Source organism: Bradysia coprophila, unplaced genomic scaffold, assembly GCF_014529535.1.
Source record: "Bradysia coprophila strain Holo2 unplaced genomic scaffold, BU_Bcop_v1 contig_232, whole genome shotgun sequence".
NCBI classification, from domain to species: domain Eukaryota; kingdom Metazoa; phylum Arthropoda; class Insecta; order Diptera; family Sciaridae; genus Bradysia; species Bradysia coprophila.
In genome coordinates, this window is record NW_023503493.1 from 18,325,277 (window position 1) to 18,397,365 (window position 72,089).

The 72,089-nt window shown below is 33.7% G+C and overlaps 1 long non-coding RNA gene across 1 annotated transcript; it reads left to right on the forward strand.

The window, feature by feature from the left end:
* The first annotated feature begins 35,588 nt into the window (after positions 1-35,588).
* LOC119077165 lies at positions 35,589-46,662 on the forward strand. Its single transcript, XR_005087757.1, has 3 exons — positions 35,589-35,601; positions 44,865-44,879; positions 46,364-46,662. It is a non-coding gene; the product is annotated as an uncharacterized LOC119077165 (long non-coding RNA).
* Positions 46,663-72,089: the final 25,427 nt, after the last annotated feature.

Genomic DNA, 72,089 nt, shown 5'->3' on the forward strand with positions numbered 1-72,089 from the left:
GAATGCACTTCATGCACTATCCATTTAAACATGCGTTTATTAGTTGACGCTCAACTATGTACCATAGTCGGAATAAAACAGATGAAAGGGTTAATGAACAGCAAATAAACTAATTACTATTCATCATAGAACTTATAATTTAAATTGCATTTTGCATTTATAATGCCAGTTGATTATTCTTTTAGTATTTTCTTTGAAAATGGTATATTCCCTAAGGACCGCTTGCTGCTGCTACTACCACTGCCAGTAGTAATATAAGAAATCACGAACAACAGTCGATCCGGAAAATTATCTTGAAAAAAATATTCATTTGTTTCTCGTCTTAAATTTTTTAAATGGAAGAAGTATTATACTAATGCGGTGCTGTGAAATTAACAAAGAAATTTTATGTTCTATCAAATCATAAACCACAATTAAAATTATGTAAAATTATTAAAATTATTTGTTTCTCTAACATTCGCTTCGTGTTTGAGAGAGAAAAACCTCAAAAAACAGCAACGACGCGACGTATCCATAAATTATCGCAGTCGATTAATTAATTTTATTTATGTACGCTTCGTATTTATTTACAAAACAGAGAAACCGGAAACAATTCATTTCGTTCGTTTTGATTTATGTCCCACCTTAACTTTTGAGGGATTAAATTAATGAAACTTGCCCAGTCCAACTTTAAAGTACAAAGAATGGTTTTGATGTGGTTGGTGACCTATGCAGTCAAGTAGAAAAGTTTTCGTGTTTCAGAGATTTATCCCAGTGGTACATACATTCAATTTGCGGAACGCTTTCATTCTGTCACTTATTCAACTCACAACAATTTAACATAAAGAAATCCGAAAATTTCAGAAACACACATGTTATAACATGGTCGGAGAGTAATTAATTGAAAAATGAAATTATACGCTGCAATGGATAATAAACATTGTGAAGTATGAGTTGTTAAGAGTTTTCATTATGGAATGAAAAGCACTCCAATGTCATGTGTGAATTTAAGATATGAATGGCAATGAAAGCAATTTTGCTGAGATTGTGTTTTTGCTTTTGCTGGATACATAAAAAAAAGAAAGGAAGAGAGCAATGGCAATGAATTGTAAATTAATTTTGGTTTTACAATTGATCAAAGTATCGTCAAGTGTTTGATACAAAATCTGTTACTTCATAAATTTTAACATATTTTTACTATACACATCATACGACGACATTGTATGGAAGTTATTGCTAGTTTCTATCAGTGCTAGATAAGATATGATTTGAGCCTTCTGCGAGATTATTCATCCTTTCCAATTCATAAAAAATGTCAGAAAATCGCAAAGGTTAATCCAATACTGCAATCTGCAATCAAGAATTTATTCGTTCAATGAGAAGCATTTTCTAAGGTTCAATTACTCTGTAATGAACTTAACTCAAGATAAGTCTTTACTTTTCGGGGTTTTTGTTTGTTCCGCATACATTAACGTCTATCTTTACATTTCTTTCATTATACACTTACGAATGAGTGCAATGACTCTCTTTACGTTTCCCCTGTAGACAGTATAGAAAACGATGTGGAACGAATGATAGTTATTTGTGCAATCGAGGTCGTGTGTCAAAATACACATCGTGAGCCTAATAAAGTGTTTTGCATCTAGTTGCGTACAAAGTTCTGTACCACATACACATCTAAAGTCTGCAAATTTTCCATATTATGATGCTGACTGGCATAAAAGTACAGAATAATAAGCACGTTACACCTTGTTTTGACTTAAGTTTTTATTCGTCGTTCTATTAAAAAAATGTCTATTTCCTATGCAACCGAGTTAATAATTTGAAGCGATAAAATAACCACCAAAGATTATTTCCACATAATTAGGAAATAGTTATTGAGTCATACGAGCTCGTACTACAGTTGTAAGTATTTGAGATAAAAAAGAATCGCTGATAATTTCAGTCGTATAGTAAACTAAAGACGTAGCTTTGTTTTTCCTTGTTTGTTGTCACATGTAAATGTGGTTTATTTTTGTTCAAAAATAACATTAACTTGGTTGTGCTGATAAGACATCAAATCATGAAGGTCGTCCAAAAAAACATTCGATTTTTCGAATTACGACTCAGAGTTTATTGCATCATCTATTATCATGGCGAATCATTTGTGGTGGGTTTGTTTATGTTTATTTTGTTGTTATTGCAGTGGTATTCATAACAAATACTAGCCAACCTTAAGATTTCGAACGGATTTTGTCTGCAACAATAAGATAAACAAAACCAACAAAACCATGTAATGGAATGCAAAATGCAACCAATTTTCCAAGAATCCGTAATTGTTTAGTTCGTAAATGGAGTTTAGAAAACCACTTCATTCTCAACTAATATTTTTGTTGTCTGATCCAAACTGAACGGTTCGGACAATAATTCTCTTTAAATGCAAACTTCATCAATCATTAAAATTGTATTAAATCGGCAATCATTCATTCTTTTGTAAAATCGCTTTTAATGTACCAAAACCAAAGCCAATTCTAATTTTTTCCACGTTTTCTACCACAAAATACATGGAACACTAAAAACCAATATCATGTTTTTCATTCTTTATAGAGCTTTCACATCCGTTGCACCACATATAACGTCCAACTCTCACTATTATGCACATTAAAAATACATTTTTCCTGTGTTGAGAAGAAATGCCAACAAAAAAACGGACTGGCGGAGAAAAATGTATATGTAACAAAAACTGCAGTCGCTCGACTATACAAATCAGCAAAATAATATGAAATTGTGATGCAATTTATGTGCTTTTTAATTTGGCGCTTAAAGCGAATACAAAAGCGTTTCATAAAAAGAGTACATCGACCTGACGATCCATTAATCATTTTATTGCAAGTAACGAACAAAAATCCACCTTCATATTGTAGGTTATTTGTTGTATGGGAATGGGTATTTTTCCGGTGATTATGTGGAAAATGCTTATTCCTTAAATTGCATAAATATTACATTCATTCCCATTTGATCGACATTCGAGAAAAATATCTTCTTTATTGACGATTACGATCACTTTATATATTTATTTTAAGATTTGCTTCGCTTGGGAATCCATTGAACAATTTCGAGAAATGTTATGGTTAAATTTTAGCAGATTTCCTGCTGAAATGATATGAATTTGACTATATAATGTGATACAGTGGCAGATAGTTCTTATCGAAATCTGAAATAAAAAAAAATCGCAAAGGAAAACAATCTCAATCATAAATATTCATAACAGTAAAATGAGTACAACTACCACAATCAAATTTATTGTCTTTAGTCGTTTTTATGATTTTTGTTTATCTTTTTCTTAAAGCAATCCGAAAAATAAAAATTTCACGATAAAAGGGTGCTGCTTCTTCGGAAGCGCTTTTATAGCAGATATTTCATACAATATACTAATACACAACGAGCATATAAGTGAAACTTAATATTATCATTTTGCTGCTCCTCCGGAAAATATTATGCAATTGACAAACATCCTTTTTTAATAAAAAAGCATCTACTTCTTACATCGACCATATAAACTGAAAATTGAAATGAACATAACGTATTTTAACAATAAAACGAACTATATATGGGATGGGAATATTGTTCAGAAGATGGATAAATGTTCTTGGGAAACATATATTTGATGGATATATGGTATGGATGTGATATGTTTTGGCTATAAAATTATGAACAATAACATTTATTTATTAGCGATATGGAAAAGCGCATTTTAATAGTCGCCTATGTGTAGCGGAAAAGCCACTTTTTTTTATCATTTTTAACAGTCGTACATAAAATACGGAACGTTGCAAAGCATTAAATTTGACGAAAAATATAATCCAAAGTGCGTGTGCAGATAATATAATTGTTTATGGCCATCTTAAAAATAATATTTTTTGTTGGCATTAGCTGCCGTTTTCCCTATTTTCTTTTTAACTTGACTTACATCGAACAAATGAAATTGTCGCATTAAATGCAAAAAAAGTTTACATTAAAATTGGTTTCACATTCATAAGATCGACAATAAGATTGTTAAAAAGTATGAAATGAAATTTGAAAATCAATTAAAAAGGTGGACAAAGCTCCGGTTGTCACATTAACATGAATCAATTTTCAATTTTCAATTTTTTTTTTCGTCATTCGAAAGAGCTTACTAACCGCGTCTAGAATCAGTCTTAACTGGCTGGGTCGGTCACTTTGTCAGGGATATATTACTCTTCGAAAATGGTGAAATTTTGACTTTCAACAGTTATTGCTCCGAAAGCAAATGACCGAAAGCAATATTTTTTACACAGTATATCTTAGAATTGTTCCCTCTACCGATCCCCATTAAAATTTGTGATCAGGCTGTGTCTGACTGCTCGTGGTAGCGCATCCACTGGTTCTCAGAAACGGCTCAGGGGTTCGGGCAAATTTTTTCCTGTGTGATGTTCTTGTCCATCACTCATTATAAATATGAAAAAAGATTATTGGTGGTCGGCGGTCCCTATTCAATCTCGTTTCAAACCAACCGTGGCGTACTTATTTTTTGGATCCTGAAATTTTATGTGTATCTTTTGGATCTTTTTTAAGTACGGTAGTGTATAACGCCGTTCTTAAAAAACATTTTGGTATAATACACCACCTGTACCACTTCGGTACAAATAGCATTCTATGTTACACAGTTACAAACTCCTGTATTCGAGATTATGATCTTCGTCGGACAGTTCCTAATTTTCCATCAGCAGACTGCGAATCATTACAATGTTCATTACGTAGTTACAACTGCAGGTGCAACACATTTAATTAAAAATAATAAAAATAATAATTGTGATTGCTCCGATTGCATGCAGTCGAATTACCGAATTATTTCGCTATCTACAACTCCGAAATAATTGGATTTGATTGTATCAATTATAATTCAATAGGGGAATTCCTTTCATTTCATTTATACTGAGTATATCGCGTATATTCTGAGTATATCTAGTATAACAAGTGTATCTTCGTGTATTCCGTTTATCGAGTATAAGTCGCATGTGTTTGACAACTGCCACATGTAAAAAAATGAAATTTTTTACGCGATGGATTTCGATCAAACAACATGCCAGTGTGTAACTCAGGAGTCTGGCAAGGTAATTAGTTTTTCATTAGGACCAATATCGGCTGAGCGATAAGACTTTGGAAAATGTTTGTTTTTATATGTGATTGGCACATGATTTCAGAGTATTATCGCTCAGCGAAATTAGTCCGATTGAAAAACTAATTACCTTGCCAGACTCCTGAGATCACAAGCTACACACTGACATTTTGTTTGATCGAAATTCATCGCGTAAAAAATTTCATTTTTCTACATGGGCAGTGGTCAAACACATGTGACTTATACTCAATATATACGTAATATACGAAGATATACTCGTTATACTGGATATACCCAGAATATATGCGATATACTCAGTATAAATAAAATGAAAGGAATTCCCCTAATACTATAAAGAACAAGGTTAACAGAATCGTGCATATATTTTCGATGAGAATATTCAAATACCAAGCGTACTATTTATCTACCCCTAAAAATGACAGATCGGAAAAGAAAATTATTGGATCTTTTCACGCAACACATTTGTTTCTAGTAAAAAATATTAATCTGACAATCAAATTCTATTAGTATTGTCCGATAAAATAGTGCTGTCCATATAAACGATATAAACGATTTTTGTTTATTTTATTGTAGGGATCGAAATATGTTGAATTTCCCACGTTAAAGTGATCTAAATATTTGTTCTGTGGCTCTATTATTTTAATTGTTCAACCATTTGTCGTCTATTCATAAACTATTATTCGATACACTTTCGAACTGCGACTTTGGTTGGTTTTTATATTATTCATTTCATTTTTTTTATTTGACTAATAAATTAAGATGTGATTTCTCAGACTCCACACTTTTCGAAGAATTATCCATGCATATCAAATGCCTTAAATATTAATATTCGTTACAGTCTCAGAACAATATGCCCGATTAATAGATTTAAAGTACAAAAAAAGACAGAATATGGCAGAAGACTATTAACGATGACTTATGAAGCGATGATTTATGATGTGGGATATATCTTTTAGTTTGCTGTTTTTAAAACACGAGAAAAAAAATCAATTTCCTAATTAGATGTAATATGAGTTAGAGAACATATAACTGGGATTGATATGATAAATGATTTAAAGTACTTACAGTAATTTAAACATAAAAAAGGGGTTTGTGATTTAGAGATAAAATAAATGTCTGGATGCACTCGGTGAGGAGGTGTCGAAGCGACTTGAATGTTAGTCAATAGTAATTTGTGTTACATATAGTCAATGTAATTAAAATTGAATATTCTAAAAGCAAAATTGGTCATCTGTAGTATAACTGATCATAAGACCTTTCGCAGACTAATAACTAAGGCGACTATAAGTAACGATATCTAATAAATACCCTATTTTAGAGCACAACGTTTTCCTCAATACCGTAAACATATAACACTTGCTAGAGTTCATCGTTTTTTTCCTCAACCGCTATCAATAACAGAGAGTTGAATACATGACAACGATAGCTCAACCAACATCATACTTTCTCACCATAAATCGTTTTACAAGCTAGAATGTCATTGGCCGACACAGTTTTGTTACAGAGTAATATTTGTCAATAAATTCAGAGGAATGTATAGAAATGGTATGTGACCTCAAAAGGATGGAAAAACCTCGGGAAAAACGAATATTTAAATTTGTCTGTTCCCTTTACCAACCACAATTCGTTTGTTATAAAAACATTGTTTCTACTACGACATGATACAATTACCAAAAATATTCTAAAAAAATGCGAGGAATGTGGTCAGTGGAATGAAATTCCGTCATCTATTTATTCTTGAGGTATGGGTATTCTGGTATTCCCTTATAACTCACTATAATTGTTTAACACTGAGTAGATATAATGGAATTCTTAGAATTCTTTATCTATGTTTGTAAGTTTCTTGTTTCCAGGTTACTGGAATTTTTGTCCCTGATAAAAACGCCAACCATATGAACATGGTTATTTTCTTTGGATTTTCCTTACCACTATTTGTCTTGTTGAATCAATAAAGCATAAAAATTTAATACTCTGCTGAGCCGTTAGTACTTTTATCGACGATTACAGGGTCTAATAAATTTTACTGGTAATTGAATTGTCAAAAATGTTATAATTTATTATATTTTGTGGTGATGGAGGTAAACAGAAAATATTTATCAAAAATGTATTTTCCACAGTACAAAAACACACGAATGAACATGAATTTTGATATGTAACTGCAGGCATTCATTTCCATATTTACAATAACAATATATACAATCTAACTAACAACACATTCTGTATGTGTACCTCTTTACCATTTTAGTTTGCCTATGGTGTTAGCCGGAGTATATATTTAATCCGTATAACATTGTAATGTCAATCAATAACATTTTGATGAATGTTTGTTGGTTATTTACACTGTTTATGATCGTATTTAGTTGACAGACTTCAACAACATACATTACAATCATTTTGGGACCATTTATCCGTGAACATATGCAATGTATCCACTCTACAGCCAAATTAAATATATGTGAGATTTGGATGGGTGTGCACATGATTTATGAATCTGTAACAAAGGAGTTTTTGTTTTTCAATCTCTGAAAAACTTTGCATTTCCAACTAATACTAATATATTAGCCCACTTGAACTTGCTTCTTGGCTGACTTACACGATGTTTATCGAAAATTAATCAACAAAACATACTCATCGTGGTCTTCAATATACTCAACTTATTTTTTCTATTCCTTATATTTAAACAGAAATAGCTACTTGTTGATAACGCGAATAAACACTATTTTCACACCAGACTGTATGGCAACTACCGCACAAAAGTTAAGTCTCGAAACATTTAACAGTATTTTTGGTAGATTAAATTTGATCTCGTGTATTCGATTCGTCTCTATTATTATATGGTTTTTTTATATTAAATTCTCGTTTAAAGAAAAATCAAACTTAAACTTCATGTGGCAAATTCTTTTGGATATTGACAATATAATAAGTTGTGGTGTTTTTTTTGAGACTTTTGGAAGTTCCTGTTCTAGTGGCCTCGATACTCAATACTTTGCTCTGTTCTACCCAATGTTTTTTTAAGAATTTAATTGTACCTGTTTATTACACGTTAACCTGCGAATGACACTCTTGAGTATTGGTTGTGAGCGTATTGCGTAGAAAACATGTGTTTACCGAGTATTTAAACCTGCGTTATGGTGATCATGAATTGTGTATAAACAATAAAAATAAATAAGAACAAGAAATCACCTGGGAGGTCATCGAACTGCTAAATACGTAAAAAAATAAAAATACAGCCTTGGTAGTGGCATTAACCTGTCACAGACGGCAAGCATAGTAACAGTTTTACTATCTGATCTATTATACTTCCTTTGATCGAAAATTTTCATAGATTGATTTCAGAAATCTTTTACTTCATTTGTTTTGAACATGCTTTTTGCTATATAAGACCTCTTTAGTCAGAACTTGTCGTTTATTAGTACTGTCGTTGTCGATAACAGATGACAGCCGTCTGAACCAGTTTAAACGATTACACTGGACAAATTCATGTAATTTGGCATTGGTGATGTAGTAAAGGCGATTTTGAGAGTATTTCCGATGTCCTACAGCTTTCTTATCTTCGAAAATGTTTTCGGGGATCCTCGATTCATAAACACAATTTTTTGGTCTTATTTTTCTAGCTTCTGTATTTCTTATATAACTAGCCGTTCCCCACATCACAACACCACGGAATTTCGCATTCAATAGCTGCAACCCCCAGTCATAAACAATATGATTTTCACTTCTTCTATTTTTAGTTTGATTCAACCTCTTATCCACGCGTAATAAGCAAAATGCATTAGATTTACACAGATTAAAAACTTACCTCATAGGTCTTGTATGGTGATGGCTTTGGGTATTTATGCGTTTTCAATGCAATGGACAAAAGACGTTTGTATTTAATAAACTAACCGTCCCTTAAGCCTACTTATTAGAGGAAAGACAGTTGCAATTTGCATAAAAAATCCTTGAAAAATTCGAAGAAAAGAACGTTGCTAATATCAACTGAAATTTCCAGGAAATTTCAATGCGGATAATATTATTTCTTATGAATTGCAATTGCAATTTGCAAGTACTATTATATCCGCACTTTATTGTACAATGTAGCTCTGGATTTTATATTTATGTCAAGTGGTTCCATAAGTTTTGTCTTTGATGGGTCAGTGACCTAAATGCAACATAGTGTGAGTCACCCGTCGACATAATGTACCGTACCTGATGCGCCATTTATATATATTATATAGAGTGAAATGTTATATTAGATTGTTTCGAAGCGGTTGTGTAATTCAAAGAAATTAAACCACCAAGACCACTTACAAAGTTATGAACCTATCTAAGGGTTTGTGCAATTGTGTTTTGAATGTATAATACTTAACGCATATTCAAATGATTCCACGGTTCAATGATCCATTACAGCACCATACCGCAGGTAATACACAAATATATAGTAAAGCATGATGTGAAGTATAATTTATATGTAGCAAGATGCGTTTATGATGATTTATAAGTATATAACATTAAGTATACAATCATGTAATGAATGCACATTCTAAATTGTGTCTTTAAGAATTTTAGTTAAAATTTGATGTCCCACTAAATTTGTATAATAAGATATCCTTTAGTGTATAGAAACATGATTTCATAACAATTTCCTTCGTATTAATTTATGGTGTTTAATGGTTGAGATAATAATACAAGATAATAATCATCGTTTAACCTTAACAATCAAGGTAAAGGTGTTGGTATATGAAACAAAATTCATCTATTTTATGCATGCACTTATCTAATCTGCTTCAAGCAAGGTTTGCGAGCATAATTTGTGATGTGTATGCAACGATTTTTCTTCGATTTCCTGTGCAAAAGTCGTGCTTCATACTTCGCCATAGTCGCAAAGCATTTTAATTTTCGATTTTATGGATGTGACTCATTTGATGACCACAATTTCGCTGGATAAACACTTGATAACTAAATGTTGGCATAATATATGTTCGTAGAATAGGTCATGTGCGGGATATTATAAGGGACAACTGATGAAAAGTAGGACAAGGTTTTCGTGAGGATGAGGACATACGATCCCAAAGCATTGTTCATGCTACACAATCGACTATTTGGAGTATCATATCAGTTTCAAAAATCAGCGAGCAGTTTACGGCAACACAACCCAAATGTAAATCCAAAACAAATTGAAATTTTCTTTCTTCTTTTTGATATGACGGTGACACTAACTTACATTAAGCCATTAATTCTATAGTGTGACATGGACCGCGAATTTTATACTAAAGTATAAGAAGCACGTTATATTCAGCCATGTATATTAAAACCATGTTCACATGATTATTTGACTCCTTTTTTCTAGTGAGCTGTCGGGCAACATTAAATTAAAGAAATTTTTCCCATACCATGGATCCTTGCTCCATTACAACCTGACCATCTGGTTTCAGTTTTACTTTTATTATGTTTATGTTTTTCTGTTTGCATTTCATTTTTTCGTTGTACAATTTCATGCTGCACTGCTGTTTTATGTGCACCGTGAGTTGAGAAAATATATCGCTTCGAAACAAGTCATAGTTTTATTTATTTACGAACAAGAAGTAGTATAGATCTACAGACGTAATTTACACAAGAAAACCGATCTGCAATTTCATCATTGAAAAGTTTAATTCAAATTGTAGGAAGGTTAAATCAATTACTATAATATTGTGGATTGGCTTGTGCTACCTGACTTTATATGATTTGGTTTCATGAATTTATTTGTGAGTTAAATAGATTTTGCTCTGTAATATTCATTCTATAACACACCAGCCAGCGTTGCATAGCAAATTTCGTTATTAACTTCTAAGATTAGAAAACCAATTTTAAACGTAGTCTTAACGTACGATTAGATTACCGCCATATTTTTACATTTTATTTTAAAATGTACAAAACACCGCATGGCGCACGTGATATTTGTCGATGAATTGAAATATAAATAATATAAACTGCATACCCACATACATTCAATGTATTATACATTGCGATTATTTTCCGTTCTTTCCTTATTTTTAAAAATATTTTTTAAACTACGAAATACTGAGCCACCTTTCGTACTTTAAAGGAAAAGGAAAATTGAAAAGTGAGTACACGCAGCGAACGTTGAAAAGCGACGTATTTTCTGTTTTGATGTTTAATCGTTTTTTGTGAATTTTGCATGTGTTTCGAGAAAAGAAATAATTTTTTATGTGCGAAATGAAACAATATTGTACGCGGTATATGTATGTATATACATACATCTGTCGCTTACTAGTACTCATGGTTATAAAAGGTTATTACCCTTCTAACCGTAGTATAACCGAAAAGAACACGTCCACCTCTTGAAAAGCCATAGTCAGTATTTACATAGTAGCAAGCAACATGCCGAACGGATAATATTTTTGTTATGTTCCAGTGTAGGTGTCGAAATAAGTTGCAACTTTTTTTAAATTTTTATAAATGATCGTATACTGCATAACATTGGCCATGATTTCGTCAAATTAAATCAGTTTGATTTAATTAAATGGTAGATACACTCAGTTCATTTACATGTCTTGAAGTGACTAGATCCAACGACTCGCTCAACAAAATTAAATTGATCCATGAAACAAATTAAAACTAGCATTAGCGTTTATGTATAATTCTCGATTATATCCTAATTTTTGTTCTTCAACGTATTTATTTAATTCAAATAAATCGTAGAAGTAATAGTATATTACTTCCGAGGTTCCAAGTTGTGTATTTGATAAGTGGGGTGTATTCCCCACTTGTCAAATATCAACTTGGAACCTCGTGAGTACAATGCTTTACGTGATTAGGCAATGTAAATGAAAATGAAACACGCCGTAACACGTAAACTTATATATAACTAACATAACCAGTAAATACTCTTGACATTTGCCTCAGCATTATTTTGATGACGATGTATAGCTAAAAATTACATAGCCGAAGGCCTATTTATATACGCGTTGCAGCGATAAAAACTATAAACAAACCATGAGGCGTCTCTCACTTCTTAAACTTCTTCATATTTTGTCTTTCTTTCGTGAAACATATATATACATATTTAAGATATATACATACTCGAAGCGTGTGTTAGATGAGTAAAAACTTATCAACTTTTTATATACAAAACACCAATTTTCCCCTTAACTTATCGTTTGTTTTATATACCAACAGAAAACTCTGATCCCCATATTCGCTTGGTCTTCTCTCTCCCCGATATATCCACTAACACACTCATTCGCGAACTGTACGAAATATACGCTCAAACACAGTCGTATTTTACAGAACGATTTACCTAACAAAATGCAACAATATTATTAGGTTGTATACAGTTCCTTATATATACAGTTTTGTTACTCGGTGGATAAGGTTGTTGTTTGTCAGTCGGTTACGAACAGCGAAGCGAGTGAAACGATTTCTTTAGACTTGTTCCGATAAATATTCGAGTATATTTTCATCTATATATAGAGAGCGACTGTAATATTACGCCGTGATAAGCGCTTCACTTGTTGATTGTACGATACAAGTGATTTAATTTTGATATAATTACAGTTGATTTGTTTCTTTATATAGTTAAAACACTTCAAGCAATCTTAGACACAAAGTTAATAAAATAGATTCGATTAACATTCGTTGATTGATATTTTTCCATTTGAAAAATTTGATAATTGTGCGAATTTAACAAATGGCTAACAGACAACAAAAACAATAAAAGCCAAGAAAATTGTACAAAAAGTAAACTTTTAAGAGACAAATAAATTGAAAATTGAAGACTATAAAAATAAATTGAGTGAAGCACAAAAAAAAAAACAATTAAAATTGTGCAAACACAGTGAAGACCAACTACTGCATCTCTTTAAATATATTCTAAACCGACGTACAAACCAGAGTTTCCTTTTTAAAACATCATTACAATGGCTGTGCCCTTCTATTTGCCCGATGAGGAACCCAAAAATGGTTTATCATCTCAACCCGAAAGTACTACCAAATCAACACCAACTCCGCTACAGAGTCTGACCCATGAACACTTGGTGCTAGTTTTGTACGAAACATTGTCGATGTATTCTGGCAGTTTACTATTGCGTAAGTAAAAAACTTTTCTATTTTCTTACAAAAATTAAAAAAAAAATCGTTGTGGCACTCTTGTTGTTGAATTTTAACGCACCAATGTCGATCTAGTGATATCTCAATCAGTTTAGATCGTAGTGAAACTATGAATTAGTGTGAAACACCAGTGAGGTTTCTCTTCAAAGTAAGTCGACAGGTAGACATATACAATACACGCGGTATAGTTTTAAAACCGTGGGTTGTCTACCTTTATTCGCTGTCAACGATCACATTGACACTTGATTAACCATGAACTTAAAGGTTAATAATTCACCCGACTAAATTCCAAAATATAGGAACCATATTGAACTACACACATCACTTAGTGTTGAAAATGTTCAATGTACCTAATTAAAGTAGAAAATTCACAGAAGTTCCTAACGTTATTCCAAAATCTTATCCTTCTTCTTTTTATATTATTTTTTCAGGCAACATCATAAGTCATGGAAACCGGCAAAGATGCCGATGTCATAGAAGTTGTATTCAACGATAAAAATGGGGTTCCCGTGAATGGTCTACTGTTTGAATCCATTTGTTTGAGATACAACGACAGAAATTGGAATATCTCAACGAAATCAATAATTTTCCGACAATCTCGAAAAAGATTGGCGATGCCGTAATTGGACGGAAACAAAAGGGGCTCGTGCAGCCGTTTGGGGGCTGTTCATACAGGACATTTAAAGGCTTTGTTGCTGCTGAACGCAGGCGTTTTAAATGTAAAAATGACAAATTGTGTAAATATTATATCAAAAATCTGGTGAGCGATCGCTGATTGTTCCAATTGTCCGGTAATATATTATATTATATGGCTTCTTGAAATTGTTACGCCCGACCATCGATATAATATACTGTACATAATGAGACACGAAGAACGAATTGTTGCTTTGACATTACTTATCTACCCTATATTATATCGATGCGCCCGACATAACTCAGTCTTTGATTGATGGTTCATAAAATATTTCTATAAAATAAAATCGTTATTAAGACAACCAGATCTCGAGTGTTTTAATTGAGTTTATTGCCGTATGGGTAGCTGTAATCTCACGATCTGGATGATGACAGAAAACATCAAATAGAAATGCGTGAGACCAGACCACATATGTATGTACCTTGTTAGCTGGTATATGATGTAAATTTCCTTCATTATTTGCGTAAGTATTTAAAATTGAAATGAGATTTGTAGGCATTACTGTAAGAAGAAGAGCAATCCTAAATATTAAGTTTTCGAGAACGTATGGTCAAATATCTGATTATCGTTGTAAAATATTAGGATTGACATGATAGGCGTTCAGGAGTATCTATGCCCAAAAACACTCAAAGAGTAAAAGTGACGAAAGTCCTTGGGCATATTTCCAAAACAACTGATATCGCTGTAGGTGACGCATTCTGCGCTTGTACGCAAAAATTGTCAAAATTTTCCAAATTTTTCAAAATTTTTAAAATTTTCAAAGTTTTCAATTTTTTTTTTCAAAATTTTTTAAATTTTTTACATTTTAAAATTTGTGACGCAAAATTCTTTTGGTAAAATTTTGAAAAATTTGAAAAATAAAAAAAAAATTGAAATTTTGAAATTTTTTTAGAATTTTTGAAAATTTAGAAAAATTTTCTAAATTTAAAAAAATTAAAAATTTTTTTACAAAATTTGAAAAATTTGAAAATTTAAAATTTTTGAATATTTTGAAAACCTTTAAAAAAAATTGAAAACGAGCTCTCCAAACACCGCGCTACACACTCAAGAAGTGCATTTCATGCCACATAATGATCCATTTATAATTTTACACGCGTGACGTGATGCGTACACTATTAAGCACACATCATTTCCCAACCTTTTCATACGATTGCAAACAAAAAAGTCACTCCTCCTGAAGATTTTAATTAGAAACTGCCTCTGGAGGAATGTATGAATATTTCACAACGATTCATTGATCATCATTAGAAATATGAAAAAAAAAATCTGTCGACACACATCAGCAAAGTAACATAAAAAAACTGAATAAATGCATGGGGGATATCTAGTAACGGTTTAACGCATCATACGAATGCAATCCGAACGTAGAGATTATGTCCCATTTACCCACTGACATATTACACGAGATGATGTGAAGCTTTTTAGAGATGAGATTCTTTTCATATTATTCATGCTATGCACTTACCATCATCGTCGTATAGTAAACCATTGAATAATGCGTTTGGGGTTGAAGACAAAAAGGGTTGACGCATTGTTTGTAATTAAAAGAATGAATGCGTGCGGATAATCCATTCGTATGTGGTGCACAATCAAACTAGATGTACAGAGCACAAAAGAAAGTTCGTTGACCTATCTTGAGAGATTTGCACACGGAAAATCCCAATATGCGTATGAGATCTATAAGTGGACTTAGCACCCCCATTTTTTGGCATATAGCTGTGTAATGCATATTGCGAAGACTGTAGTTAAAATAGCTGTGTAACTTATATTATAGCTGTGAGATGCGTTTCAAATCTATCTCGAGAAATAAAATTTTTTCCTAAACTTTCATGAATTTTGCGGTCACCCATCCAAGTACTAACCGCGCCCATTGATGCTTAACCTGAGAATCCGACCGTCACCTATGCTGCTGTTGTGCTAATTTTGCTTGTGCTTTAATACGTTCCTATTTCGAAGCGTTGTTACCGCAATATAAATTCTGCAGCTATATTATAAGGCACACAGCCTAATTCAAGTCTGTAGTTTTCATATTTAGCATTTTTACTTTGGTGAGTTGTCATTGGAGCATTGTTTCAGGTTCTGAAAGAAAGTAAATTGAGACTGCCTGCGTGAAGAATCGCCCATTCAATTGTTTTCTGTGAAATGCCTAGTTTGACATTTGGGAGCAGTTACTTGGCTTAATTCGTTTCTAATGTATTGAAATTTCTGATATATACTTTAATTCGTCTGTGTTTCCACGGATTTTGACTATTGAAGAGGTATTTCTATAACCTGACAATCAAGCTTTATTAAAATCAGCCAAGCTATTTTACGATTTTTCTTTATCTGTTAACATTGAGTCCGACCAAGCGTCAGTACGAATCACAACTTGAATGCATGGTCCCATACATTTTCTGATATGCAGCACACAGCTATATTTTTCATACGTCAAATATGCGTTACACAGCTATGATATAGAGTACACAGCCACAATATGCAAATCCTAGCTATAACATGTGTTGTCGATGCATAATGTAGCTCTGTAATCTATAATATAGTTGTGTAACTCGCATTGCAGGTAAATAACCAACATTAATAGGATATGCGTTCAGTAGCTATATTTTTATAAGTCTTGCAGCTATATTATAAGAACTGCAGCCACATTATAAGTTACACAGCCTTTAACGATATCCACGAATTTTCCGTGCACAAATAAATGCCTTTACACTAAAGTTTCATGCGAAAGACACAACAATGTCCCTACACCTTTTTCATAAAAATAGAAATGAAGGGTTAAAAGTACTGCAGGCATTCTTTGCACCAGTGAGTAGTGATGTACCGATACAAACATTCATTCAAAAGTGCTGTGTGTAGCATAAGTTTTCATTGAAACTCGATTTTTCTAATAGCTTTAATGCAGAATGCAGATTTAAAAATCAAAGATACGCATCATCTGCATAAATTGATCTTTAAAACGAAGGAGTTTATGCGGGCGAGCCCTCATTATATTTTAATTTTTCCTATCATACAATTAATAAAAAGCAACTTGTGAGTTTGAAGTGTTTAGCCATTGAAAAGGCAGGCAGTTTTGTAATTTGTTCTATAAGAACATGAAACTTATGCCAATTGTGCATTTCTGTTATTATACATATGAACCACAGTAGCAACGGAAATTAATTCTTTCTCAATTTCATCTCCACTTCTGTGTGCAGTTTTTGTTTACAGCACTAATCATTTTAAAAGCCAACAGATGAATATTATGTCACTGTAATTACAATCGTGTCACATTGAACTTTAATGAAATCAACACCCTAATTTGTGTGTCATGCACCGAATTCTATACAGATACAGTACTCCTACAATATCTACCAAATGGAAACCCTGAACTTATAAAGAACCCCAATCACACATATGGCTAAATAGAATAGAATCCACTCACGCAGAAGAATCTGCAATAAGCTAATTGCTGTTGAATGTTTTCTGCCTGGTCTGTTTAATGGATGACAAGTAGATGAAGACAAATTAAATTATTGATGAAGTGAAATCGGTGAAATTAATTCCAATTTTTTATCCAGCTGTAATTAACTTTTGTTTCTAGGTAAACGAGCAATGCTGCTATGAACGGAAAATTGGTTTGTTTCGTGGAAAAATATTTCCATTTTTATTCCATTAAGGACCGATTTTGTGGCCGCATCATATTAGTCTCAGCATTAATACAACAGTGATGTTTAATCAAAAAAATGTTCGCGGAATTTCGCGTAATTTAGATAACATGAAGAGTCTTCATTGAACGTGTGAAGTCCTTCGTTCTTCGCTTAGAACAGTTAGACATCATTAAATGAATGTTTAATGCTGATAGTTATCGGTTTACCGGTTTGACGTCAAAAGAAGTGGCAGATTGAACGATTTTATTGTGATACACTTTTACTGTTTTGTAGATTGGGAGAACAAGTCAAGTGCATCAAATCACCGCCATTTTTTAAAGAATTTTCTTTACCATAAGCAATTCCAATCAATTATTAATTTATGGTTACACAATACTCAAATTCCCCCATTGCAACATACGGACCAGAACCCATTACCATAATTTTTTTTATGCCAACTATCTGATTTTAACCGATGCCAACCCCTTCAACCCTCGTAAATATATATATCGGATATTCGAAAAGTCGATTTCTTCTACAATAAAATGAGAAGTGAAATGACACATTTTACAATCTATTTGTTCAACCGTAAATATTTTAAAGTGGTGGTGACAATATAATTAAATTAGATCGAATTAAATTGAAAGAAAAACTTTTCGTTACCTTCTAGTGTATTTATGCCGAATAATACATGAAAAAATGTGTGCAACATTATACCACCCACCCTTTATCGAATGTATAGAATATGGTATCTTGAGCCACTAACAAGTTTTCAGCATGTAAGCTCTTATGACGCTTGCATGTGTTGTGGCTCTTCACAAGATAAGTGGTGATTAAGTTATTACTCAGATAAAAGTGAAGGCTCACTTTGGAGAATTCTAGCAACCATCGGTGATTATAAGTCACCTCAAGCAGTGAACAACAAAACTATATCTTCCACTTACGTTACGTCTGAAGCATAAGGTTTACAATTATACGAAAACGATATTTTGGCGCGTAATTTGAATTCGCTAGGGCGCCAAAATATCATTCACTTAATTGAGTGGTATCATTGAAGTTTTTAAAGTCTTTAAGTCAAAAAAGGAGCATTGCCAACGCTATTAAAAAAAATTGTAGCAAAACGACCCGTACTAATAACCAAGGGCTATATGCACATCAATTATGGGGCTCTACAGAGAAACGAAATGCAGAATAATTCATCATGGCAAGCTGGGCGAATGGTTTACCATTCAGTCAGGCGTGAAGCAAGGATGCGTCCTCTCACCACTTTTGTTCCTCCTCGTTCTGGATTGGGTGATGAGAAAGACAAATGCCCAATCAAATGACATCCAGTGGAGTATCACAACCCGACTCAACGATCTGGATTTCGCTGACGATATTTGTCTGCTGACACACGTTGTAAGAGACATGGAAATCAAATAGAAACGGCTAATTCACTACGGAAAGCAAGTCGGTCTGAACCTGGATTCCGGAAAGACGAAGATACTTCGTGTATGTACGTCACGAAACTGTGTACTAACCATCGACGGCAAGCAAATAACGGAAGTTGACAACTTCAAGCATAATCACAAAAGATGGTGGCGCGGATGCAGATGTTCAATCCCGGATCCAAAAAGCGCGACAATCATTTGGAGCGTTGAACAACATTTGGAGATCATCACAAATTTCAAGGAACCTAAAGATTCGCATCTTCAAGACAAACTGTCTCTCAGTGCTGTTATGGCTGTGAGAAGTGGAAAGTGACAAACTCGATAGCATCACAGATCCAAGTTTTTGTCAATAAATGTCTAAGACGAATTCTGAAGATCTTTTGGCCGAACGTCATGTCAAACGAAGATTTGTGGCGCATAACCGGTATTGAGAACATGGCATTAATGATCAGCAGAAGAAAGTGGAATTGGATAGGACACACTCTACGTAGAACCAGTGAAGACATAGCGGAAGCTGCGCTAGATTGGAATCCACAGGGAAACAGGAAGAGGGTTCGTCCAAGGATTACGTGGAAAAGGACAATCATCGAAGAAGCCAAGGACCAAGGAAAGACTTGGAGCGAGGTGAAAGACAAGATGATGATTATTTCAAATTCACTCTGATATGATGTAATGATGTAATAAGTTAAACCGTAACCCTTATAGAATTAATTATTATCCAATCGGAACTTGACTAAAACAAATCATATAGCAAAAGATTTACACTACGGACAAAAAACGATTAACAAACAACTGAAAGGTTTTGTGGCTTTCTCACAATTAATTCTAAAAAATAGGGTGCTAGTAAATAAAGAATAGCTGAAGCATATCCTGAACAAACTAACTTCGTTCCAATCAATGCTTCCATTGTCTATTCCATTATGACAAGTTATTAATCTAGTAATTATATATTCCAGTTACAGTTACATCATCTTGATATAATCTGACTGTAACACATTGGCATCGTCTAGCGAAATCAAAAGCTTGCATACCATTGTTTAGTGGCTTCTGATTGATTGATGATGAACTACCCGTTGAATGAATGTAGTACACACTATAAATACTATACCCGAAATCAACAATCAAATATAAAAATAAACTTTGTATACCGCCAAAGGCGCGTGCCACTTACAACATTTCCGTCGTATGACGCATTAGTACCCCCGTGCGCATTTTTAATTCTCTATTATAGCTTCGTCCCGATGAACACATTAATTATTTAGGCGTTTTCACTGTGTAATATATATGTTCTTGGCCCGTACAATTCGAGTGAAAAATGATTTTGCCAGGATTCAATTTGTTAAAATTTTTAAAATCAGAAATTCAACTTTCTCTTTGGATTATTTGTAGCGAATTTGTTATGGTTCTCGGTTATGTATATTTTTGTAATGATGCAGAATTGTAGATAGATATGTGCGCATTATGATGGTGAGCTGTTACTTCGAAGGTACATCGGTTTTCTTCTTCTAATTAAAATGATTTTGATTTATTTAAGAAACATTTTATTTAGCGTCTATTAACATTATAGTAATCAAATTGGTCGAAAAATTGAAAGATACCAGCCGCTTCAACCTATTGCAAGCGTCTCTTTCTCTGTTAACGACACTCTGAACAAAACTAAGCGATGTGGGTAATGTGGTTTTATATAGTGAAGGATGGGAATACAAGCCTCCCCTTCATGTCGGAACACTTCACAAAATTAAAATTTGGAACCTCGGACGTAATGCAATTATAATTGCTAACGTAAAATGCAATTATAATGAAATAATATGCATGACCAGTGACACAACGCTACCCGTATATTAGCAATGAATATTTTACATAGAAACTGATACTGATCACATGATCTGATTAAGTACACTCTCTCCTCATTTATTACGATGTGTCGTTTTAATTCAATTTTATTAAATTAAAATTCTAAACAATTGTTTTCTTCTGTAAAATATTAAAAAAAGTTGTTCACCAGAGCGTAACAAAAACGGTGTCATATGAATATCGCTTTAATTTATGGAGTGACAATCCTTGAATGTTACAATTAATTTCATTTTGTTCGTCACCACGGTTGACAGAGTTTGTCTATTTAGTTTCGTAGATGTCTTTGCACCCTGTTTTCCTTCCCAGTGTGACAAATTGCATCAATTATTTTTTTATGAAATAAATAGTGTCATTTGTCGAACTGAATTTTATTTAAATTAGGGACATGATGCAGTCGGCTATAGGGATTGCATTTTCAAACTTTTCTCCTCAAATTAGACAGGAAATGTGAACTCGATAAGATTAGTTTTGATGTTTATAGAAAAGATGATGATGTTCTATTTTGCTTTACGACGTTGCGAGGAACTAACAAATGTAAAAAGGAATACCGCAATCGAAAAAAATTACTCAGCAATCCTTTAAAAATTGAATGGAATCAAATTCGTTAAAAAAGCCTTTCAGCATAAGTTAGCAACAACATTTTTCCTAAGCGATGTCGGAAATACGCGACGAAGTCACCATATTACAACACTATTACGAAAAAGTCCTTAAACTGTTCAAATCGCTGGTTATGCGATGAATGCACGTTTACAAATAGAGGGGTTATGGAAATATGTTCACCACCAATTATCTGCCCCAAAATATTGTATACGTACCATGAATATCATGGTAAGTAAAGGAGATTTTTATCATCTCTTTGACATCACTTTTCAAGTTTGCATGATATAAACGATTTAACATATCCGCTAAAACAAGTCATATCTAACCAACTCGGTTTCATGGAATAAATCGGAAACAACAGGTGTACATTTATCGAAAATAAAGTAAAGACAATTTTATAGCCGCGAATCATGGAAGGAGCAGTAAATCGTTCTCTACGCTACTAATTGTAATAAACAAATTTCCAACATTTTTATTTAAGCTGGCAAGATCGATCAGATTAGGTCAAATATTGTGGCATAAGCCATTAATTTCGGTTTCGTGAAAGTAGAAAAATGAAAAGCTGGGGTAGCCTTCTCATGAACACACATGGTGACATATGTTTGTATTGTAAAATTTAATTACATATTACCACTTGGTTCGTATCAAACTCTTTTTATTTCTGATAACGATCGAAATTGAAAGTTGCATTTTTGTTAAATGTAGCATTCGGTGTTGTTGAAATTCCTAGGGTTCTTACAAATAAAATCGCTGCTGGACCTGTAAGGATTACCAACTTGTAATTAAAAAATTACAAGGTCGCTAATGAATGTGTTAAATCTACATAATAGACAACATTGTACCTATGTATTGTTACATTCAATCAAAAACGTAACATTAGACCACTTAATAGTAGATTACAGCAGTAGATTACTATGTAAATGAGTAATACATGTGTGCGATGTTTGAGGCGTGTGAGCCGAAGGCGAACCGCCTAATTTCGCACACATGTATTACTCATTCACATAGGCTCTTCTGTACTGTTCTTTAATGTGTAGGCATCCTGTGCGTTGTATTTACATTGTCTAAGATGAAAACTACGAAACAATTTTGCATAAAAGCAGCATTTCGGAACCTTTTCACTCCTAAACATTTTGCACTAAAATTTAATATTCATTTAGTAGGCATCGGTTGTGCACGCCATTTCGGCGATATTTATTTGACTTCTTTGTTGTTGTCATTCTCAGTTTCAGTGAAAAATTTTTGATTTTGTTGTTTAAAATTGTAAATTCAGTTGTGATTTTAGTGTTTTATTAATTGTATCGTTGGCAAGTGCACCAAAAAATAGTTGTGCCTGCGTAAATTCTAATTTATATCGTGTTTTGTGTGAAGTGCAAACATAAACAAAATCATCGAAAAATTTCCGACCAGCGCATGTAAGTGATCGCGCATAGCATGTAAATCATCGAAAAGTCTAACATGTAAGTTCCATTTACATTCTCATCGCAGACAATGTAAATACAACGTTCAGGATGCCTACACATTAAAATTTTCAATGTATGCTACGCCTGTATGGATACAAAACAAATTTTCATTCAATAACATAATGAGACTAGAATTACACTATCACAATTGAACTTACATAAACATACATTTCGTCATAATACTTAAACGGACTAGAAAATTATTGAATCAAAAAATACTTCAGCTGTATCAGTAAAATTTGAATACAAGGGCTTCACAAAAGCTTTTCAACTTCATTTTCGCTATAATTGGCGCGACTATTTAAATGACGTTATTATAAGCTGTGGATAGATAAACTGATTCCTTCTGTTTATTGATGCAATTCGGGTTCTTTCTAATATGAATCATCTCCAAAACACATCGCTTCTTCTTATTGTATTCAAATTCCAGTATTTCTACATCATCCCACTTCGGTTCATGCCCAAGAGTGACAACATGTTCAGTGATGGCACTGTGATCGATGTTCTTGGTCTTAGCACTGTACTTATGCTGGTACATTCGTTTTTTTAGCTTCTGCTTCATTTGGCCTATATAAATAGCCTCACAAGAGCACGTGACCTTATATACCACGTTTGATTGCTCCGACTTGACTGTTTTGTCTTTCAGTCTACTAAAGCAAAATCTCTTCACATTATTGTCACCTTTGCCAACTACCGTAAACTGTTCCTTACAGATCGACTTCAGATTTTCAAACAAACCCTTAGTATACGGAATCGCTACAGTTGGCTTGTCGTGCTGTAGTCCATGTTGATTGTAGTTGATTGTCCATTGACTTGCTGTCTTTTTGTGCTTTTTGTGTTCAGTTTCGTTTTTGTTATGATGTCTTCTGTCAGCTTATTCGGATAACCATTGGACTGTAAAGTGTTTCTTAAAAGCTGGAAATTCTGCTCGTGGAATTCTGGATCGGAAAGCAACAGAATTTTTTCTGTCATTAGCGCTACTGTGTTCTTCTTGTAGACTAATGGTAGGTGCGATTCGAAATTCATGTATCTAACAGACCACGATGGTTTATGGTACCAGTCCAATTTGATGCTGCAACCATCCCTTATGATAAGCAATTCCAAAAAAGAAATCTTTTGATTGAGTTCCTTTTCAATTGTGAACTGCACATGCGGATTGTAGTCATTGAAGGCTTTGAGTATCTCGTCTGCTTTGTCTTCTGGGACAGCAGACAACATATCTCCAGAAGACGGGTAGTCGAAATCCAAGTTTACTAATGACTACATCCTCCAAAATTTGCAGAATCAAATCCGCAAAAACTGGTGTTGACGCAGAACCCATTGGAGCACCGAAAATTTGTTAGTAAAAGGTTCCTTCATATTGAAAGGTCCACATTTTTTATGTAAATTTGTGTCGTGTAAATGTTTACTGTGATTTAATGCAATTAATCAGCAAGACATTCTTTCCTTTGTATATACAAGTAACATTGCCACCCAACCCATCATTTTGAAATATTTAACTTGTCTGCAGCTATAACTCTCTCATTCGAATAATAATTCGAAATCTATCTAAATAATTAAACTAAATAAATCAAAATCAGATCATAATGCCCGCAGATTTCTGCTTAAGCGACTATATTGTATTATGTACCTTCACTACCCTCTGGGCGCGAAAATCAACCGCCAGTCTTTCCCTATGATATTATGGGATGTATAAGTACTCAATAAGAACATTGATCGTATTTATATTGCTAGTGGTTCTTTCATACCATAATATAGAGCAACCCTAATTTCATTTCAAACTCGATGAAAACTAAAGAAATCACTTAAATGCAACTTATTTGTTTTTATCCCGAATAGTTATTGTGAACGGTGTGCATTATTTTCGAATTGGATCGGAAAATGGATGGAGTGTTGTAGAATTATATGGGGTTTTTTATGCGTCTTTGTCAAAATGTATGTTTCGATTCGTTTTCTACACGTGTACGTACATACAAACGACACGTGCTTGCTAGTACAAAATGTTTTTTAGTCGATTTTTTCTGTTATTTTAAAAAAGTTCGAAACTTCTGTATGAATGCACCATTGCACCGAAATGAACAGAAATTATTTCTGATCATGAAAGCGTATATTATACAATATGCTGCGTTAAATAGTCACTATTATTGGATTATTTATCAAACTAAAGCAACCATTTTGTGGAACAACGGAAGGTAAAGCGTACTTTACCTCCCTACTTAAAAAACAATTGCTCTCTTGTAAACAATCTGATCTGTGGGAGACATTATATAATTTCGTGGAGCCAATTATAACACGAGTCGTTCTCGGCAATTGTTGAGGCAATAGTTAGGCATTTAAAGTTTATTTTAAGTTTCCAGAGTTTTTGAATTAGTTGCCGTAAAATGTGATTTTGTATTCTATAAATTATTTTCAAGGAAATTTCACTTTTGTGAAAATTTGTCATGTATAACAGTGCTTCCACCGTACCCTTTCCAGCATTATTATCACTTCGTGGAATATTCATCAAATCCACTAATATCTCAAGTTTTCTTCTCATGGTATTTCTATTATTGCCATTGTATTGCTATAACAAACATACAAAATTAGGAAACTATAACAGGGAACGCATAAAAGCCAATGCTATTTTCTGATTTGAATTAACCATTAACCCTCTATTCGTTTCGGGAAATGATGACCCATTCATTTAATACACCCTATCCCTTTCCTATCAGTACATAAGCCCATTATATAAAAAAAACAACAACAACAAACAAACAAGAGTTTAATTCCAGGTTGTGTAGCACATTTTTAATTTCTGCTACTCGTATTTTAAATGTCAATTTTCACACGATATATATTTAGGCATACAACAAAGTCTATTATTGTTGGACTACATTTTCCGAACAATAGTTCGGTTGAGTACATTTATATGTTTATGCGGGTAAAAGTCACGTGCCGCAACACGTAATTTATTTTAAGTTTTGTTCAATTTAAAAAGGACGAAAAGGCCTCATACATGATGAGTGATATCAGATTGCTGTTTTCAATTACGGATGCCATTAAAATATGTTGGAAGTGTATACAAGTAAAGAGTTAAGTGTAAATCAAAACTCGAAAAAAAGAATAACCAGCGGGAAAGAACAGCAAATGAATGCAATTTTTCAGTTCATTTAGTTTTAATTTTCATCTAAAAACTAGAATCTGTATCCATGTGGAATAGAATATTCAATTGAAATATGAAACGAATTTTAAAGTTGTGTGCGGATTTTCCTTGACATGACAATTCTGCTGTCACAATACGTCAATCATCAGGTAAGATTATTTATGTTGATATCCCTAATGGAAATGGTAATAACATTTTCCAAACCAAATAACCTAAACCCGATACAAATGTAATAAGTAAAATAAATTCCAATTTTTATGCTTGAATTCATGCGGAATATTTTTTTCGCTATATTCTCTCTGGAAAAACAATATTGTGATAAAATTGAAAAACATCAAAGAAATATTAATAATGCTTTGGTTGATGAACAATGCACGAATATCTTTTAGAAAATGTTATTCGTTTTTTTAAACATATTTTTACTTATACCGTTAATTCACTGTGTGTTTGCTCAATGTCATTTGGGAAAATTTCCGTATTTATTATTCAATGTTACCTTTTGCAATATGGAGGAAAATATTTTTTCAATAAAGAATATCTTTCATCAAACGAACGTCAGAATCAAAGAATTTCCGTTTTGTCGTGATGGTTATACCTTTTTAATAATTGTTATGATCGATGGATTATGTTAGTCCAGTAAAATACTGAAACAAATTGTAGAAAATTTATTTGTTTGAGCCAACAAAACGAATATATAGTCTACTTATTATGGACTGAAAACCTAAGAAAACACTTTTATCAAAAGTATTAAGACGAACGACCCTTGTTGATGCGCCATTTCCACAAAATCAAAATAATTACATTTTATAAGAACCGATCGAGTCAACGACTAAAGAACAACATTTCAACAGAAATTTTAAAATATCACTCATCTGTACTAAATTGACTGCACTATAAATTCAACCCTATAGGTAAATTGCGCATCACTACAGAAACATATAAAGCGATGCGATGAGTGTACATTTTTTTACCGATTTCAAAGAATAATTTTCTTATTGATGATGATACCTTAGCAGTGTTTTTTCTGATATGTTCTCTGCAATGTTCATTATTTACATATGACTGCCTCAATTCATTAAAAATTCCCCACATAATATTATAAATAATAAAAAATATCCTTTGAACTTTGTTATTAATATTATTAAATGTCGTTGCAAAGCGATTATAGGATTATGCAAAAAAAAAGGCTTTGAGACAGTTATTTGTACATCATATGGAAAACGTTTCAAACATCATACTGCTACGATTGAAGCTTTTTACCTGGAATAACGTAATTGCATTTCAAGTATAATTAAAATTTACACGCGCAAGAATTTTCATAAATTGTCGGCTACATTCAAACCTCAAACCTCAAAGAGGGATTCTTTTGAAAAACAGAAGACCGAAATCGGAAGCCTTTTCTAATGGAATTATTTATATGTGCCCAGTAAGGTATTCGACCCAGAACAATTTTGTGAAAATACTTCGAAAATTCTTCGAAAATTCTTCTTGTGGCTGGTAAGAGGTCATAAAATACCGAAAACATGCACTTTTCTTACAAAAATTTCTCCAGTTACACGAGCCGTACAGGGTCATGTGGGGTGTCATTAGAAAGGTAATTGCATGTACTTCCGGTGCAAATAGGGTCTTATTGGGTTTAAAATTCATCCACACTGAGATATGTACAGTTGAAGTTTTCAACCGAAAAAAGACTGAAAACTTACACTTTTCTTACAGACATTTCTCGAGGCACACGAAACGTACATGGTCGTGTGGGGTGGCATTAGAAAGGTAATTGCATATACTTCAGGGAAAGTAGAGTTACGGAAGTTTGGTAGCATCTGCGATTCAATATAAGCACTTAAACACTTCAACTTCTTATAATTCGTCGTATATGCTTCCAAGACCCAATATTCCCTATTTGTCCTGAAAGTACATGTAATTACCTTTCTAATGACACCCCAAACGACCATGTACGTTTCGTGTACCTCGAGAAATTTCTGTAAGAAAAGTGTAAGTTTTCAGTCTTTTTTCGTTTGGAAACTTCAACTGTACATATCTCAGCGTGGATGAATTTTAAACCCAATAAGACCCTATTTGCCCCGGAAGTACATGCAATTACCTTTCTAATAACACCCCATACGACCCTGCACGGCTCGTGTAACTGGAAAAGTTTTTTGTAAGAAAAGTGCACGTTTTCGGTTTTTGATGACCTCTCACCAGCCACACAATCTTCGAAGAATTTTTTTGAAAGTTGTTTTGGCATCTGGGGTCAAATACCTTACTGGGCACGTATAAAAAATTCCAATAGAAAATGCGGCCGATTTCGGTCTTCTGTTTTTCAGAAGAATCCCTTATAAGGGCATTGAGCATGACGAGAGGTTCGTAGTGGTATGGCTGCAATCAAAAAGCATTTTTGTGTGTGTTTATATAGGTTTTTAATTAGCATGGTAGTAGAGTATGCGAAACTTTTAATTCTTCAAATAATGGACAATTATTCAGCGAAATTTATTACCTTCAACTAGTTAAATGTTCAATAAGATACACGCTCCAACTTGTACAAGTTTATCTTATAACCATAATTGCATTTAAATCGACTTCTTATGAACACTATTATTTAAAGTTGGGGATATTGTTCTTAACTGTACTGTCTCTTTGAAAATTCATAGTATACCACATGACAAGCTAAAGTTTGTTGCATGGTAGAAACTTATGTGCGCTCATGAATTTTTATATCCTGTTGTGCAATGTTCAGACATATATCGAAAAACAATGATGTTCTTCTTTCATCCACTCAATGGCTCTTTAAAAAAATCAACAAAAAATTCGTATGCTGTGCGCTTATTTTGCTTCGATAGTCCTCGAGATTCAAAGCGTATTAATTTAGCCATAGCCACTTGAACCACTTGTTGAGTAAATATTTTTATGAAAAATTATGTAATATTGTGCTGCAAACAATAGTGACCATTATCCTGGTTATAATGGCTATAAATACCATTTTAGTATAACAATTTCTCTGTGGCTTCCGTACTTGAGCACGTATCGGTACTTCTCTATACACAAAAGTTGATTTTTTTTTTCTTCGACTGAATATTAGAATGAAAGGAGCTCATTTTATGCTTCTGATATGGAGAACGAGATCATCTAAATTAATTTTGCATGAGAAAAGATGAGAAATTCATTAGAAATGGCTGGTTGGCAGTGAGTTAATATGTGACCATTTGATACAGAAGTATATTTTGTTTCGAAAATTTACGTCAAACGTGCTTTTCGTGCTCACAATCTCAAGTAATTATTCAATCAAAAATGAATTGAAAGTAAATGTGGTTTAAAATTGCAAATGTAGTACAAATGGATCCGTATGCATCTTATCTGACTTATAACGAATTACATTTCGTGCTAAAACTAATGATAAATTTAATTCAGCTGTACACGGGAAACACGCTCACTTTTTCGCTTCCACTATGTATAACGTGCAGTCATTTCTATATGGTCAAACAAGTGACATTAAATAAAATACTCTGTCGCACAAAGAAATACCTTGACCTAGGTCATAGACGGTTAGATTAGAGATCAAATTGTAAAAATTGTGGTTTTCCAGAGAAATTTTATTTCCGGCGAACGAATGTTTGTGTTCAAATATTTAATGGAATTTAATGACAATGACATTCAGAGATGGAGATATTGTGGATGACGATGAATGTTTTATGGTTAGTCGTTTTATTGTCGATTTTACTCATTGTTTTGACTTTCAGTGTTACCAGTACTCTATGATTCAATAGCAAAGGTTTGATGCTCAAAAGGTATGCAAACGGATGAGTTCACTTTTCTTCCTATAATCGCATCCCCTCTCTTATCTAACAAACATTTAAAGTTGAATGACCATACATATTCTAAAAATACATACATTTCGATCAAATACACTCATTACATCTTTCAGAAACGAGACATTGGAGACAATAAATTCAAATGATTGATGCATGGATTTATGTCATACATTTCGCACATGTCTTTTATCTTAAAATTAAATCTGCCACACAGTTAGAAATATAAAATCTTTTCATTTCCATTTCCAGCAGGATGGAAATGGAAAATCCTTCAGGGTTATTTTTCGTGTTCACATTTCATGTTTGCATAATATGTTGTATTTGCTGTTGTGTAACGTTTTTATTTAGAGAAAAAAAATGAGAGCTCTCGGTACAGTTTGATAGCATTCAACTTCAGGGTAGGTTCTTTTATATGTTATTTATATTTTGATAAATTTGTAATTCTATTCAGAGAAGTATAATGGAGGGAACAAAACATCCACATAGGGGGACCCAATACACTTTTATCCACAAAGTAAATATCAATCCACACAACGTATCGAAAATCTTTATAAAAGAGGATTTTATAATCTGCTCTCAATAACCATGGCAATATGAAGACACAAAATATCAAGAGTCGTCATATTTACGTTATTTATTTAGGATTTATAATGTATGTACAATTCAAATGGTATTCGTTTTACCTACTGATTAATGAAATGGACCTAATGTATCAGTGGTCGCAAATTTTGTGGCTGTTGAATCAACAGTGTTGATTAAAAGTTATTACATCCTAAATCAACAGTAGTCATAATCATGCATTGTCGTATTTATGGGACATAAAAATTATTTTTAATGACGAACAACATAAAAGTGTTGGGTTGAACACGGGGCGTAGTGATACTGTTATGACTTCCTACCCACTTACCTGGATATTGAATATTTTTTCGTTTTAAAGTTAGTTTCAGCACATATTGATTTTTCTAACATGAATACTTTAACCTATGCATCCAAATTTATAATTGAAAAAACTCAGTTGAATTGTTAAAAATTAAAGTAACCGCAGTTTAATTTCGAAAAGGAAGAATGGGAATATTGATCGATATAATAATGTTTGCAGTCAGAAACTAAGGAAGCGACTCTTGAACCGGCTGGACCCCATTTCTCGCACGTTCAAAAATGTACAGCCAAGGACAGTCAAAAAAGTGTATTTTTATGATTTTCGTGTTTATCGATTTCAGTTGTTTTAACAATACAAATTACAATGGCAAAACAGCTGAAATCGATGAAACAGGGATAGAATAAAAATGCACTTTTTTGACTGTCCCAGGCTGTATCCTAAGTTTATTTCAATTTTTAATCAAATCAACATTTAAATAGACTGTTCAATGAATAGGTTGGTGAGTGGGTAATGATGAGTGCCTTTGCTGCCATATGGTCTCCTATGACTTAACGATCTCGAAATTAAACATGCGTAAAAATCATAAATTCCTCCGTTTTAACACTTTTAATAGTAAACATTAATAAAATGGAAATATATTTGAATTGTAAACCGATAAAACATAAATTAACCGTTCACCAAACCCCTTTCAAATTAAGGATCATAAATTCAAAAAGGCGATAATAATTTGTTACTTTGGAAGTACTATGGTACGTATAGCGCGCACAGCCATGTATATACTATACATACATAGATGTGACTTCAAATTGTTCCGATTGTGTGGATTACTTTACGAGAGACAAATCAAATCAATAAAAAAAGATTTTAAATGTAACTTTTAACAAAAATGGTCCAACTGTCATCAATAAAATTAATCACACAGAAATGATATGTCGATATGGAGATATGAGCGCATTTTAGCTCTGTTTAGACAGTCATTTTATGGAAGGGTTGATCATTATATGCATATGGCTGTAAAAGTGTCGCATTAAATTGTATAGTGATTGGGAGAGTACATGAATTTTAAATGCTGTCATATCTTTAGTGTCCACTGTATCATCGCCACTAACGACACTTGATTGATAAGACTAGTATAATTAATGAACTATCCGGTTTGTACATATGTATCGAACTAGTCTGTATTATATTAGTAAAATGAGGCGAACCGAATATAAAGACAAACAAAAGCTCGTTGTACAAAATAATCCAGATTAATGCTTGTCCCTAAAGTTAATTAAACCAGGGTTTAGGATTACATTCATAATACATACGTGTGGCTGTGATATAACTATATAGATACGCGCTTCATAAACCATCACCTCACAGTGTATGACATGGTGTGTTCGTCGTACCTCCCTTATCGTACCGCTTTGCCATTAAGGCACTCGGCTAAATGCGAATGGGCATTTCGGATATGCAAATGACATCATCAGTTATCGTCCCGGCACTATCTTTATTCATTTTGTCAATGTCCAACAATTGTATTACCAATTTACATACAGGGAATATTGTGGTGATAGATTTTCATATCGTAATCGGTTACAGAGAAAACTCCTTTCCATTCCTTCTCACACGTGATGTTGATGACAAAATTCTTTCGTCTGTTTGTATAGTTCACGGCTCTAAGATTAATGTTCATTTTAATGACCGATAATTAATAAAGTTGCTATTGTTCTGGATATTAGAGGGGGGTTTTCGGGTGCTGAAAATAACAGCAATGCGATGTATGAACATATGAGCATGAATAGACGTTTGTTTGAGCACAGATAACGAAAATAATCACACTCCCATGCATATTATGTGTCTGCAAGCTAAACTGAAATAATCTTGGCAGAACGGAACATGACTAATCCCAGGGTATAAATGGCTTTTCCATAAATTTATTCCAAACATGAATTTCTGAATATCAAATGAAATTGAAGGTAGATTCGTCCGAAAGGACGAATTATTGAGGATTTTCAAATATGTATCCGTACACATCTGACGTGTTTGCTGTGTGGTTTTGTAAATGAGTAATTTTGAAGAAGGTATGTAGACACGATTACACATATTATGTTGTGACATCAAGGGAATATATGCAGCTTTTTCCATTCGAGAATTGACAGTATCGGTTTAACAATTACGATACAGGTATGTCTACATTGTTTGGTATGTTTCGATCGATGGTTTGTTGAAGCATTCGTGAGAATATTCAATGGAATAGAGTATGCGACCACCTGAACATAGCGGTCAATCAAACGACCAAGTTACAGAAAATTAATTTAACATTAACTGAAATGCATTCAAAACCATTTGTATGCGTTATGGAAGCAGTTTAATTGCAGTCACTGTGTATAAGTTAGTTAGATTTTTGAACTATGTTTGACCTTTCAGAAAATTGAGCTTGGAACTACATAAAAGCAAGTTAAAGTAATAATAAAAAATGAAACCAAAGATGAAAATAAAATTAAGTAAAATAAATGAAATTGTAGTAAGAGGAGTATAGCAAGCCCAATACCCTCTCTAGCAACCTAACTAACCTTAAGGTGGTAAAAGTGCAATGTAGCTTTTGAATTTTACATATAAAATTAGAAATTAATCAACAGTGTATGATTCTACAAGCAAAGGTATGTACAATGGTGTTTTGACAGAGTCAAAACGAAGCTAAACATTATCAATACATACCACTCTTTTTTATTGATGTGATTAACATGATTAACCAGTGATTAACATGATGCCGAAACAGTGATTAACCACCATTCAACCAGGTGAACCGTCACAAAACTACAATTAATAGTAAAATATGGTGGTTAATCATGGTTAATCACATTACTCATGTTTCTGATTAACTGATTAACCACGTTAATCACAAAAAAGTGGTTTCCCCCTCGATACATACATACTTGAACAGTGACCAATGGGTACTAGAGCGTTGTGTGATGCACACTGAAAAACAAATACTGAATTTTCTACTATTATTTAAAGAGACAAAATGTTTTCCATTTATAGGTTAATCTAGCTCTGATCTTAATCGACATGAATGATAGTTTCTTGAAAATTCTACGTCAGAATTTAAAAAATATTCAACGAAAAGTTGTCAAATTACAAAATCAATTTAAAATCAAAAAATAAATCTCTTTGTCAACAATGATTACAAATTGAGAAGTTCACCCTTTTTCACGATTCAGCATTAAAATGGGAAAACATAAAATTGAAAATTTGAACACAAAATTCCTTTTGGTGGCATTTTATAATAAATGATTCTTCCGATAGATAATGCGGGTACATTAGTGTTTAGCATTCAAATGCTAAATTTTATTATTTGAAAAATGATGTGATGCAATTTAGTTAATGGAGATTCATTTTACTTATTGTTGGATTGCAAGGGGTGAATGTGTCATGTGGTGGAAACTATTTTTTTTCTCGTAAAAATAGTGTTTGTATTATCGGATTGGAGACTTTGAAATGACTTCTAAGTTAAATCCGCTCAAGCCTGAAAACGTTAGTCTGAATGCAATTGAAAATAAGGCCGACATTATCGGTTGCTGGTACGTTAATAGTTAACAGAGTATTTTCAAGTCTAGGCTGTATTTTGAAGGATAAAACAACGAACCGAAGCAACGAACAGTCATTTACTTCGTCTTTAGTTTAATATTTCGTACCATCAAAAGACTTAAATACCAAAGAATTAATAGTACTTGAAATGAATATTAAACGATACGACGAAGTTGCATCATCTCGCATTATCAATGACAAGAACGACATTAAACATCTTTACTGTTTTTACTGTTTATACTTTGTGTATACATTTGAATATCATCACTTTGGTGCGAATAAAAATGGGTAATCTCCCAGTAGCTTTCATTTTATGATTTCGTTTTTGTGAAAGGAGCACGCTACAAAAGTTTTAATTGAAAATACCATTCCATTCCAATGTGCATCATTTTATTTTGTAAATAATAAGTTCAAAAACCAGAATTTTCCTATATTGCAATTTTACCCTCTTCTTCGTCTGGTTTCCTATCACTATAAGCATTGAGTAGATATTCTACGAGTTATAATTATTTATTTCGCTGGTGATTGTTACAATTTTTGTTTTCTGTTTCTATAGTAACAGACGAATTTCCAAATATTACATTTCTAACTAATTTGGCATAAATTTACAGACATTCGATCTCAGATTTGATAGCACTATGATCATATTTACTCATCTTAAATGCGAAAAAAGACTGCTCACAATCGACGTTGTCAGTAAAAAAACGAACTTTTCGAAAAAATACCAATTGATTTATTTGTTTATCGGTTTTGTTTACTTTTTTATGTGTTCATCTTTGAAAATCATCCATTATGTTTCAATCTTTTTTCCTGCATAATGCTCTCAATTTCTGGAAAGTAAATAAAAAAAACTTGATGGGAGTAACGTCTAATGTACAAATATGTATACATCTAATGTTAGTAAATATTTGTGGTGCTTTTCGATACTTTCTGCATTTTTATAAACCCTTTTCTGAATAGATAAGTGAAACAGAAGTTGAAATGCGTAAGTGTCCATAGTTCATCTCATATGCATCCAAACTCCAAACCCAACAAGATCCGAAAGTATATGAAGTACCTTTCCAATGACATCCCACACGACCGTACGTGTACGTCGAGAAACTTCTGTAAGAACAGTGTAAGCTCTCAGTATTTTTCGGTTGAAAACTGCGCATATTTCAGTGTAATAAGACCATATTCGGCTCAACAGTAACATGTGAATAAGTTTCTAATGACGCTTCACACGAGACACTGTACGGCTGAAGAAGTGTTTGTAAGAAAAGTGCATGTTTTCGGTTTTTGTTCACCTTTCACCAGGCACAAAAGCTTCGAAGAATTTTTTTGAAAGTGATTTTGGCTTCAGGGTCGAATACCTTTCTAGGCACATATAAAAAAGTCCACTGGAAAATGCGTCCGATTTCGGTACGCTGTTTTTCAAAAGAATCCCTCTGTATCTTATACAAACTAATGTTGGGACCACATTTCGTCGTACAAATTTCCTCTCTAGGCCTAGAGCATAATACCTATAGGTATAATTACTCTAAGCATACACCTAGATTATCTGTTTCTAATTATGATAAAGTTCAATTGGAACGTTATTTTTTACGTCCGTCCTTTTATTTGTGTCATACCTCGTATAAATATAACAGAAAACACACACATCGTATACCCAACCAACGATAAACTTTTACAATGTAACTGAATTACAGGCAGGGAACGTCTCAATGCATGTGTTCTGTAGGTCCTTATCGACAATAAATTTTTGCTTATATGTTACTTGACCAATCTAATGCTGATGATAATATAATGCCAAATTTATATATAAAGTGAAGTGGTTCTTCGAGAACGAAGAGTAGTATCCGACACAATGGCTACATATATAATGTCCTAAGTGGATGGAAGATGCGGGAAAAGGCAATAAAAACGGTGTTAGGGAATCTCGCGCCGCGTCATTCACAATAACTCACAAAGTGACATCTTCCTTATACAAAATGTGTCAAAATGTGAATTATTGTGAATGACGCGGCGCGAGATTCCTAGCAGCCAATAAAAACGCATAAGATTCTATTCAGTACAATTAGGCCGTGTGTCACCGCACATTCTTTAAAAGAATTAAAAAATTCTCAAATAAGTTGACATTTTTAGTCCGAACATTTCTGACAACAAACTTGATGTAAGCCTACACGCCAAATTTTCCAATTTTCAACAAACTAATCCTCGCCGAGTTAATACTGCAAAATACGAATACGACACACAATTTGTGACTTGGACTTTGCCAAACAAAAACAAATTGACAATATAATAGCATTTCAGTTGATCGCTAACAAAAATCGAATACACACAACATTGTCCTACAAGTTCACCACACTAATTTTAACTGAAAGCCAGACTTCCACTTCCAAGGTCTTTAGGCAATATATACCTTGCGCTTTGCGTATTTGTGGGGAACATGCAAAAGTTCATCACAGTAGGCTATTGAACCCACTAAAATCTAATTTTAAATCGCTAGAATAATTCCATAAATCTAAATGTGATACTAAGAAACCACGTGTTTCAATAAGTCCTGGGAGCGATCCTGAAGACATGGACCTAATCTTTTTGGGCTGAACGGGGTACTTTCGTTCACTTTTCCAAGCCCTCTCAAGAAATATCACTAAATACTAAAGAAATCCAACATTACATCTACATTACACATTACATTACACATTGCACATTACATTGTAATGTAATGTAATGTAGCGTTACAAACTGCATCTTTGATTTCTGAAGCCAATCGGCGAGATAAAATTTTTTGGTTTGCGAACTTTTAAAGTACTCACAAAAGTTCACCAAAGTGCGCTGCTGAACCCAGAAAAAGTTAAGCTCGACTGTCTAGATTCGCTCCCTGAACCTTGCAATATTACGTAATATTACGTAATATTACTCACAAAAGGTACTTTAAAAGTTCGCAAACCAAAAAATTTTATCTCGCCGATTGGCTTCAGAAATCAAAGATGCAGTTTGTAACGCTACATTACATTACATTACATTACAATGTAATGTAATGTAATGTGCAATGTGTAATGTAATGTGTAATGTAGATGTAATGTTGGATTTCTTTAGTTATTTAGTGATATTTCTTGAAAGGGCTTGGAAAAGTGAACGAAAGTACGCCGTTCAGCCCAACAAGATTAGGTCCATGTCTTCAGGATCGCTCCCAGGACTTATTGAAACACGTGGTTTCTTAGTATCACATTTAGATTTATGGAATTATTCTAGCGATTTAAAATTAGATTTTAGTGGGTTCAATAGCCTACTGTGATGAACTTTTGCATGTTCCCCACAAATACGCAAAGCGCAAGGTATATATTGCCTAATGACCTTGGAAGTGGAAGTCTGGCTTTCAGTTAAAATTAGTGTGGTGAACTTGTAGGACAATGTTGTGTGTATTCGATTTTTGTTAGCGATCAACTGAAATGCTATTATATTGTCAATTTGTTTTTGTTTGGCAAAGTCCAAGTCACAAATTGTGTGTCGTATTCGTATTTTGCAGTATTAACTCGGCGAGGATTAGTTTGTTGAAAATTGGAAAATTTGGCGTGTAGGCTTACATCAAGTTTGTTGTCAGAAATGTTCGGACTAAAAATGTCAACTTATTTGAGAATTTTTTAATTCTTTTAAAGAATGCGCGGTGACACACGGCCTAATCGTACTGAATAGAATCTTATTGCCTTTTCCCGCATCTTCCATGATCTGGTCAGGACATACAATCGTTATCTGATTGACTATGAATAACTAAAACGCAATTTATTTTTATGTTTTCTGCATTAAGTTCATCGCAAAATAGTATAGTCAGAGATAAGGTGTCAAGTGGATTGTTCATCAATTTACGGTGGCAGGATACTATGTATCGGCATGAAGACCTATGAAGACTCCAGTGTGAATGTAAATTTTCTTTCATTCAAGCTACATATTGATTTAAATGACTTAAATATTCGAACGAAATATCCGAAACTAATTTAATTCATTTATGCGAAGAAGATATAAAAAATATGTTCCAAAATAAGGTTCAGTACACCATTTACCTACATTGTATTGTACTACATATTTTCTTTCGAAATAAAAATTATTTTAAATAACATGTCAACCTATTTATGGAACCATACGACCCGCTGAGAGCAGTTAAATGAACACAATAAGAAATCGTAAAAAATATATTTATCCCGAACGAAAGGAACTAGTTTATTTATATAAATTAGGCAAACGAAGCAATTTGTTTGCAAATGTGTAATAAAATGCAACAATGTTGTGAGGACTATGAGTAGGGATGCATGTGAGTTTAACTCACAATTTTTAGAAGTTTCTTCGTCATTCGTTTATGTTATTATTTTGGTGAATGGTATTGTTTAGGGTTTTCGGTTAAACATTTTAAAATGATATTAATGTTAAACTTCTTGTATCTATTGGTGGTCTTGTTACAATATATGCGTGTTATGTTATATGCGTGAAAAGAATTTATTTGTAAATCATAAATCAAGATTAAAATATTGTCATACGCAACTGAATCCATTTATAGGCAACATTGTTGATTGAAATGTTTTTGATTTCTCTGACATTACCGTTGCACGCATCAGGCTTAAATAACCTTGTTATTTCGTCGTATTTTATGCTTGAAACCATTTCTATTAAATATACTGCACTGTAGTTTGTGCTTATTTGGTCCCAAAAAAGTTCATGGTGGTCTGACATAATTTTCTTTAGAGATTTATTAGGAGAATGTTGTCTAGTGTCTCAGTCCATAATATTGAAACTGAAGCAGCAACTAATTCAATATGTCCCATTAGTTTCTCGGTAAATTTGTTTACTACTTCCCGGAAGGGTGTACCAATGTGTACTTACGCTTTTATATTCCACAATCAATTCGATTTGCTACTCATCCATTATAAATTGCTGAGTTCAAAACATACCGAGACATTATTTAAGAATGTATGATCGAATAAAATGTATTGACTCGTTGCCAATGTATAATATATATGGGGACTGGGGACGCAATAATTTCTATTGTGATACTGCTAGTGGTTTATTATGATAAAATCCTACCTCATAAAAATGTTTGCGATTCTATTTTGTTATAAAGAAGATATCGTTAAACATTTTTACGGTGAGAAATTCAAATAGTGGTTTAAATATAATAGGGGTTGTTGCTGCATTATATGCGCGACAAAGAAACAAACTTTGTAAATGTCAAGAAAAGAGAATTGTAAAGCAGTCTTTGCTGTGCCAACTTTATTACTTTTGGCTTATGACCTCTACTTGGAGGCCTTCGTATATAATTTTCATATTTTATCATTCATGTTGTCAAATCAGTTTTGTCAAATGGTTGCTTATTATGCAGCCGATCAAAAAACTCTCAGACATTTCAATAGTGACACAAAGGTACAATATATAAAAATCATTTTCATTTCAAATTTGTGTTCAACATAAGTATCGAGACAGTCAATTGGGTGATTTCAGTTTCAAACCAGACTTTGTGGTTTAAAATTTAAAGTACATCGCCGCTTCACTTATAATTCCTTTCGAGACATTGGCAGATAAACGAAAATAATACCTTAAACAAAGTGTAAAAAAGGTCGTCGTCTTCTACTGATATAATTAAATTACAATGCGTTCTTATGCACAGTCAGTGATTGACAAGTGTTCACCATTCAAGATTAAAACGAAGAAAATAAATACGATTTCATGATTTCTATTCCCGCACGGTCCACTGAACTTACATAATCAAATTTCTTGTTATATAGCGCACCTAGATTTATAATAATTGAATTATTCAGTTCACCACACTCACCCTTATTATGATGCGACCGAGTATATTATAATGTACAAATTTTCTCGCCATATTACTTATACACGAGATCAGAGAATAAGAAAAAACGAGAAATGGAAAAGATTTTCTCTGTTTAGTGTAATCGTGTCATAGTCCATACTTGTTAGTGGTATCCCGGGTGAAAATTAAGGTCTCAGTGAGACTGTAAAATGAGCATGATCAACGGTCTCATTTCAGTCTCATTACGTTTTCAGTCTCATTTCATTCTCAATATTTTATTTCTTTGATGATTGTTGAACTTTGGCTGAACGAGACTGACCGAGTGGTCTCTTTTTCAATATTTTATGAGATTTTTGAGACCGACCGAGTGGTCTTCCTTGGATTATTTTTCGTAGGATTTTAGGAGACTGACCGAGAAGTCTCGTTTTGAATATTTTACGAGAATGTAAGAGAGCGACCGAGTGGTCTTTCCTGGATTATTTTTCGTAGGACTTTAGGAGACTGACCGAGTGGTCTCGTTTTGAATATTTTACGAGAATGTAAGAGGCCGACCGAGTGGTCTTTATTGGATTATTTTTCGTAGGACTTTAGGAGACTGACCGAGTGGTCTCGTTTTGAATATTTTACGAGAATGTAAGAGGCCGACCGAGTGGTCTTTATTGGATTATTTTCGTTGGACTTGAGGAGACTGACCGAGAAGTCTCGTTTATGAACATTTTACGAGAATGTAAGAGACCGAACGAGTGGTCTTTCTCGGATTATTTTTCGTTGGACTTTGGGAGACTTACCGAGAAGTCTCGTTTTTGAACATTTTACGAGAATGAAAGAGACCGACCGAGTGGTCTTTCCTGGATTATTTTTCGTTGGACTTTGGGAGACTGACCGAGAAGTCTCGTTTTTGAACATTTTACGCGAATGAAAGAGACCGACCGAGTGGTCTTTCTCGGATTATTTTTCGTTGGACTTTGGGAGACTGACCGAGAAGTCTCGTTTTTGAACATTTTACGAAAATGAAAGAGACCGACCGAGTGGTCTTTCCTGGATTATTTTTCGTTGGACTTTGGGAGGCTGACCGAGTGGTCTCGTTTTGAATATTTTACGAGAATGTAAGAGACCGACCGAGTGGTCTTTCCTGGATTATTTTTCGTAGGACTTTAGGAGACTGACCGAGAAGTCTCGTTTATGAACATTTTATGAGAATGTAAGAGAGCGACCGAGTGGTCTTTCCTGGATTATTTTTCGTAGGACTTTAGGAGACTGACCGAGTGGTCTCGTTTTGAATATTTTACGAGAATGTAAGAGGCCGACCGAGTGGTCTTTATTGGATTATTTTCGTTGGACTTGAGGAGACTGACCGAGAAGTCTCGTTTATGAACATTTTACGAGAATGTAAGAGACCGAACGAGTGGTCTTTCTCGGATTATTTTTCGTTGGACTTTGGGAGACTTACCGAGAAGTCTCGTTTTTGAACATTTTACGAGAATGAAAGAGACCGACCGAGTGGTCTTTCCTGGATTATTTTTCGTTGGACTTTGGGAGACTGACCGAGAAGTCTCGTTTTTGAACATTTTACGCGAATGAAAGAGACCGACCGAGTGGTCTTTCTCGGATTATTTTTCGTTGGACTTTGGGAGACTGACCGAGAAGTCTCGTTTTTGAACATTTTACGAGAATGAAAGAGACCGACCGAGTGGTCTTTCCTGGATTATTTTTCGTTGGACTTTGGGAGGCTGACCGAGTGGTCTCGTTTTGAATATTTTACGAGAATGTAAGAGACCGACCGAGTGGTCTTTCTCGGATAATTTTTCGCTGGACTTTGGGAGACTGACCGAGAAGTCTCGTTTTTGAACATTTTACGAGAATGAAAGAGACCGACCGAGTGGTCTTTCCTGGATTATTTTTCGTTGGACTTTGGGAGACTGACCGAGAAGTCTCGTTTTTGAACATTTTACGAGAATGAAAGAGACCGACCGAGTGGTCTTTCCTGGATTATTTTTCGTTGGACTTTGGGAGGCTGACCGAGTGGTCTCGTTTTGAATATTTTACGAGAATGTAAGAGACCGACCGAGTGGTCTTTCCTGGATTATTTTTCGTTGGACTTTGGGAGGCTGACCGAGTGGTCTCGTTTTGAATATTTTACGAGAATGTAAGAGACCGACCGAGTGGTCTTTCTCGGATAATTTTTCGCTGGACTTTGGGAGACTGACCGAGAAGTCTCGTTTTTGAACATTTTACGAGAATGAAAGAGACCGACCGAGTGGTCTTTCCTGGATTATTTTTCGTTGGACTTTGGGAGACTGACCGAGAAGTCTCGTTTTTGAACATTTTACGAGAATGAAAGAGACCGACCGAGTGGTCTTTCCTGGATTATTTTTCGTTGGACTTTGGGAGGCTGACCGAGTGGTCTCGTTTTGAATATTTTACGAGAATGTAAGAGACCGTCCGAGTGGTCTTTCTCGGATTATTTTTCGTTGGACTTTGGGAGACTGATCGAGAAGTCTCGTTTTTGAACATTTTACGAGAATGAAAGAGACCGACCGAGTGGTCTTTCCTGGATTATTTTTCGTTGGACTTTGGGAGACTGACCGAGAAGTCTCGTTTTTGAACATTTTACGCGAATGAAAGAGACCGACCGAGTGGTCTTTCTCGGATTATTTTTCGTTGGACTTTGGGAGACTGACCGAGAAGTCTCGTTTTTGAACATTTTACGAGAATGAAAGAGACCGACCGAGTGGTCTTTCCTGGATTATTTTTCGTTGGACTTTGGGAGGCTGACCGAGTGGTCTCGTTTTGAATATTTTACGAGAATGTAAGAGACCGTCCGAGTGGTCTTTCTCGGATTATTTTTCGTTGGACTTTGGGAGACTGATCGAGAAGTCTCGTTTTTGAACATTTTACGAGAATGAAAGAGACCGACCGAGTGGTCTTTCCTGGATTATTTTTCGTTGGACTTTGGGAGACTGACCGAGAAGTCTCGTTTTTGAACATTTTACGAGAATGAAAGAGACCGACCGAGTGGTCTTTCCTGGATTATTTTTCGTTGGACCTTAGGAGACTGACCGAGAAGTCTCGTTTTGAATATTTTACGAGAATGTAAGAGACCGACCGAGTGGTCTTTCTTGGATTATTTTCCGTTGGACTTTAGGAGACTGACCGAGAAGTCTCGTTTTTGAACATTTTACGCGAATGAAAGAGACCGACCGAGTGGTCTTTCCTGGATTATTTTTCGTTGGACTTTGGGAGACTGACCGAGTGGTCTCACTTCAATACAGAGAAATACAGAGACCAAATCAGCAGTCTCATTTTTTTGAAATAGAAAACAACTGAGCGGTCTCTTTTTCAATATTTGACTCTGACCGACTGCAGAGACCTATGAGAGTTCTATTTTGAACTTAACTTTTAATTATAAACGCAATTTTGTTTCTATCAAGTTAGTTTTGCTGCTGTGTTTGCATCGAGTTCTGTGAACAAGTAGCCATTTCGACGGCGTATTTATTTTGATCAGCTGGTGTTGGTTTCGTAACTATTTTCTAAAAAACTTTATTACTCACATCATTACTGTATCATTATAGTCTCACAAATAACTTAAATAATTAGGTAAAATAAAAGTTTAGTTCTAAAGAGAACTCTCAAAGGTCTCTACAGTGGATCAGAGTCAAAGTATGTCAAAAATTGAAACAGTTGGCCTCTACATTTAAAAAAAATATGTTCTTAAAATGAGACCACTCAGTTGGTCTCTGCATTTCGAAAAAATATGTTCTTGAAATGAGACCACTCAGTTGGTCTCTGCATTTCGAAAAAATATGTTCTTGAAATGAGACCACTCAGTCGGTCTCTGCATTTCGAAAAAATATGTTCTTGAAATGAGACCACTCGGTCAGTCTCATAAAGTCTAACGAAAAATAATCCAAGAAAGACCACTCGTTTGGTCTCTTACATTCTCGTAAAATGTTCTTGAAACGAGACTTCTCGGTCAGTCTCCTAAAGTCCTACGAAAAATAATCCAAGAAAGACCACTCGGTCGGTCTCTTACATTCTCGTAAAATATTCAAAACGAGACTTCTCGGTCAGTCTCCTAAAGTCCTACGAAAAATAATCCAATGAAGACCACTCGGTCGGTCTCTTACATCCTCGTAAAATATTCAAAACGAGACTTCTCGGTCAGTCTCCTCAAGTCCAACGAAAATAATCCAAGAAAGACCACTCGTTCGGTCTCTTACATTCTCGTAAAATGTTCATAAACGAGACTTCTCGGTCAGTCTCCTCAAGTCCAACGAAAATAATCCAATAAAGACCACTCGGTCGGCCTCTTACATTCTCGTAAAATATTCAAAACGAGACTTCTCGGCAAGTCTCCCAAAGTCCAACGAAAAATAATCCAAGAAAGACCACTCGGTCGGTCTCTTACATTCTCGTAAAATATTCAAAACGAGACCACTCGGTCAGTCTCCCAAAGTCCAACGAAAAATAATCCAGGAAAGACCACTCGGTCGCTCTCTTACATTCTCGTAAAATATTCAAAACGAGACTTCTCGGTCAGTCTCCTAAAGTCCTACGAAAAATAATTCAAGGAAGACCACTCGGTCGGTCTCAAAGTTTTTGTAACAACGGTTCGAAATAAGACCTATACGAAGATATATCCAATTTAGCAACACGCGTAAGGTGGCTGGCAGTCCAATCCAAAAGTTAAGCATCATTCGGCGCGGTTAGTACTTGGAGTGGTGACCGGAAAATACATTACGAAATAAAAAAAGGTAAAAAAAAATCAAATATCATTAAAATTTCTATCATTTCAGCGAATTATAAGAAAAAATAAAAAACTGTGCCATCTGTGAATGCGGGAAGAAACTACAACCTAAGGACAATGGAATATCTCACAGATGGAAAATGGAAATGAGAGTTCTCAGATGGTCTCAGAAAATGTCGAAAAGAAAGTGATAGTTCTCAGATGGCCTCAAAAGGATCTCGAAAAAAAATTAAAATGAGACTTCTCAAATAACCTCAAGAAATATCGAAAAGAAAGTGAGAGTTCTCAGATAGTCTCAAAAGACGTCGAAAAGAAAGTGAGAGTTCTCAGATAGTCTCAAAAGACGTCGAAAAGAAAGTGAGAGTTCTCAGATGGCCTCTAAAAGGATCTAGAAAAAACTGAAATGAGACTTCTCAAAGAGTCTCAAAAATATTTTGAGTCTCACACATAGTCAAATCTAAAAAAGAGACCACTCAGTCGGTCTCGTAAACTATTTTGAAAAGAGACTACTCAGTCGGTCTCGCAAATTATTAAAAAAGAGACCACTCGGTCGGTCTCGTAAAATACAGAAGAAGAGACTACTCGGACAGTCTCGTAAAATACAGAAGAAGAGACCACTCGGTCAGTCTCGTAAAATACAGAAGAAGAGACCACTCGGTCAGTCTCGTAAAATACAGGAGAAGAGACCACTCGGTCAGTCTCGTAAAATACAGAAGAAGAGACCACTCGGTCAGTCTCGTAAAATAAAGAAGAAGAGTCCACTCGGTCGGTCTCGTAAAATACAGAAGAAGAGACCACTCGGTTGGTCTCGTAAAATACAGAAGAAGAGACCACTCGGTCGGTCTCGTAAAATACAGGAGAAGAGACCACTCGGTCAGTCTCGTAAAATAAAGAAAAAGAGTCCACTCGGTCGGTCTCGTAAAATACAGAAGAAGAGACCACTCGGTCGGTCTCGTAAAATACAGGAGAAGAGACCACTCAGTCAGTCTCATATAGTCTATTAAAACATTTAAAACGAGACTTCTCATCGGTTTCGCAATCATCATCATCATCAATTCATCAGTATATGAGAAGAAACAAGTCTCAAAGGTTCGAAAAGAGACGTCTCACCTCCATACAAAAAAAACGGTCTCAAAAGGGGTCTCACATTCACTTTTTTTTTTACCCGGGATATGTAACGAAATATCTCCTTAATTCTTTTAATAGAACTTGTGTGCTGTTTGTTGATGGAGGATGATTACAATCAATATTTGGGCGAATTCTAGAAAGGTAACAAATGAGATTATCAGAGGGTAAACCGATTTGTTTCCTTCACATCTGGATTGTAACATAAGACTCCAATAATCAAATTATTTTGGCAGTTATATATAGAGCTCACTTACGGCTGAGTTATTAGATGTGACAAGATACAAAATCACAAATAGGGCAAGGAGAATCAATGATCCGTACATTTAATTCTTATCTATCTGTGTAATAAAGTAAATGTATGCTGATGAAGTAACAAATCAACATTTTTGCTCAACCCCATCGCTTTGGGCGAGAAAATTATGAACGAAAAGATATTTTTGAATAATTGGATTAGTGGTTTAGTGTTTAAAGTTTTTTTTATTAAGCAAGCTTTCGACAATCAACTGTTGTCATCATCAGGGTAAAACTATAACTGAAAATTTTGTTTCAAAGCTTTCTTGTTAAAATTGGAATAATTGGCTTCCATGCATTGCTTAGTTTATATCCGCTGTCTGGTTCATTGTTGGTGTTATCGATTGTTGAATGAATAAACCTTCTTTGATTTTTCACAAATGGTATTTTCGTTCTGTCATGATTATTTTAGAATTGTCCGAGTTTATACTGTGACCTCTGTTTCTTGTGATATGTTTTACAATTGCAGTTTTTGCAGTATTGCAGTATTCGCGCCGTCGAACGTAACCTTCGTGTTCTTCTTCTAATTAGACAGACCCCTAACGAAAACGACCCCTAAAATCTAAGTAGTCGAAAGTAGTGTACATTCACTTCCGTAATAAATTTAACTTTTTAGTCTTTTCTGTTGTTTCTACATTACATAGTTAGGTAGATGGAACGATAAAAACTATTAAATTGACCAGCTATTCGCCAGCTATTGGTGTTACGAAACAAAACCAGACGACAGTGTCGAAAATATTGAAACAATATGTTAAATGGGGGGAGTTAATTTTAACTTTAAATTAACCTTAAGAAACAATCAACATTCGATTTGTTTGATGTTGTTAAATTACCGTGACTTTGTAGAATATTCCAAGGATTAATTGGTTTTAGTTAGTTGATTTTAATCATCTAAATGTATTTTGTATATAGCTGAGGAATGAGGAATGTGAGAGTATGTGGATTGACAATAACGTATTAAATTAGTTATAGTGGCTGAACTACTTAAACCAACATTTTCTTTGAGGCAAGATCGTTTGATGATTCAGCGGTGTCTGCATTCTTTTTTATTGCGAACATTCTTCGTGTTAATGGGGCAAATTGTTGCAGAGAAAGGGTGTTTAATAAATATTATTTATGGTTAAAAAAATCAACATCAACCTAACCTGTTGCTCAATATTTTATATGCCCGAATAACTTCATTGGTTCTAACCGATATAGTAATTTCTGTTGATCTTCGATGTACACTTAAAAAAGTGCAACTAAAGTCGAAAGAATAAGGTAGCTAATGATGCTGAAATACAATAATAGAATTACACTCTCTAATTTAGTTTTGTTACACAAACTATATTTTTATTTGTTTTTACAATGACGTATACATGTTACTTGATATACAAAATTTCTGATTTCTTTCGTTGAAAAAAAAAAAATTCCAAAATTAAAAATACGATTCACGATGTGCGTATCTGGAAGATGCGGGAAAAGGCAATAAAAACGCATAAGATTCTATTCAGTACAATTAGGCCGTGTGTCACCGCACATTCTTTAAAAGAATTAAAAAAATCTCAAAAAAGTTGACATTTTTAGTCCGAACATTTCTGACAACAAACTTGATGTAAGCCTACACGCCAAATTTTCCAATTTTCAACAAACTAATCCTTGCCGAGTTAACACTGCAAAATACGAATACGACACACAATTTGTGACTTGGACTTTGCCAAACAAAAACAAATTGACAATATAATAGCATTTCAGTTGATCGCTAACAAAAATCGAATACACACAACATTGTCCTACAAGTTCACCACACTAATTTTAACTGAAAGCCAGACTTCCACTTCCAAGGTCTTTAGGCAATATATACCTTGCGCTTTGCGTATTTGTGGGGAACATGCAAATGTTAATCACAGTAGGCTATTGAACCCACTAAAATCTAATTTTAAATCGCTAGAATAATTCCATAAATCTAAATGTGATACTAAGAAACCACGTGTTTCAATAAGTCCTGGGAGCGATCCTGAAGACATGGACCTAATCTTTTTGGGCTGAACGGCGTACTTTGAGAATTTTTTAATTCTTTTAAAGAATGTGCGGTGACACACGGCCTAATTGTACTGAATAGAATCTTATGCGTTCTTATTGCCTTTTCCCGCATCTTCCACTGTGATGACTTATGTGTTGTGTATGTTTATATTTACTCCAATATGGTTACTCAACAACATTCATATCTCGTTGGCATACAATGCGGTAATATCGCAACTGAATTGATTTTAATTACATTCGTTGCACAACACCAGATACCAAAGTATAAAAATATTGAGGGGTTCCTGGTCGATGTATAAACGTATTTATTGTTTGAGTGTAACGCAATAATGAACACTTAACAGTACACGATATGTGTATACGAGATCACCATCCAAAAATTTGGAGGAAACATTGGAAGTGTGTACGCTGAGTTTAACTTTCAGATAGATGATGATCAAACATTGTCTTTGGTCAGATACAGAAATTAAATAGATTGCACGGTGACCATTGCTAATTGGTATTGACATTATCCTACGGTCAATTTTCAATGTGTATGTTGTGTTGTTGTTGAAGTGTGCAATTTAGGTTTGCAATACGTGAACTGGATCATTTGAAGGAGACTTTGAGCGCGTTTTCTGCGTAACATATCAACATATCAACATAGCGTAGTTGTAGTTACGCTCCAATATCTTTGTTTATTTTCTCATGAGTTTGGTTAATTGCGGGTTTGACAACATGTTGTCCTATTGGTTTTCCTCACGCCCGAGTTTTGTGGTCCAGAATTAATGTTTCACTAAAGCTGTGAGATCTGTGAGATAATTTATGGTTTTGGTTTATGGCGAGATAAATTAATGGTTCAGTCAAAAAATATAAAATCAGTTACCTTTTCAGCAGCGAATGATCTTCTGTTATCGATCAATGCGAGGGGGGTAATCACTATCTCATATAATCCCATATAATCACCATATAATCCCATATAATCCCGTATAATCCCATATAATCCTTGTCATAAAATCAGTGATTTACCACTCGGATCAATGTTGTCTTATTGCAAAATGTTCAACTACCCGGGTAAAAATTTCAGTCTCAGTGAGACCGAAAAATACGTAGTCTCAAGAGTCTCATTTCGGTCTCATTGACTTTTTCAGTTTGCGAGAAGTCTCAATTTTAATTTATTTTATGTAAATGAATAAGAATGAACGAGAGAAGCTGAGTGGTCTCGTTTCGACTACTTTTCGAGAATGTTTGAGAATGAATGAGTAGTCTTTTTTGACATTTATTTGTTAGGCGTGATGAGACTGTCCGAGTGGTCTCGGATTTAATACTTTCCGAGACTGGACAAGTGGTCTCTTTTCGAATAATTTTTCCTTACACTTTCCGAGACTGACCGAGTGGTCTCGTTTCGACTACTTTTCGAGAATGTTTGAGGATGAATGAGTAGTCTTTTTAGACTTTCATTTGTTAGACGTGATGAGGCTGTCCGAGTGGTCTCGGATTTAATACTTTCCGAGACTGACCGAGTAGTCTCATTCAAAAAAAAAATATTCAAATTTTGAGAACGGAAAAGTGTTCTCATTTCGAGAAAATATTTTATTCGAATTTTGAGAACGGAAAAGTGTTCTCATTTCGAGAAAATATTTTCTTCCAATTTTGAGAACGGAAAAGTGTTCTCATTTCGAGAAAATATTTTATTCGAATTTTGAGAACGGAAAAGTGTTCTCATTTCGAGAAAATATTTTCTTCCAATTTTGAGAACGGAAAAGTGGTCTCATTTCGAGAAAATATTTGTCGCCAGCCTCGACCGATTTTTTTTTTTTAAACTGACGATAATTGCATTCACTAGGGGAAATGTTGTACTGTTATAAATTCAAACACTGAAACGGTTCCTTAACATTTTTTTTATTTTATTAACTAAATAGAAAACGTAGTACTACACCGAAACGGAAAATTATTTCAATCGAAATTAAATTATTTCTTTAAAATGATCTTATCACGACTAGCTAGAACTAATTTTTTTTATTTTTTTTTTATTTAGATTTTTAAAATAGAAAATTAAGAAATTAATCATGTCACGGGCATGAATTTTTAATTATTCGGAAATCGGTGGATCACTCTTTTCCGTTCTCAAAATTGAAAGAAAATATTTTCTCGAATTGAGAACTCTTTTCCGTTTTCAAAATTGAAAGAAAATATTTTCTCGAATTGAGAACACTTTTCCGTTCTCAAAATTGAAAGAAAATATTTTCTCGAAATGAGAACTCTTTTCCGTTCTCAAAATTGAAAGAAAATATTTTCTCGAATTGAGAACACTTTTCCGTTCTCAAAATTGAAAGAAAATATTTTCTCGAATTGAGAACACTTTTCCGTTCTCAAAATTGAAAGAAAATATTTTCTCGAAATGAGAACTCTTTTCCGTTCTCAAAATTGAAAGAAAATATTTTCTTGAATTGAGAACACTTTTCCGTTCTCAAAATTTAAAGAAAATATTTTTTCGAAATGAGAACACTTTTCCGTTCTCAAAAGTCCAAGAAAATATTTTCTCGAAATGAGAACACTTTTCCGTTCTCAAAATTGAAAGAAAATATTTTCTCGAAATGAGAACACTTTTCCGTTCTCAAAATTGAAAGAAAATATTTTCTCGAAATGAGAACTCTTTTCCGTTCTCAAAATTGAAAGAAAATATTTTCTCGAATTGAGAACACTTTTCCGTTCTCAAAATTGAAAGAAAATATTTTCTCGAAATGAGAACTCTTTTCCGTTCTCAAAATTGAAAGAAAATATTTTCTCGAATTGAGAACACTTTTCCGTTCTCAAAATTGAAAGAAAATATTTTCTCGAAATGAGAACTCTTTTCCGTTCTCAAAATTGAAAGAAAATATTTTCTCGAATTGAGAACACTTTTCCGTTCTCAAAAGTCCAAGAAAATATTTTCTCGAAATGAGAACACTTTTCCGTTCTCAAAAGTCCAAGAAAATATTTTTTCGAAATGAGAACACTTTTCCGTTCTCAAAAGTCCAAGAAAATATTTTTTCGAAATGAGAACACTTTTCCGTTCTCAAAATTTAAAGAAAATATTTTTTCGAAATGAGAACACTTTTCCGTTCTCAAAAGTCCAAGAAAATATTTTCTCGAAATGAGAACACTTTTCCGTTCTCAAAATTGAAAGAAAATATTTTCTCGAAATGAGAACTCTTTTCCGTTCTCAAAATTGAAAGATAATATTTTCTCGAATTGAGAACACTTTTCCGTTCTCAAAAGTCCAAGAAAATATTTTCTCGAAATGAGAACACTTTTCCGTTCTCAAAAGTCCAAGAAAATATTTTTTCGAAATGAGAACACTTTTCCGTTCTCAAAAGTCCAAGAAAATATTTTTTCGAAATGAGAACACTTTTCCGTTCTCAAAATTTAAAGAAAATATTTTTTCGAAATGAGAACACTTTTCCGTTCTCAAAAGTCCAAGAAAATATTTTCTCGAAATGAGAACACTTTTCCGTTCTCAAAAGTCCAAGAAAATATTTTTTCGAAATGAGAACACTTTTCCGTTCTCAAAAGTCCAAGAAAGTCCAAGACCACAGCAAAGAGACCACTCGTTCAGTCTCGAAAAGTATTAAATCGGAGACCACTCGGTCAGCCTCATCACGTCTAACAAAAAAAAAGTCCGAAAAGACTACTCGTTCATCCTCAAACATTCTCGAAAGATATTCGAAACAAGACTACTCAGTCAGTCTCAGAAGGTGCAAAGAAAAATTATTCGAAAAGAGACCACTCGCTCAGTCTCGGAAATTGTAACAACGGTTCAAAAATAAAACTGCCAATAGATATATCAGATTTAGCAGCAAGCGTAACATCGTTGGTGGTCCGATCCGAAAGTTAAGCATCATTCGTCGCGGTTAGTACTTGGATGGGTGACCGCAAAATACATCACAAAATAAAAAAAGGTAAAAAAAATCTAAATATTACTAACATATTACAATCATTTCAGTCAACTTCTTCGGTATAAATTGGATCTAGTGAATTGTAAGAGAAATGAAAAGTAGTGGCCATCTATGAACTCAACAGAGAAGTAAGAAATTACAAAAAACGGGATCGAGAATATGAGACTCAAAAACAGTCTAACAGACACAAAATGTGAGACGTCTCAAAAAGAATAAAAAAAAACTCCAAATGTGAGACCCTCTTAAAAAGAATTAAAAAAACTCAAAATGTGAGACGTCTCAAAAAGAATAAAAAAACTCGAAAAGTGAGACCTTTCAAAAACTCGAAATGTGAGACGTCTCAAACAGTCTTTTTTTTTAACTTAAAAAATTATTATGAGACCACTCATTCAGTCTCATACCGTCTCCGAAAGTTGAAATGAGACTACTCATTCAGTCTCATACCGTCTCCAAAAGTTGAAATGAGACTACTCATTCAGTCTCATACCGTCTCCGAAAGTTGAAATGAGACTACTCATTCAGTCTCATACCGTCTCCAAAAGTTGAAATGAGACTACTCATTCAGTCTCATACCGTCTCCGAAAGTTGAAATGAGACTACTCATTCAGTCTCATACCGTCTCCAAAAGTTGAAATGAGACTACTCATTCAGTCTCATACCGTCTCCGAAAGTTGAAATGAGACTACTCATTCAGTCTCATACCGTCTCCAAAAGTTGAAATGAGACTACTTATTCAGTCTCATACCGTCTCCGAAAGTTAAAATGAGACTACTCATTCAGTCTCATACCGTCTCGAAAAGTCGAAATGAGACTACTCATTCAGTCTCATACAGTCTCGAAAAGTCGAAATGAGACTACTCATTCAGTCTCATACCGTATCGAAAGGTCGAAACGAGACTACTCATTCAGTCTCACACCGTCTCGAAAAGCAGACTACTCTGTCAAACAAGTCTGAATGAGACTACTCGTCAGTCTCTCGAAGTTCAAAAAAATTATTCCAAATGAGACTTCTCTGTCAGTCTTCCAGATTCTCGAAAAATATTGAAAACGAGACTACTCTGACAATCTCATAAAGTCTCAAACATCTTTGAAAAATATTTAAAACGAGACTTCTCCACAGTTTCGGATGAATTATGATGAATTTCGGATGAATTATGAGAACTGAACCAGTCTCAAAGGTCAAAAAAGAGACGTCTCACCTCCATACAAAAAAGCTGTATCGAAAAGACGTCTCACGACCACTTTTTTTTTACCCGGGTAATGAAGTAACAGATTTTGAATCAAACTCTTGGTAATCCTTTAAAGGAAACGAAGTACCAATTCTAATGATTGTATCGCTAAAGGCTAAAGACTAAGGCTAAAAATGAAAAAAAAAGGATTTCCGATAGGCCTGTACCTCATTTTCGTCTAGTTTTTCAGGTTGTATACATTTGCAGTAAATGTTAAAATTTCCGTTCTACACTTTCTACTGTAGCTGTAGCTGAAATATAAATCTTCTGTCTTTTTTCTGTTTTTGAAGCCATTCCTATTTATAATCATCGCTCTTTAAATGCATCAAAGTGATATATTGTGTATTAGGTCCTGTATGACAGCTAAGAAAATGGTAATAAATTTTTTTAATTTTATGTTCTATTGCAAACCGAAAACTGTCGTTCATCGAAACCATCATATCTATGGGTACGAACGTTACACCATGTACGTGACCAACTCTTTATTTCGAAACAGAAAGCATACATAATAAAAGTAGATAACAATAATTGTAACTTTATGATTGAACTTTATTTATTTTTTGGTATTTTTTATGGATTTTAATGATCTATAAAATGTATCCATTAATTCTTTCTTCTCAGTGGTTTTTTTTTATTCGAAAATATATTTTTGTGAGTATTTGTCATAAAATGTAGAAAAAATATCATTTTGTTTCCTATTATTTATCATCACTGGTTACCAGATGTGCCACGCAACTACTATTTCTTCCTCCGAAACGTTACTAAGAATGGCTGAAATAATAGATTTATTTAATATAACAACCCTAATGATAATTTAAGCTCACTAAAAAACGAGCCATCAGAACAGTCGGAGCGTTTGCTGCGACTGAGCCCCGTACAAACCCGTATATCTATTGCGTACGTGACCCTAGTGCGTCTGTCACCCAACTTTGACCGGAAGCCTATTGCGCCGGTTAATGTAGTTAAAGTAAAATTATTATGCATAGCGCAATTACGAAGCCCCGTACGACGTTCCTTTCAAATGAAACAAAAATTTCAAATCGCCCTAAAATTTTATTTTTTGAAGGGCCTAGTCCGAGGACCCAAATTTAAAATATTTTTCAACTACATTCTATTCGGCCTTTGATTACCTTCCAAATGAAACAAAAATTACGAAAAACGGATGAAATTTGCTCGAGTTATATGTAAAATACACATAGGGCCCTAGTATCGGCCTCAGTCCGAGGACCCAAATTTAAAATTTTTTTCAACTACATTCTATTCGGCCTTTGATTACCTTCCAAATGAAACAAAAATTACGAAAAACGGATGAAATTTGCTCGAGTTATATGTAAAATACACATAGGGCCCTAGTATCGGCCTCAGTCCGAGGACCCAAATTTAAATTTTTTTTCAACTACATTCTATTCGGCCTTTGATTACCTTCCAAATGAAACAAAAATTACGAAAAACGGATGAAATTTGCTCGAGTTATATGTAAAATACACGTAGGGCCCTAGTATCGGCCTCAGTCCGAGGACCCAAATTTAAATTTTTTTTCAACTACATTCTATTCGGCCTTTGATTACCTTCCAAATGAAACAAAAATTACGAAAAACGGATGAAATTTACTCGAGTTATATGTGAAATACACATAGGGCCCTAGTAGTGGCCTTAGACCAAGGACCCAAATTTAATTTTTTTTCAACAACATTCTATTCGGCATTCGATTACCTTCCAAATCAAACAAAAATTACGAAAAACGAATGAAATTTACTCGAGTTCTATGTAAAATACACATAGGGCCCTAGTAGCATTTCACTTCTAAGGCCTTAACTCACGGTCCACTCACCCGATTTAAAAAAAACTTTTTTTCTGGATTGGTATTGACAATACCTATCATTTGCCGTGTCATTTACATTTCCATCGTTTATTTTGCCATAAATATCACCAAAAGACCTTAAATCACTTAGGTGGCCCTAACTCACGAAGGGCCGACCCGAATATGCCCATCTTCGAACTTAGCCTCACTATTTCGACTATCTTTCAGGGAAAAAAAAATTTTTTGAAATCGGATTTGATTTACTCAAGCTATCGACGTGACAGACGGACAGACAAAATTTTTATTGCAGATTCGTCATCTATGAACATAGGCAAACACTTTGCCCTTACCGTCTGCTTCGAATTCCATCAATTACACACGGCATCGTAATCCTATAAGCCCCTTTGTACTTCGTACGGGGCTAAAAAATTAAACTAAACCGTAAAAATATATTAGTTTGCTTTATATATGGTATGGATTGTTATGTTCCCGGGCTTGTGGATTCACACTAACTCATTTTAATTGGAATAAGTTAAATAAAAAATGAAAAGAAAACAACATCAGAAGGATGAGGTTGATTTATTCTTGCGATTTTATTTAATTTTAACAGCTCATCAAAAAAACTTTTGTACTAGGGATACAAATAAAAAATTTCCTTCGAAAATTTTTTCGTTTTAATTTGGTTATGTTCTGTTGGGACAATTATATTTCAATACTTTTATCATAAAAGTACCATCATACCTCAATAAATATTTTTAAAGATCTCTAAAGAAAAGTATTAAAATGTTAAACGTTAAAATTCACTGTACCAAAGTGTTAGATGGAGCATCGAAGAGGTCACATTTTTAAATAAAAATTCGAATTCTCCTAAAATTGGGACACACTTTCACCGATTCAAAGCTATTAAAATTTGCGTTCAAAAACATTGAAAAATGGATCTATCGTCCATTGACACATCGACTATGAAAGTCAAATTAAAAAAACAAATCTCCCAGGTTATATCAAATCCATCACAACAGAAGGCTCATCCAAACTCCCATGACATGATGTTTTTTTTGCATTTTGTATAAATATCTGCATGTCGATCTATTTTCTAACCGTTTTCGCATAAATTCAAATAAATCGGTTCGGTATCATGTTTGGTTAATGTCGAATATTGGGGATGAGCTGTTGTCATTGCCTTCTTTATTTACCAACCGATACAAATGTGATGCAGAGACAGTAGATAGGGGTGAATGGTGTTTTATAGAAAATCGTTTACTTGTGGTATGAGTTAATTTCAAAGTCAAAAATTTTGGATTACAAAATGGGCTATGGGATCAGGTAATTTATCATTTTTGTCAGAATAACAATTTATCTAATGCTAATTTGGTACACTCTCCTGTTAAGTGGTGTTGATATTTGATATATATTATAAAAACAACGAGCCCACCTACATCAAATTGTAATTACAATTATTCCCTGAGGAATAATAGGAAAGTTTGTTACATCTTGGGATGTATATACATGGGTGGTGCATATTCAAACAACAGGATCATGCCTTTCCGCACACAAAATGAAATTATTATTGTTGTTACCAAAATTGCTAGAAGTTATTAAGGGAAATTTTAATTAGCAGTAAAAATATCAAAATTCATTTAAATGCGAAAGAAAATCATTTCAAGTTTTTGTGCAAGTCATAAAAAATAAGTAAAAGTCTAAGATAATTCCGCTTTTGTTAATTATCTTCGGATAAAATAAATTACTGGTAACACAGCAATCCTCCCCTGCACACATTTTTTTTTGTTTCGTTTCTTTTATATTTATATAGGAATTTGAACCATGTAACACCAGTCATAGGGTAAGCCTTCGGAATTGCGTGTTTCGAAATGCGCTAATTAAAATTGCAAATAAAATCTATGTGATTACCCGGCATGAATTGCTTTACTGTTGCAGGCGACGTTGAGGTGACGATGAATAAGTAGAAAATAACTAACTTTATGATTGTAGCATTCTGAGAGACAGAGGTAATTGCACTCAATAAAACTTATCCCTTTACATTTCTACATTAAATTGCGATTAAATGTTACAACAGTATATTTGTTAATGTTCCCTAGGAAAACATCCATATTTTCATATAATCTTTGGCTGGTTCCACCATTTAATAGCCAACTCCATACTACAGTGAGTAAATCTCTAAAATGTTTGATTTCAGTATATTTAGCTAATCCTTCTGTCACATCTTTTGACAGCTTTTTACGTTTTAGTACGTTTTCTCTCCCAGTAGCAAAAACCCAATCCCAGCAAAAAAAGAAACTATATCGAATGCCGCAAATGCATTTGAAAACGAACATTCGGTGAAATACTTTTTATCACACCAAATGTTTATCATTTTATACAAATATGTTCATCTTTATAATAACATCGGTGAAAAAAAAACCTAATTTTGTCATGCAAAAATATAGATAAAAATTGACAAAATTGCCGACCACAAAAGTATGTCGTCGATTCTCATGCATTTTTTATGCATAGCCAAAGAAGACAAGATCAAGCAACGTAATATTTTGTCTCACATAAAAGTTCAACTTTCTTGTAAGACAAATATTACGTTGCTTGTTCCTGTCTTCTTTTGCTATGCATAAAAAATGCATATAAATCGACAACATATTTTTGAGGTTGATAAATTTGTCAATTTTACTTTTGTTTTCGAGATCTCAAAATTGTTTCTTCCCCCGAAGTAATCCATGAATCGTCTGTATTCAATTCTGTTTGCATTCAATGCAACTTTTTCTAAAATTAGGTTTTTTTTTTTCACCGATGTTATTATAAAGATGAACATATTTGTATAAAATGATAAACATTTGGTGTGATAAAAAAGTATTTCACCGAATGTTCGTTTTCAAATGCATTTGCGGCATTCGATATAGTTTCTTTTTTGCTGGGATTGGGTTTTTGCTACTGGGAGAGAAAACGTACTAAAACGTAAAAAGCTGTCAAAAGATGTGACAGAAGGATTAGCTAAATATACTGAAATCAAACATTTTAGAGATTTACTCACTGTATGCGTAAAAATTAAAGGAAATTCTTAGTTGAAATCTCTTAAAAAGTGAACCAAGTCTCACGCCTCATCAGTTACCATGTACAAAGGGCATGACAAAATGTTAATCAACCGTAGAGTCGTTGTTATAATTATGTTATAGAAATCGAACTCAACGTTACATACGAGGCAAGTTCACTAATGCTGCTCGCATTAATATCGAATTTAATTTTGGGCTAGCATCAGTATTGAAGCTTTACCCACACGACATGGAACAATTTAATCAAATTTCAATTAGCTATTGCTATCAACATACAAATCAATGAAAATCCCGACATACGCTAAGCTTGCTTTTTCGATAATACATGTAATACCGCGCCATCCATACTCGTTACGATTGGAGCGATTGGAGGCTGTAGCGTAGCCACAAACCTGCTGTGAAATATTTTGTATAATTGTCTGTGTAACGTTAAATTTGTTATTCACGTTACAGCCCGTAAAGCGATGGATTTCAATTTACTTGAAAATCAAAATTTCTATTTCTGAATCCGAATGGAGATAAATCATAAATGCTAAATGAAATTTATGGTGATTTAAAAGGAATTGGCGACACATAAACTACAGTTACTATCACGCCCGGACTGGCCATATGAGGTGACTTGGAAAATCACAAGTGCCCCTTCAGTAATTTTATTTTTTATTGAATTTGCTAGCCTTTTAATGGAGCTTTTTGGTGCATCTTATTCATTTCAAACGCCTTTCCTACATTCCTTATGTTCGAACCGAAAATTTCGGTTTTTCGGATAAACGAGCTAGAATGAGGTAAGACACGTCAAAATTTATTCGTTTCATCAAATTAAACAGAAACTGATCGTGTGATACGCTTACACTAGAAAACAAATACGTCAAGAACAACTCATACTTTCTTAGAAATTTTAGATTTTTATGCAAGTGCCTTGCAAGCCTTTATATCATCTGTTTCAGTTAATTTTTGATGAAACGAATAAATTTTCATATGTTTTCCGTCAGTTTAGCTCGTTTATCCGAAAATATGGGTTTTTCGGATAACCGACACATGTCTAGTGCGGACTGGAATAATTCGTTCTTATGACATTATTTTGACCTGATGATTAGTCCAGACGCTTGTGTCACGAAAACTTAGGTAATCAATGTACCTTTCTAACAAAAAAAAAAGAAATCAGAACAAAGTCACTTCTATCTTCAGTTATAGCGATTCTTAGTTTTACAACTTTTGATACTCTATCAGAATCCATTCACAAAAAATCTTAAAACCTCGAATCCCACAGGATGACACAAGCGTCTGGACTAGATATGCTTGCCTCCAAATAGTTAATGCAGCGCTAATTCAGTTTCTTTTGCTGACTCACCAGAATTATAATGAGATTAAAGATTAAACAAAAATAATCGAGAAACAAAGCCAATGTTCTATGATTTTTCGCACTTTGTGGCGACGTGGAATATTCGTTTGTTTAAAGCTCAATTAAGTCTAACCATCATCTGTAAAAGTTTTGTTTGACACGTAAAGTCATAACATCCATTCTCATATGCGTCGCCAATAGATAAATTGCAATATTTGAAAGTACATACCTAAGACGCCGAAACCACTGTTTATTTTATTGAATCTTGAATATAATACAATCGTAGGCAGTAAAGATTTAATTACAAATGCATTGACGCTATGTGGATATGGGATTATGGGAAATGGCTGGTTTTTTTTGTTCATATTCGGTGATATTGAAAACTCGCATAAATCAATTAACAATAACAAAGTGAAAATGTGATTTGTTACCAGTCAGTTTCCCAATGGTTTTTTGAGTATAAAATAATAAACTCAACCACACACAATATTACAAAAATAATTTATAAAATTAAACATAAACATTTTCTCGTCTACAATAATAAATATAATTTAATGTGAACATGCAAATCTATTCAATTAATCATTCGCATTCAGGACTTTTTATTTTATTTCGATAAATTATGATTTTATAAGACAAAAGTACTTCTACGGCATGGGTAAATATTGTTTTAATTTTTTTATAAATCAAATTGAAACTACATATTCAAAGTATTCGCGCTAATATTCACTTACTGCATAGCAAATGGTACCAACCAAAAAAAATAAAAATTTCATAAATTCCATACATTTCAGTAGACAGCAAACTGACAAGGTGCTGACAAGGTGCGATTTCGCAGTCAGTGCAAAAATGAATTAATTTTAATTTTATTTTTATAAAACTAATTTGAACGCGTAGATTTTTTTTAAACTTAAATTTTGAATGAACATAGTGTCTTTGATCATTTAAAAATAAAAAACTTTTTGATGCGAATGATCAATTGAAATAACATTTGTCCATTATCCAAATCAGATTATGATGATGTTCCAGCGTAGTATAGACTATTGTGTGCGGTGTGATGGTACATTTCTCTCTATACATTACAAATGGACTAATCAATCGACTCCGACTATATGCCAAACATTAATTCTCTGGGATATATAGAAAATAAATGCAATATTTACACAGATGATTTTGCATTAAAGAGAAAATAATTGTTTTAATATAGATTTACGAGATTATTCAATTTTATTGGATTTGTTATGCAACCTGAAATAAAATCACAAATTGTGAGCATTTCTATCCACTTTTTTATTTTTATATTTTTTGGCGGTTTGCACCGCAAATTCATAAATGTGGTTTTGAGTTGTTAATCCTTTTGTTGTACGAAAAACTGACGAAATGGAAATAATTGTAGTTTGTTGGAAAATAAAATAAAATTGTTTGATGTGTAAAGTGGCTGATTCGGAATGGAAATGTGGAATTTACCGATAATGTAATAATTGTATTGCAAGTAATAATTTATTGTCATCCGGTCTACAAGATGGAAGAGCGTAGAGAAAATTTAGACAATTTAACTCCAACGATTTAAACTTCCCTTATTTCAATTGATTATTCCCTTAGCATACGGGAGTTAGCCGTATAATGGTCTGTAGATTTTTATTAACATTATATCAATAATTCATCAGCTTCAAACTAAAATATTTATTTTATTGGGTATCATGTACCGATAGCAAGACCATAAATTCCCCCATGAACAATGTGTCAAGAAACCATAAGGTGATGTATCACCAGTGCGTCAGTGTTTAACTTTATTGGTGTGTTTTGTTGGATTTGTAAAATATTGCAATTTCAATGAGCCCCTTGAGCCGGACGAAAATGGATTCGAATGAATATTGTTTGGTGAGTACTTCTTGGCCTGGTCAATTCGATTATAATATGAACATTACTTGTCAAAATAAATAATTTATCTGTTTCTTTATATTTTATGGCTGGGGTTGTGGATTTACATGGATTAAGAAACACTTCGTTATGGGAAGATACAACGTTCTTATCGACTATTTACTGAGAGTTTAGATAGGTTCTTTAGAAATTTGTTAATGAAGATTCGGGTATTCGTTAAGGACTGATTGTCCTTAAACAAAACTTGACGAAACAATAAACTCATCGAATTAAAACAACGACAAACGCTCTATTACTGATATCCTAATGTTCAGTGCACCGAGGATGAACATCGTAGGTATGACATCATCAATGCGATTTTATTCAAAGTATATAAACACTGAAGGTATGTATCGCAGACCCTCAGGGAATCAAAGTATATAAACACTGAAGGTAACGCGAATCCGCAAGAACACACGGACCCCTACTTTCGGGTGAATATAGTTTTTATAATGTTGGACACAAGTCAAATTTACTTTGTTAGGTTGCAACACATGCCAAAACTCAATACTATACAACACACTTCCAACAACATTATCGCGCCAAACGTCACGGATGCAACATAACAAATCTTATATTCACCTGGAACTTGGGGTACGCATTTCTTGCTGTTCCCTGAGGATTTGCGTTACCTTCAGTATGAATATTTACCTTGCAGGGAATAGCAAGAAATACAGATCTCGACTTTTGGGTGAATATAAGATTTATAATGTGGCATCTGTGATGTTTGGCGTAATAATTTGGCAGAACTGCGTTGCTCAGTATATGAAATTTTCTGTGTTGAGTATTGAGCTGCGTGAGATGCAACCTAACAAAGTGAATTTTACTCGATTTTACTTGTGTCCAACGTTATGAAAATTATATTCACCCGAAAGTAGGGATCCGTGTGTTTTTGCGGATCTGCGGTACCTTCAGTGTTCAAATACTTTGATTTTATTATCCTCTTCCTCTCCCTAAGACTTTGATTTGGATACATCTATTGAATGCGTATCTTTTTTTATCTACTAAACTCATAAAGTTGTTAAGAAAATAGAAAAAAAATCCGGTAAACGAAAAAAATGAATTTCATGCATATGTGATCATGTCAGATTTAGCCAATTTTGACCACAATTTTGTTTGCTTTTATATCTCGTTTACATTTCTGCATATGCATATAAATGGTGACGTACCACAATGTTATTATAAGTTTGACGAAGGGAAAACGTGCAGATTTTTGTAATATACGTCGTTTACACTGTAAATGTTACCTGTTGGAGGTTGCGAATTTAGTTATTTGTACCTTTTACTAATCAAGTAGAAAGTATAAAAAGCATTACAGATTATTTTATGTTTAAGTACTAGATTCGAAACGTAAGAAAAGATCCATTCTAAAATAGTCAAGTTATAAAACAACTTAAGTCCTTATTTAGATGCTAGAATATTTTTTTTCAAAATCTCGTTCTTAGCAGTGTATTTACTCAACTATAGTAATCATATGTGTAGATTCCTTATAGCCAGTCAATAAAAATTGAGAAGGGTAGCTTCTCTGTGAAGAAGAAGAAATAAAAAAAAATCACAAAAGGAACATACAATAGAATATCAAAAGCAATGACAAACTATGTGTGTGCAATACATGTAACTATGGTTAAGGGGAGGAAATAAGGATAAGAAAATGACACCCTTTTCAAAAAAATAACAAAATTGCTGCATAGAAATACAGTACGAATTGTATTGAATGAGTGATATCAACTTATATGTCCTTTTCATAGTAAATTGGGAATTTAAATTTTTGACAGATTGCACGGATATCGATACCCCAAAATAATAATAATAACCAGAATAGAAAAAAGATGAAAGAATGTCAAATCTTACTAGACTCATATAATGATGACGCAAAAATTTCCTTTTATAAACAGACTTTTATTTGATTTAATCTGAATGGTGATTTTAAATTGAATATAGCCATTGGGCATGCGAATGGAGTATACGAAAAGGTAATAATATTTGTGTGCATACGGCGGGAGATCGAATTCAAAGAACTGATTTGTTTCAACAAATATTTGCTTGTGCAAAAAATTATTCCTGAATTTATTTAAGCATTTGATTCAACTTGCCTTTACGGTCAATAAAAAATTTTTAAGCACAAAAACAAATATCACATACGGCTATTAGGCAAATAATGTCCATTCAATCAGAATTATGAATATTATTGTATTCGTTGTTGTGTTGAGGCTGGGAAGGTTATGATCTTGGGTGGCCGATAAAAGATCGCTTATCACACAGTCAAACTAAATTTTGTTATCGAAGATTATTCGCAGTGCGCCAAGGAAGTAATAGATTTTTGGTGATACGCTTGCTTGTAAAAGATTAATAATTCCTTAGTTTGGCTCAATCTAAAACACTTTTTGTTGATTTTACCAGAAGCTCCATTTGGTTGACTAGTACTTCTTTTCTGTTTATTACACCTTCGTGTGTCATTCGATCAATTCAAAATTAAAGTAAAACCATTGAATTCCAAGCCCAGAATTGGAATTTAAATTTCAATCATCTGCAAATCCTACACAATGTAATAACAATCATTACATTATCATCTCCGAATTGTTCGTTATGTTATTTTCATGTGCATAATTATAAGTAAATCATTAATACTATTGCTGTGTAATAGTAAATGAGTTACAACACAATTGTTGTTGCTTCATTTACATATGCACTTAATTAACATTTAATCACAAAAATTGCCATCGGCATTTCTCTTCCAATTTCTCTTTGTTAATGCTTTGGAAACTTTCAAAATGTTGAATACCAAGATAATAATCAAATATTGAACGATGTCCTTATGATCCTAGCAGAAAATTATGATGTGTTGATGATACACTACACATATGAGAATGTTAAACTTATATATGTTGAACGATTCAATCTATTAATGCTCCTATGCTCCTATGAGTTTTAGTGTACATCAGATATGTTCTGTGGTAATATGTTAAAATGAACATAACTCATCTGACTGAGGGTGATAAATTATACATCATGCGTGTAGAATCTTTACGTAAATATGGTATGTATATACGACAATTCATTTTCAGCATAAATATGTGCCGACTGTACTATTTAATTGTTAAACGATTTGTAATTCAAATAGCTTTTAGACAAATTACTTAACAATAATAATTTATTCCATTTGGCATAAGCAAAACTTCTAGTTCATAAAATTAGTCGTTGTGAAGAACTAGCGCCATAATGACACCTGTCACAGCCAAAGCCTGTGACAATGTTTTTCAAAATCTTTTTTCCCATGGCCTGGGGCCTTTCTTCTTGTCATACGGCTTAAGCCTGATTTTTGTGGTTCTTGTATGCAGAAGCACCAGTAGCTTACGTCGCCAACAACTTATAACGTCGACATGACTAATGTTCACAGAGCACTTCATATTGTTCAAATTGACAAAGTCATGTAAACAGTTTAAAAGAACTACGAATGCGTATGTACTGTACACACACTTTGCAATCCATACGCGTGTTCCTTTCTTCTTCGATTTTATTCAGGACCTTCATGAATAATTTCTCAAATATTTAATTTAATTTCAAGTGTTAATATATCGACATGGGGTCAATAATGAAACTCAGCCTCGAGATCAGTTGATGAGTTTGTTTTGGGTATTGTTACATATTTTTTAATAAATAAATAAAACATAGCTAACGCCGACCCGTACGAAACACCTATTCGTATCAAAAGCCTTTAATGTGAAACTCTTCATTTCTCTTACTTCATTTTCTTCTCTGCTGAAAAACTATTCTTCCTTTTAAATCACTTACATTATCCACTCTTTGCCTTGTTATCATATACAACTAAATTGCCGGAGGCAATATAGACAGCCCCGTACGAAGACAAATTTCATAAATTCCTATTTAAACAGCTATATACCGCTATATTTAACTATATTTCACTATAAATAAACATTTCACAGATAAATATATGCTATTATATAGCTCTATATGCCTGTATATAGCTCAATATAGCTGTATATAGGTATATATAGATGTCCATATATGGAATCCCTGAAACCCCTCACACTTAACACATTATTTCCATGTTAACAGAAACTCTCTAAGCATCATTTTTCCCACTTTATATCGTTTTACTAAAATCCAATATGGCCGCCGGCAGCCATTTTGTTAGGAGACCGGAAATAGTACCGACGCTTTACATTCGTTAATATCTTTCAAACAAAAAAAAATTCATGAAATTCGGTCAAAATTTACTCGAGATATTGTCAAAATACACCACGTTCACTGTACTTCCGAGTAGCCAGATAAGAGCTCACTCCAAGAGACCTAGCTCACGCTCCGGAGAACATAATTTCATTAAAAAAATTTTCCCTGATTGGTACGGTCAATACCTATCTAATAAAGCTAAAACAGACGAAATATGTTCAAATGTGGCCGACCTACAAGCAAAAACTGCTTGCCGCCCTGTGCCTGTTCCACACCAAGGGGTCTAACTCACGAGTCGGTCATCCGATTTCCATAAACTTTTTTTTTGTCGATCGGTATTGTAAATACCTTTTATTTGACGTATCACTTACAAGTTTAACGTTTAAATGTCCGGAGATATCTTCGAAAAACCGTAAAGCACTTATTGGGCCACAGCTCGGGAGGGGTCGATCCAAAATCACTCATCTTCGAACTTAGTCTGTCTTTTGACATTACCAAACAGGACAGACGGACAGACGGACATTTTTTTTCGCTGATTTGGCATCTCTAGACAACCACAATAGGTTTCCCCTTACTCAGGGAGTCCAATTCGACGTGTTACAAACGTATGCGTAAACCTATAAGACCCCAGTACTTCGTACGGGTCTAAAAATAAATGAATAACGAAATGCTTGACATGAAAATTTCCCATAAAGTTTCCCGCTGTCTTTTACAATTCGAAAAGCGTTGAAAGGAAAATTTTACAAATAGGCGTGTGTTGAGGTTAATAAAACAATTTGCGTTGTAATTGTTAATAATATTTTTGACGAAGCAAGGAATGAAATGAAAGCAATTTATTATTGGATCCATAACGAATGTCCCATTTTGAAGCACGAGCCGGCTATTTATTGTTTAGTTGGGTACTCTTTGACTGATTTTAAAGGGGTCTGCAATCTGATTGTCAGGGGCGCATTACCCTATGGGAAATTCGGTACCGTGCCCATGGCGCTGGAAAAACTTGGCGCTGAGCTCAGTCACTGAATGGACAATTACTGTCTGAAGAGAAATTGTTTATTAGTTTCACACTGAAATTCAAAAAAATTTTGCGCTCGTAATCTGTCACAAACCTATAGAGAGTTTGCGAATGAACTATACACATTGTATAATCTCGTAAAGCACAGCACGCAAGTAGGTCCCAATTTTTATTTTGACAAGCGCATGAGTCCATGAATGGTCATTCCATTTCATTTATTTCAGTCTTAAAGGTAAAATTACAGAAACAAAACTCTGGTGTGACGAAATCAATTCAAAAGGGCTACGAAAAGTCTAAAATGAAATATTTAGAACTATAGTTCTTCCTTACATTATGTAAAGAGGGCAACATCACTAAAGGGCATATCTCCGATATCTCAGAGATCTTTTACATAGTGAAAAAGCTAAATTCTATGTTCTGGCATATTTATTCTTTAGGTCAATTCAGGTTTTTCCAAAATTAGGTTTTCAAGTCAATCAAGTCAGGTCAAAAATGAATAATATAAATAGGCTTCCGAGCCTATGGTTCCGAAGATATTGTCGAAAAACTGAAATACCTCAAGAGAATACGCCGAATAATGCTAATTTCCCTAAATTTTATGTCGGATTCTAAATTCATAATTTTTCACTACCTTTCAGGGAAAAAAAAGTTCAGTAGTTTCTGAGATATCGGGGATATGCCCTTCTTTATAAATATTGCCCTCGATTGTTTGAGGAAAGCTGACTACTCGAAAATAATACCAGAGCGCAATAAGAAGTGAAAAAATGAAAAAGAAAAAGCTCGAACTGAAATGTTTAACTTTTCGCTCATACCAGTACCAGTCCTATACCACAATAATCAAAACAGCATTTTCTTTTCAGATGTATCAGAATTTTTGTAGTGATATATTACTCGCTGAGCTCGCATTTACATTTATTCCACTTCTATCTTAACACTATCATCCATTTCAATACTCTCCGTAACGTAACGTTCGTCTTGAACAAGCAGTAATTTTCGTTTATTTATATTCGAATTTCGAATAGAAAAACTGGCGCTTAGATTCCGTTTGCCAGGGGCGCTGGAAACCTTAACCCGCCCCTGCTGATTGTCGACCTATAAATGGGAAAATCTATTTTCACGGTTTTTCAGGAGTTCTACGACTTTCTCATCTTCTAAAATGTTTTTGTGGATCTTCAATTCACATACAAAAGCTGTATTTTTAATTTTTGTAGCCTTTGTACTTGCTAGGTATCTAACGGCTGTCAACGTTACATTGTAATGGAATTACCCAAATTGGTAATCTATCAGCTCATTTGTTTAATGAAATCCAAAAATCACCTACCTATAGAAACCAGCACGGTGTTGCGATCACAAATTTATTATTAGTTATCTGCTTTCGACAACGTTGACAAAGACAAAAGCATTTTTCTCAAAAGAAGTCACAGATTTAGAAATGAGAGCTCGTTTCGTCCATTGTGTCTAAAGGGTTCAGCATAAAAATCTGGACGACAAATAAATGAGGCGAGTAACAGATCATTAACGATTAAATGAAACTTGTGAGAGGTATCAAATATAGAGTATCAACTCTCTAAATTTGCCAATACACGAGAGATTCCAATTCTCGGAAGCTTCTAAGCGTCATAAAATTGTCAGTGGTATCTATCTGTTTTACGCTTCTTGTAGTTCGTTATCTTCCCAGTTTTTCAGATTTTTTGTTCCATCATTCATTCATTAGACTTGCGATAAACAATCGCGTCAGAGTGGTAAATACTCTCTGTAAGCAATGTGCATAATCAAACGATTTTTTTTTAAATTTTCAGTTTATTCAAATAAAATACCATACTTTCAGATCTACTTTGTCTACGTACATTATACGAATAAAGAGAAAAGCAATTTGTCTCATTTTGAAAGATTTATATTTATTTGCAGTCACATTTTTCCATAAAGAAAATTTTAAATCCTAATAAACCAATCTGGTGATACTGGCACAATAACAAAAAGATGTAATTTTCCTTACGATTTTTAATGCAAAAGTGAAATATGCGAAAAATATAAATCACATGTGCGCTTCATACTTCAGGAAGCATTCAAGAAAAATTCAATAAAAATTTCCATGATGTGTTATTATCAAACTTCCACGGCGTCTTATTATTGTTGCTTTGCATAAGTAATTGAGTTGCATTGAGTTCATCTTCTCTAGCGTACATGCATCTTCAACCCCTAATACAACGTCGGCAAAAAATATTTCTTTCAGAACCAACATCGTTTTCAAATTATATTTAAATTTGAAATTGTTTGGTATTCTTCGTTTCAGTTATTTCTTTCGATTTTCACGATATACATATTGATGTGTTGCATGTACTCCACGACAACAATTGCTGTTTACAATGCAATTATGTTGTTGTTCAAGAAATCATCATATATCCCGAAGAATGTTTGTTTTGTTTCGAATGTTGTTACGCAAACGTTCTTTCAACTATAATAAATTTATCAATTTTTCTGTTTCATTTATTTATGGGGATGGCTTGCTTTTGGCCTAAAGGTGTTTTACTGTTCTATACAGAACTGATGCAGAATAATTTTTGAAGTTGTTGCTTCCGCTGAATCTATTTTATTATGCAAGGAGATGAGCTATGTGTTGCATAGAAAATATATTCAGGATGACATAATATCCTTTCTTGCGTCTTATATGTTTTCATTCATTTAATGCTCTCACCGTTGTTGTTTCGCCTTCCCAGCTCTTATAAATAAACAGAAAAAAAACCCATCTGCAAAAGCATCTTTTTGCATTAATATGTGAATTTGACAATCTATGCGCTGAAATCTTTCGTATAATTTATTGCTGACTTTTTACCCTGCTGTTCTACTAGAAAATGTCACGAACTTGTATGGCAGAACATAGATTTATATCCACTTGTGTTCATTTTGTAATTTATTACCGAAACTGATTTAAATAATTTTTGAGAAGGGGTCGGTCATTTGTTTGTCTTTTTTCTTACAGAAAGAGTCTGATTGTTTTGTATCAGATTAACACTTGCAACAGGACACTGGCTATGTAGCCGATTTACCCTGAACACAAATAACATATGAATATTTAAGTCGAACACAATAGACATTTCAAATATCAACAGTACGGACCATCACAGAAGTATATGCATGTGTTCAGTGTAGACACAAAGATTTAAATTTAATTGCTAAAATACAATGTCCAACAGTGACCATACCAGTGTTAATAGCGGAGAAAAATTGAAAAGTTTATTTCCCCGGGGAAGAACTTGATTAAAATATCGAATATTTCGCACAGTTTGCACAGTTTGCAATTTTCTTTCTTATTAGACATAGACAGAGGGATTCTTTTGAAAATCCACCTATCAAAATCGGACCTTTTTTTAGGTCTACTGGCAAAGACCTATCAAACCATGTATATATCCATCCCAGACGAAATGGGTCCGATTTTGATAGGTGGATTTTCAAAAGAATCCCTCACAGTGTTTATTAGAAACATTTCAATTTTTCGATATTTTGATTTTCATTATTTTTTCCAACTAACTATCAAACGAATAGTCGATATAGCCGATTAAGCAAATGAAATGGGAGTCTTGAGCATTTTCAATGTTCTTAAGTTATTTTGTGCATTCCCGCACATTAGAGTCTGACTGAATATTCCGAGAGAAAATTGAAGTAGACAACAAAATTGTCGTTCGGGACCATATGTGCACTACTGTAGAAGTGCCATTACTATGAATTATCTTGATATGTTTTGATTTCTTAGTTTCTGTGTATCATATGCCAATCATTAGGCAACACAATTTCAGATGTAACAGATGTTATGAATGCCTTAGGCAGAAAGTAAGCAAAATTATATGAGGCTGAGTCACTATACATCTCATAAAAATGACAGTTTCATCTGTGTTGTGTTACGGCGAGTTCACATGCCGGCTACACTTCAAATAGACATTACAATGAACCGAAATTTGAAATTTCTGTTATGGTTTGGTGTAGTAACACCGGTCTTGTTAAAATAAAAATAAATTTATATCCAAAAACGGATATTATAACATGGCACATACTTTCCATATATCCTTTGTACATACAACATCAACAAAGTTTACGTTTTCCCCGTTTTCCTGTATAATTTCCAACAATTTGTACATAATTAAGTTTTTCGAAACACACGTTCTAAAATTAGTAACTTTGCTGCACTTATATTACATGTCCATCCATGTTCGTATATACATAAGGAGTGAATGCTCCCAGTGTAAATGGAGTCTTGTACAAAGGACGTTAATAAAGTTGGCATTATAATTGTTCTCTATCGTTTATTCTCTGATAATCCTGTATGGATTTATATGCATGATGATGTTGCTATTGTGCCCGTATATACGGTTTATGTTTGTAATGTACGTGCAAAGAGAACTTTAATTAAATAATTTTGTTTTCAATAGTCGAGCGTAAATAATATGTTGGACTATTTCAAGCCAATACTATTCCGAATATTTTCGGATTTTAATTAGTGTTCACGCGTTGTTTGTTTTTGCAACTCATCTGGAGTGTTGTAATTATAAACAGCCTGTGAATTCGTTACCTTCCCTAAGGGCATTTGGGACTTTTGTTTGAAAATATTCAATATTAGGGCTTTTTATAAATGAGTCGGCCCTGAAGAGAGCCGTTGAAGTTGTTTCAGTGTTCATACTGATACATTTTCTATCCATTACTCTTAATTGAATCATCAATGAAAAAATGTTATTGAATTTACAAAAGCACACACTTATCAAATATGTATGTATATATCCACTCAGCATATGCCAATCCATATTACTCGCTCAATCTACAAGATCACGTTTTCTCAATTTTTTATCATTTTCATTAAAAAAAAAATTCTTCATGTGAACGTTGCCCAGCAACGAAAGACAAAACCATCAATGATTATTTCAATTATTTGCATTTTTCCGGCAAAAGTTTCCAAAAATTGTTTCATTTCCGCATCACTAACGGTATGATAAATGTTCTTTTATTCGATAAAGTGGAATGGTCATCAGTCAACTTCATCATAAATTGTAACAGAATTAAAATAAAACACAAAAAATACGGAAAATTGCATTGTTGTATGCTGGAAACGTAGATGTACACAAAAATATTCGATTATTTTGTAATGATTGTCGACGGTTGTTTTTTGAAAATGATAATTTATTGTTTTGATGAGAAAATTGAACGTGGAGAATATTTGCATTTCGAATGTAAGTGAATCGATAGGGGCGATTAATTTTTCTCGAAATCCTATTTATATGCATTTTCATATTAAATTGGATTCTCTTTTTTTTTGTTGTACATATTTTACAGCGTTACTGTTTTCAGTCTAAAACGCAGTCAATATCTATTATTATCTATCTATTACTTCAT